Raw genomic sequence first — 71,657 nt, forward strand, 5'->3', positions numbered from 1 at the left:
CACACTCTGACCTCACAGCCAGGCCTATGATGTCATACAGCCATGCCTTGATGTCACAGACTGCTCTGTGATGTCACACAGTCCCCTCTATGATGCTGTAGCTGCTCAGTGACCTCACACAACAAACTCTGTGATGTCATAGCCCAATCTGTGACCTCACACAGCCCACTCTGTGCTGTCACACAGCCCCTTGCTGCCATCACAGCTGCTCTGTGCCTCCATGACACAGCCCCAGAGGTGCCGCTGTGACACAGCCCCCTCTGGGCCATCCCACAGCCCCTGCCAGTGTTGAGCCCCTGTGAGCTCTGTCTGTGCCCTGCTGGTGTCCCTGAGGAGCCCTGGCAGTGCCCCAGCCCTGCTGGGCTGTGCACAGGAGCTGCTCCTGGCCAGAGCTGTCTCTCTGCAGCGCTGCCCTTGCCAGGAGCTGCCTCTGGGCCAGGAGCCCGGCCCAGCTCAGCAGCACAGACACAGCGCAGGGACTTTAATCACCCTCTGGGGCTTTGCTGTTCTTTGCTTCAGACCCATCCCCCAGAATGTGCTCAAAAAACTTCTCAGGGACTCAAAAAGAGGGGGAAACACTGAAGTTTTTCATACTTTAAATAGATCCTTCTGAGGGACAGGACCAAGAAAATGTCCCCAGGTTCCAGGTAGAGCAGAACACAGGTGGCAGTGATGACACGTGGGAACAAGCGAGGGAAAGGTGTCTCTGGTGCTGAGCAAAACTGTGTCTCTGTCCCTGCAGGCTGTCAGCATCCCCCAGCTGCCCCACCTGGCTGGGCCCTTCCTTTGCTGACAGCTCTGCCTCCTGCCTGGCTCTGCCTGCACGTGCTGCACCACAGCCCTGCCCTGGCAGGGAAATTCCTTTCTCCTGGTGCCAGTCTGGGCCTCCCCAGCTGCCCTTGGTGCTAATATGTCTTCTTCAGGCCCATTCCCACTATGAAGAAAAAGCTCCAGCCTCTCTGAAACCACCCTTCCCTCCCTCCCAGGCTATTCCCGTTTAGTCCTCAGTCTCTACCCCACTGACCCCAGAGCTATCAGCCTCTCCCTGGTGCTTATCTGATGAGGCCTCCAAACCCCATCTTGGGAGATTTTTGGGTCCTCTCCAAGACCTGTGAAAATGGAAAAATAGTCATTAAAGACTTTTTCTCCTAAATCTTGCAGTGACAGAACAAGGGTCAATATCTTTAAAACGAATGAGGGTGGATTTACATTTGGTAGAAGGAGGAAATCTTTTATAGTTATGAGAAAGGCACAAAGCTGCAAGTGTATTTCCAGAGAAAGGGGTGCCCCATCACAGGAATTGTCCAAGATCAGGATGTTTGTGCAGCCTGACCCAGTGAAACCCTCTCATCCTCAGGGACAGAATTCCTGTAGTGTGGGTTTTCTGATGTGCTGGGTGCCCTCACAAGGCTTCTGGTCAGAATGTCTGCTGAGGGCAGCCAGGCAGCTGCAGGGGCAGTGACCTCACAGCCATCACCATGGCACACCTTTCCCCTGGGCCTGGCTCTGCCCTTTCCTTTGCCCCTGCCTTGGCTCTGCTGGCATGAAGAATTTTGTCGTTAATATCTTGTCCCCAAGGTGCTGGGGCCAATGGCTTCCCAGTCAGGCTCCTGGAGCAGAAGTGGCTTTTCAGAGCCCAGCCAGGAATGAGCCCTGAGGCAGCAGCTCTGCAGTGGTGGCCACCAGGCCGGGCTGCCAAGGGAGGCTTCTGGCCATGGCCTGCAAGCAGCTGCTGCTGCCAAGGTGCCTTTGGTGCCTCCGGCTCTCCCTGGCACAGCTCCCAGCACAGCACTCTGCCCTTGTGCCCGAGCCCTTCCCTGTGCTAGGGCTGGCCTGGGGCTTTTCCTGCAGCGGGACCTGCACTGCTCATGGCACAGGAAAGGCAGTTCCTGCTGGAGCAGGAGGCTCTGCCTGCAATGGGCTCCAACAACTCCAGCAAGGCCCTGCTGACTTCAAAACTGCTGCTTAGAGCACTATATTCTAATAATGGTTATAGCTCCTGAACTGTGGAGTAAATAACTGTGCTAGTGATCTTTCCATCTGATCATGATCAGAATAAGCCAGAGGCATATTTATATGAATGTATCTGGTATTCTGTCATTAATCCTGTGGGACAAAATGTGTTGAAGTTGAATTCCACCTGTTCAATCTTTTACACCTTTGACAAAGTCTGGGGCTGGGATTGGATCCAGCCACTCCCAGTCTCCTGTCTTAGAAGGAATTTTAGAAGTCTACGGGCCCTGCAGGGGTTTGAGGAACCATGATGGCTACTGGGTGTCATTTCTTCACCTCATGACTCATCAGAAGTTTCTCCAATAAAGAAATAAAGCTTTTGCCTGAAGCTCCCACTGTGCCCATGACAGGAACCCCTGTGAGTGTCTGGGACATCCCGGCTCTTTGGCAGCCTGGGGACTCCTGGGATGTCACCGTGGAGCCCCCGTGAGTGCCTGTGACAGATTGGTACCTTTGCAGCCCAAGGTCCCCTGGGTTGTCACCATGGAATGGCTGTGACTGCCTCGGACCACAGGGCGCTTTACCATCCCAGAAACCCCTGGGAGGTGTCCATGGAGGCCCTGTCTCTGCGTGTGACATTCCAGCTCTGGAACACCCTGGAGACTCCTGGAAAGTTCCCATGGAAAACCTCTGAGGGCCTGTGACAAATCTGATTCTTAGCAGGCAACCATCACCAGCCCCCTGTTGCTATGGTCAGTATCCATGGCAACCATTACCAGCCCCCTGTTGCAATGATCAGTTTCCGTGGCAACCATCACACACCCCCTGTTTTATGGTCAGTTTCCATGGCAACCATCACCAGACATCTGTTGCTATGGTCAGTTTCCATGGCAACCATCACCAGCCCCCTGTTGCTATGGTCAGACCCTTGGCAGCTCCATGGAGACCCCATGCCGGGGTGGTTGCCATGGACACCAGCTCAAGCCTGCAGCCAGAGCCCATTGCCATGGCAACCATTGGCAGCCCCCCCATTCCCAGGCTCATGGGATCCCAGAACCACAGAATTGGCTGAGCTGGGAGGGACCCATCAGGATCCTCCAGTCCAACTGCTGGCCCTGCACAGGACACCCCAACAATGCCAGCCTGGGCCTGGCAGCGCTGTCCAAACGCTGCTGCAGCTCAGAGAGCCCTGGAGCTGGGACCCTTCCCTGGGGAGCCTGGGCAGGGCCCCAGCAGCCTCTGGGCAAAAACCTTTTCCTGACATCCAACCTGAGCCTGCCCCAACTCAGCTGCAGCCGTTCCCTCCACTCCTGTCCCTGGGCACCAGAGGGAAGAGGTTCCCACAGCCCCAGCCAGGGACCCGCTCCCAAGGCTGTTGCCATGGCCACCAGGGCTGGGACCAGCTGGGATGCTTGGTTTACATGGTCTGGGGTTCAGGAATGGGATACCCCAATTTCCTGCTCTTGCTAAAACCACGCTGCCCTCGCTGCCCTCCCGCCTCCCATGGAAAGCACAAAAGGCAAAGATCCTGGGCTGGGATAAGAACAATTTATTGGGAACAGCAACGAGATAAGGAACAAATGGAACAGAAAAACTATTGATGACAGAAGGGATAAATAAAACTGTTTACAGGGAAAACTAAAACACAACTCACTGGCTCTTCCCAGCAACATATTTCCCCCACCTGGAAAGGACACCCTTCTTCTCAGGGAGAGAGAGAGTCCCTTTCCTGCCCCTGGCAATAACCTGAGGTGAGAATGAATGTAATGACAGGACCATGGAAAGACCCTCATGTACCTCAGTTCTACACCATGTCATTGACAGGGGAAGGTATTGGGGCAGTTGTCTTCCCAGCATGGATCATAGGGAACATGGATCACCCGCGCTCTTCCCAACGTTAGACCTCCATGGGGAATGAAGCTGGAGCAGTTCACAAAGCTCCTCCTGCAGCTGGGGCACTTGCAGGGCTTCCCTTAGTGGCACCTCCGTTGGTGTTTTGTCATGTTAGAGCTATGGGTGAAGCTCTTCCCACACTGGGGACACTCGTAGGGCCTCTCCCCGGTGTGGATGCGTTGGTGGGTGATGAGGTGGGAGTTTTGCTTGAAGCCCTTCCCGCACTCAGGGCAGCGGAAGGGCCTCTCATCCGTGTGAATCCGCTCATGCAGGAGGAGATTGGAGCTGCTCTGAAACCTCTTCCCACAGGTTGGGCACTCATAGGGCCTCTCCCCAGTGTGGGTGCGCTGGTGCCTGATGAGGTTGGAGTTGTTCTTGAAGCCCTTCCAACACTCAGGGCAGCGGAAGGGCCTCTCCTCTGTGTGAATCTGCTGGTGCTGGAGGAGACTGGAGCTGGTCTGAAACCTCTTCTGACACTGGGGACACTCGTAGGGCCTCTCCCCAGTGTGGATGCGTTGGTGCCTGATGAGTTCTGACCTGTAGCTGATGCCCTTCCCACACTCCCCACACTCGCAGGGCCATTTCCCGGTGTGGATGCGTTGGTGGTGGATCAGGGTGCTGCTCTGCCTGTAGCTCTTCCCACACTCCAAGCACTTGTAGCGCTTCTCTCCATCATTAAGCTGCTCATGGACCACCAGCTCTGAGCCCTGGCTGAAGCTCTGTCCACCTTCCTGGCTCAGGGAGGGTCTTTCCTCCTCAGAGCACCCCAGACTGGGTTTGCAGCCCCTCTTCCTATGGAATCTCTGGGGAGTTTCCTCCCCGTTGGATTCCTGTGCCCTGGAGTCACTCATCACGGCCTCTTCCTGCACGTTCTGCTGTGGGGATTTGTCCTCCCTGGTCCCAATCCTCAGCTTCTTCTCTGGGGGAGGAAAGACAAGGAGAGGATGGGATTTGCCTCCGTGCCAGAGGGCAGGGGAAGGAGATTCCCCCAGTGCATCTCCAGTAGGATGGTGTTGGCAGCAGGGTTGTCCTGCAGCCAGGGGCCATGCTGGGCTGGGAGATGGGGCAGGAGAGAGGGGGAAAGGGGCACTGATTTCCTTCTCACCTGCCTGGGTGTCCTGGGGATCCTTCTTGTTCCTCACAGCCTCCTTTTCCATCTGGCAAAGGTTTGGGGATGGGAAATTCTGTTTTGGGAGGAAAACAAGGAATGAGTGCATTGAGTTTTGAGCTGGGTTTAAGGCAAACCTGGGGAGGGTCTAAACCAGAATTACAATTTAAAAGAAAACTAAGATCAAGGCAATGATACAGAAACACTGCCTTAAACTGACAGAGTCAGGATATAACCTGACACCCTGTATGTAAGGGTGGTGGCTGAAGTCCCATTAAATGGTGGCTGCAGTCCTGTTGGAGAGGTGAACGTGATTCTGTCAAAGCAGTGATGCTGTAGAAGGGTCTGGCCTTCCTCTGGAGGTCCACTGGTGGTTCTGGAGCTCTTGTCCTCTGGGAATCCAGTAGGCAAGCTGCTCCTGGTTGTAGCAAGGCTCAGCTTATATCCAGGTAGGAATGCTTGGATCCTCCCCCTGGGCGGAGCATCCCACAAAGGGATAATGGAATTTTATCGGTCCTGCAGTGACACTCAATGGCCCATTAGCCCAAGATATCTCCCCTGGAGGGCGTTGTCAGGGCTTAGTCATGGAAGAGATAAAGAACACTGCCCCACCTGTTTCTAACAGTTTATGGAGATGGTGATTGAAAACATGCATTTGGTTACATCTTACATTGCAACCTGAAACAGTGGGGTAATCCCTGCTCAGGGGGGTGAACACCACCCCCCTTACCCAAACTGGCTCAGGTGTAAAACCCCCACACACAGGGGACAATATCACACTTGCCCTGCTCCAGGGGAGGTCTCTGTCCCTTGTCACTCATCTTTTCTCTTTCTTTCCATCTCTCTACCTCACATTTACTGTTCAATAAAAACCATTTTGGATTTGGTGTCGTTAGCACCTTAATTGGGGCAGAGGAATCTCTCTAACAATTTGCATAACCAGACTGTGACATTATTTTTGCACAGTGTGTTTAGGCGCTGTTCTCTGAACCCAAGTGCCTTTGACAACAGCATGGCTCCCTCCACTGACGAGGTTGTGGTTCTCTCTGGAAAAACTCTTGGAAACTTGGACACAGGCTCTCCTTCCTCCTGCGGAGCTTATGGAGCTTATAAAAGTTTTTTTTCTTTATGGGAGAAATGATGAGGAAAATGGCTTTTATGGCTGGCCAGTGTAAAGAAAATAATTTGCTGCCTTTCCTTATAAAGTTGTTAAAATCACTGGAGGAAACGGAGCAAATCTTACCAGTGAGACTGACAAGGTTCAGTCACCCCATGGTGAGGAATGCAAGGCAGCTAAAAGTCCCAGAAGAAGCCCAGCTCAAGTAGATAAATTTCCGAATAAGTCCTGAATTCCCAGGCTTGGGGGCTTTACCAAATGTGACAATCATTTTTCTCTTTATCCCTATCACCTTTGTTACTGCTACACACAGCTTTCCATTCCTTTTAATAATCTGTATTGGGCCAAATTTCCACTTTCCTTTTATTGAAACCTGCCAGCAGCTTAGCTGGAGCTGTGCAGGAAGCAATGAATATTGGAATTGCCACTTCACTGCTTGGATTGTCAGTTTATTCATGTTTGGGATTTGTTTGCACTTTCATCACAAGTTACTTGTGGGAAGACTATATATTCTTCACAGTGATTTTGCAGAGTCAAATTTGATCTCTGCCAAGTTTATTTTGTCCAGTGCCCAGAGGATGCTCAAGGGGTCTCTGTGCCTCTCGCACTGGGGGATGCTTGGGAGGGGTTTGGCGGGGGGGGGGGGAGGGTTTCCTCTCCCTGTCAGCCCAGACTGTTCCCCAGGGGGTTTCCCTGTCCCTGTCACCCCAGGCCATTCCCCAGGGGGTCTCCATAATTTTCACCCAGGAAATGCCTGGGGGGTCTCCCTCCCTCTCACCCCTGTGCCAGGGGGTGCTCGGGGCAGTCTCTGTCCCTCTCAGCCCAGGGGATGCTCAGGGGTCTCTGTCCCTATCAGCCCAGGGCATACTCGGGGATACTCCATCCCTCTGGCCTCAGGCAATGCCTGTGCAGGGCTGGGGACCAGGGGCTCTGTGTCCCTCTCACCGCTGAGGGTGCTCGGGGCTGGGGGGGCTCTCCGACCTTCTCACCCCTGGGGAGGCCGGGGGGGTCTCTGTCCCTCTCAGCCCTGCTGTGACCCCACCCAAACATCATCGGGGTCAGAGGGACAGAGACACCCCCAAAGCCCCAGAAGGGCTGAACCTGGGATTTGGTTTGGGGCTGAGGATTTTGGAAGGGGCTGGAATTGGGGCTGGGCTTGGAGTTGGGGCTGAGATTGGATTAGAGCTAAAATGGGGGTTAAAGCTACACATGTGATTAACTTTAGGGCTGGGGTAGGGATTGGGTCTGGGGATAGATGAGTTTGGGACTGGGATGAGAATAAATACAAAACTGTGAGTGTGTCTAAACATGGAGTGAGACTGAGACCACTATCAGGGTCAGGTTTGGGATTGAGCTCACCCAGAGCGGGACAGGGGGGATGTCACAGTGGGAAGGTTTGGGGAAAATCCTGGTTTGGGGAAAAACAAGGTGTGAATGCCTTGGGCTGCGGACTCCTCCAACCCATGTCCATTTCTAGAAGTCACCTGATGTCCAAAAATCAAGAGTGAATAAAAAAAAGCCACCAGGAGTTTCCCATTTCCAGTCTCATCCCTCTTGGGTTATGCTTGCTCCCCCATCTCAGGGCTGCTGGGGATTCCATCGGTCCTGGGGATCCCCCCTCTCCAGGGTCCTGCTTTTGGATTCTGGGAGGTTCTGGGGTCCCAAGGTCCCCCTCTCCAGCCTCCCCTCAGTCCAGCCACTTGGGGTTCCCCTTTCTTTCCACCACCCTGTTCTAGTTTAAGGCAAAATCGGTTGAAACCCTCCAAAAGGAGTTTCCTCTAGAATGCCGATTCAGCAGCCCCACCCTCAGCCAGTCCGGGAAAATATTTCCGGGGAGAAAAGTGGAAAAAAACTTTATTCTACAGGCAAAGCATTCACCAGCACAAAAATTGAACAATATTAAGCAATGAAAACTCCTGCTGCTCCAAAATAGATGACAAACTCTGAAAGTCCCTCCTTGGGTTGTAGCTCTGTGCACTCAGTGTCTTATCAGTGCCTTATCAGTCTCTTATCAGTCCATCCAGCGCTGGAAATGCCTCAGCCCAGGCCCTTCCCAGTGGGCTTCACAGAGGAGCTGCCGGTGGTGTTCTGGGTGTTCAATCCAGAGCAGATTTAAACAGCTCCAAAGAAAAAGAAAAACCACAGTCCAGGGAACTTCTCTGCCTCAGCGAGCTAAAAACTAACTAAAAGCAAAGGAGAGCTCTGTCCTGCTCTCTGTCCATCCAGCAGCTGGAATGTAGAGGAGTGAGTACAGTTTCTGAAAACAAACTGCGGCTTCTTCCTCCTCCCCTTCGCTCTCAGAACCAGCCTTAAAGGTGCAGAACTCATTTCTGGGCTAAACAGACCGATGGGGTACGAGCATCATGAAGTCACCCCAGGACACCCCTGTCACGGTCAGGGGGTCCCGTCCCCGCCTCATCTCCGGGCTGCCGGGGGTGCCCCAGCTCCGGTATCGCCCCTTCCCCTCTCTCCGCCCCGGGGGTCCCCCGTTCCACAGCCCCGGCTCTCACGGGGATCCCCAAAACCAATGTCCCGCCCCATCGGTACCGGGCCATCCCCTAGTGGACCCCCCGGGACCCTCCCGAGGGGCGATCGCGGCTCCTCTCCCCCCGAAAAAGCTCCTCTTGGGGAGCCCGGAGATATCCGGGGCTCGAGTCCGGGATCTGCCGGCTCCGAACACTCTCCAAAAAATCCTCCCGGAGACCCCTGGCTGGAGCCGGGTCGAGCTCGGCCTCCGCCCTCACCTGCGGCTCGGGGCTGGGGGCGATGCTCCCGGGGCAGGGGGCGCTGCTGGCTCAGCGTGCGGGCGCTGCGAGCGCCGCGATTCTCCCGCTCCCGCTCCTGCTCCTCCTCTCCCTCCTCTTCCTCCCGCATTTCCTCCGCTGCCAGCCCGGACCCCCCTTTCCCACCGCTCTGCCCCGCGGCCCCGCAGCACCGGCTGCTGGGTGGGGGAGCCCCCGATCGGCCCCAGGGCTGGGCAGGGGGCTCGGGGAGCCCCCCGGGGCGGATCCGTCCCCCGGCCCGAGCCCCAAATTCCGCTCCGGGGCCGCCGGGCTCTGCGGGCCCGCCTGGCAACCGGTGAGTCATCGAAGAGAAAAGCTCTGGTTGGCTGGAAATTGTTTACCGCGTCCTCTGATTGGCTGGAATTGTAAAAGGCGCTACGCCCGGCGGGTTTCCCTGGGAGCTGCGGCGTCCAGGCGGGAACCTTTTCCCATTTCTTTATGTTCTCTGAGACCTCTTCCGGATTTCTTTCTCTCCCTTTCTCGTCCCCATTTCTTGTTCCGTTCAGTCCACGTTCAATAATCGCCGGTTGCGTTCCCACGCTCTCATTCGCTCCTTCACTGGGGCAGAGGCGTCTGTCCCTCGCGGGGTCGTAATCCATGGACAGGGTCCCTTCCCACCCCAGTCCCTGGAAAATTTCCATCAAAGCCACCTTTGCTGTGTGCTCTGGGAGCCCACAGAGCTGCTGGATCTTCTCCCCTTGGGAGAGAAGCTCCTTGGGAGGCACGGCAGGAGCAGCACCCTGGCAGCCTCGGGAATGCCCCTCTGGGATCCACGGCACACACTGCCAGGGTCTGGAATTCCAGCTATGAAAAGATGTTCCTGCCCTTGAGGGCAAAGCTGTCAAGAAGGAGCCAAAAGCCAAGTGGAGCAAGATCTTACAGTGGCATTTCACTGCGAGCCTTCATAACTTCCCCCATGGTTGTTGTAGCTCCTGAATTGGGAATTAAATCCAGGCACGGTCTTTGGTGTGAGCTGCCCTGAGTCAAGGGAGACACTGAGAGAGAAACAGAGCAGACAAAGAGAGGCAGGAGAGAAAGGAGGGCACAAACACAATCAGCTGAGAAGGTGGCACTCTGAAAACAGACCAAAACTGACTGAAAAGGAATATAACAGAAAGGAATAATTTTGCACCTTTTATTTACTATCAAAATACAATTTCTTCCCCTTCTCACGAACCTCTTGCCAGTGTCATTCAGCAGGGCTGTCAGAAAGTCCTTCATTCTGGGTGGATGTTCCAGGCTGCAGCCACAAGGAAAGAGGGAATGGGGATTTTCCTGCTCCTGGGGAGTTTGACATCCTCAGCTGAGGAGAGGAGGAGGCACCAGAAGAAAAGGGCAGCTGGACTTCACCCTTCCACAGGAAAAACGGGGCGGGGGAATCTCTCATCCTGTCTGCTGCTGCTCTCACAGGGATGTGAGGGCTGATCCCAGAGCCCCAAGGGTCACAGTCAGGGCTGCCCTCAGGAAATGCTCGCCTGGTATTGAAAGGCAGCGTGGGAGCACCTGGATCTTGGGGCACCCAGCTGCTCCTCATGTTTGGAGGTGCCTGAGGAGGGCTGGGATGATCCCAGGGACATCCTGCAGTGACATCCCCCCTGTCCTGCCCTGGGTGAGCTCAGTCCCAAACCTGACCCTGATCCTGGCCTCAGTCTCACTCCATGTTTAGACACACTCACAGTTCTGTATTTAATCTCATCCCAGTGCCAGACTTGTCTAGCCCCAGACCCAATCCCAACCCCAGCCCAAAGCCAATCCCATGTCCAGCCTTAACCCCAATCCCAGCACTAATCCAAACCTCAGCCCCAACTCCAACCCCATCCCCAATTCCAGCCCCTTCCTAAATCCTCAGCCCCAAACCAAATCCCAGGTTCAGCCCTTCTGGGGGTTTGGGGGTGTCTCTGTCCCTCTGACCCCAATGATGTTTGGGTGAGGTCACAGCAGGGCTGAGAGGGACAGAGACCCCCCCTGACCTCCGCAGGTGTGAGAAGGTCGGAGAGCCCCCCCAGCCCCGAGCACCCTCAGCGGTGAGAGGGACACAGAGCCCCTGGTCCCCAGCCCTGCAAAGGCATTGCCTGAGGCCAGAGGGATGGAAACTCACCGAGCATCCCCCAGGGTGAGGGGACAGAGACCCCCGAGCATCCCCTGGCACAGGGGTGAGAGGGAGGGAAACCCCCCAGGCATTCCCTGGGGTGAAAATGATGGAGACCCCCTGGGGAATGGCCTGGGGTGACAGGGACAGGGACAGCCCCTGGGCAATGGCCTGGGGTGACAGGGACAGGGACAACCCCCCCAAATCCCTGCCAAGCATCCCCCAGGGCGAGAGGCACAGAGACCCCTCGAGCATCCCCTGGGCACTGGACAAAATAATTTGGCAGAAATCAAACTTGACTCTGCATAAATCACTTTGATGAATATTTGATTTTCCCACAAGTCAGATGTGAAGACAAAAAAATTGCAAACATTAATAAACTGACAGTAGAAGCAATTTTGTGGCAATTCCAAGTTCCACTGGTTCCTGCACAGCTCCAGCTCAGCTGCTAGCACATTCTGATAAAAGTGTAAATTCAGCCCAATACAGATACCATTAAAAGGAAAGTAAACTCTTTGTAGCTGTCACAAAGGTGACAGGGATGAAGAGAAAAATGATTCTCACATTTCACAAAGCACTCAAGCCTGGGAATTCAGGAGTTATTTGGGAATTTAGCTACTTGAGCTGAGCTTCTTGTAGGACTTTTAGCAGCCTTGTGTTCCTCACCATGGGGTGAATGAACCTTGTCAGTCTCGCTGGTATCATTTGCTCCCTTTCCTCCTGTGATTTTAAAAAAATTTCAAGGAAGGATGTCACAGACATTTTTCATAAAATCCTCTCTTTTAGGATTTGTCCTTTCTGGGAAGCTGGGGCCCCAGAAGAAAAATGCAAACAATAATAATTTGCTGATGTGGAATGTAACAGGAGCATCTGTGATTGGTCTTCTGTGAGTGTTTAGATTTGCTGACCACTCACGGGAGAGTTGGTCCTTGCGTTCTGCTGGACACAGAACTTTGTTATTCATTCTTTTCTTTCTATTCTTAGCTTAGCAAGCCTCTGCAACTTTTCTCTTTATTCCTTTTAGTATAGTTATAATGTATTATATATCATATATCCATAAATCCAGCCTTCTGATCATGAACCAAGATTCTCGTCCACTTCTCTTACCCTGAAGACCTTCATCAGGTCGCTGTAATAGAAGGACAACAAAATATTTTCTTTACACTCCGGGCCCACAAAGGCGATTTACCTCATCAGTTCTCCCATAAGTCACTCAGAGGAAGCTGCAGCTCAGTTTCAAAGAGTTCCTCCAGAGAGAACCACAACCTCCTCAGAGGAGGGAACCATGCTGTTGCCAAAGGCACTTGGGGTCAGAGAACAGTGCCTAAACTCACTGTGCCAAAAGAATTTCACAATCTGGTGAGTCTGGTTAAGAAAAGTGTTAGAGAGATTCCTCTGCCCCAATTAAGGTGATAATGAGACCAAACCCAAAATGAATTTTATTGAACAGTAAATGGGATAGAAAAGGGGGGACAGGAAGGGAATGAGAGGAAAAAGAGCCCTCCCCTGGGGCAGGGTAAGTGTGACATTGTCCCCTGTGTGTGTTTGCCCTTCCCAGAGTGGGGGTTTTACACCTGAGCCAGTTTGGGTAAGGGGGGTGGTGTTCACCCCCTGAGCAGGGGTTACCCCACTGTTTCAGGTTGCCATGCAAGATGTAACCAAATGCATGTTTTCAATACCCACCTTCATCAACTGCTATAAACAGATGGGGCAGTGTTCTTTATCTCTTCCATGACTCACCCCTGATAACGCCCTCCAGGGGAGATATCTCCTGTGAATGGGCCATTGAGTGTCACTGCAGGACTGATAAAATTCCATCCTCCCATTGTGGGATGCTCCGCCCAGGGGGAGGATCCAAGCATTCCTACCTGGATATAAGCTGACACTTTGCTACACCAGGAGCAGCTTGCCTACTGGATTCCCAGAGGACAAGAGCTCCAGAACCACCACTGGACCTCCAGAGGAAGACCAGACCCTTCTACAGCATCACTGCTTTGACAGAATCACCTTCATCACTCCAACAGGACTGCAGCCACCATTTAATGGCACTGCTGCCACCACCCTGAACAACCGGGTGTCAGGTTATATCCTGACTCTGTCAGTTTAAGGCAGTGTTTCTGTATCATTGCCTTGATCTTAGTTTTCTTTTAAATTGTAATTCTGGTTTAGACCCTCCCTAGGTTTGCCTTCAAACCAGTACAAAAGACAATGTGCGCACCCTTTGTTTTCTTCCCAGAACAGGATTTCCCATTCCTAAACCTTGGTTGGATGGAGAAGGAGGCTGTGAGGAAGAGGAAGGAGCCCCGGGACACCCAGATAGGTGAGGAGGAAGTCAGTTCCTATTTCCCCCTCTCTCCTGCTCTATCTCCCAGCCCAGCACAGCCCCCAGCTGCAGGACAACCCTGCTGCCAACGCCATCCTGCCGGGGATGCACTGGGGGGATCTCCTTCCCCTTCCCTCTGGCACGGAGCCAAATCCCATCCTGTCCTTGTCCTTCCTTCCCCAGGGAAGGAACTGAGGATGGAGACTAGGGAGGAAAAATCTGCATGGCAGAACCTCGTGAAAGAGGCTGTTTTGAGTGATTCTAACACACAGGAATCCAACAGGGAAGAAAAACCTCAGACATCCCCCATGAGGAGGGGCTCCAAACCCAGCCCAGGGTGCTCTGAAGAAGAAAGAGCCACCCTGAGCAGGAAGGTGGACAGAGCTTCAGCCAGAGCTCAGAGCTGGTGGTCCATGAGCAGCTTCATGATGGGGAGAAGCCCCACAAGTGCTTGCAGTGTGGGAAGAGCTTCAGGCAGAGCAACCACCTGATCAGCCACCAGATGATCCACACTGGGGAATGGGCCTATGAGTGTGGGGAATGTGGGAAGGGCTTCAGCTACAGATCCAACCTTGTGACCCACCTACGAATCCACACTGGGGAGAGGCCCTACCAGTGCACCACATGTGGGAAGAGGTTTCAGACCAGCTCACATCTCCTCCGCCACCAGTGGATTCACACAGATGAGAGGCCCTTCCACTGCCCTGAGTGTGGGAAGGGCTTCAAGCACAACTTCACCCTCATCATCCACCGGCGCATCCACACAGGGGAGAGACCCTATGAGTGTCCCCAGTGTGGGAAGAGCTTCATCACCAGCTCTAACTTGGCCAGACACCAATGGAGCCACCAGTAAGGGAAGCCCTGCAAATGCCATAAATGCAGGAACAGCTTTATGTACCACTCCAGCTTCATCCCCCATGGGAGAACCCACATTGGGAAGATCCCTGGTGATCCATGTTCCCCATGATCCATGCTGGGAAGACACCTGTCCCGTTTCCTGCCTCTACCAGTATCATGATGTGGCATTGAAAAACATGAGGGTCTTGCCATGGCTGTGTCATTACATTCACTCCCACCTCAGAACATTTCCAGGTGCAGAAAAGGGACTCTCTCTCCCCCTGAGAAGAAGGGTGTCCTTTCCAGACCGGGGAAATTGTGGCCAGGAAGACCCAGCGAGTCGTGTTTTAGTTTTCCCTGTAAACAGTTTCATTTATCCCTTCTGTTATCAATATTGCTTCTGTTCTCTTTGTTCCTTACCTCGTTTCTGTTCCCAAAAAATTGTTCTTATCCCAGCCTGGGACCTTTGCCTTTTGTGATTTCCAGGGGAGGCGGGAGGGCAGCAAGGGCAGCGAGGTTTTAGCAGGAGCAGGAAATTGGGGAATCCCATTCCTGAACCCCGGCCCATGGAAACCGAGCATCCCAGCTGGTCCCAGCTCTGGTGGCCATGGCAACAGCCCTGGGAGCCATGGCTACAGCCCTGGGAGCGGGTCCCTGGCTGGGGCTGTGGGAACCTCTTCCCTCTGGTGCCCAGGGACAGGAGTGGAGGGAACGGCTGCAGCTGAGTTGGGGCAGGCTCAGGTTGGATGTCAGGAAAAGGTTTTTGCCCAGAGGCTGCTGGGGCCCTGCCCAGGCTCCCCAGGGAAGGGTCCCAGCTCCAGGGCTCTCTGAGCTGCAGCAGCGTTTGGACAGTGTTGCCAAGCCCAGGCTGGCATTGTTGGGGTGTCCTGTGCAGGGCCAGCAGTTGGACTGGAGGATCCTGATGGGTCCCTCCCAGCTCAGCCAATTCTGTGGTTCTGGGATCCCGTGAGCCTGGGGATGGGGGCTGCCAATGGTTGCCATGGCAACGGGCTGTGGCTGCAGGCCTGAGCTGGTGTCCATGGCAACCACCCCTGGCATGAGGTCTCCATGGAGCTGCCATAGAAACTGACCATAGCAACAGGGGGTTGGGGATTGTTACCATTGAAGCTGACCATAGCAACAGGGAGGTGGGGATGGTTGCCCTGGAAACTGACTATAGCAACAGGGCCCTGGTGATGGTGTCCATGCAATGGTGATGGTTGCCCATGGCAGTGCTGCCATTCTCTGCTGGGGCACTCGGGGCTCTGGCTGAGCAGCAAAGGTCACCCTGAGCCAGGACCTTTCCTTGCCTGCAGCAAAGCCTCGGCACGCAAAGCCCTTTCTGGGGCTGAGCCCTGTGCCAGGAGGGATTGTGCCAGCGGAGCTGACCCAATATTCCTTCTCCCAGACAGCTTTAGGACACGCAACACGGAGAAGCCAGAGCCCACTCTCAGCTCTGCATAGCCCCCCAGCAGAATCCTGAGTTTGAAGCAGCCTGGGAACAGGGTTTAGTGTCAGGGGAGGGGAACTCAGAGCCCTTTTCTGCCCTGTGGGCTGGGGCTCTGCATTTCCAACGGCCCTGCAGATGCCAAAGGGGCCTTTTTGGCTCAGCTGAGAACAGTTCTGCTGAGAGCCTGTCCTAAACCTGCTTCTCCTGCAAATGTGCCCAATGAACCCCCATTTTTTGCAGCCTGTGGTCTTGTGTGGGTACAGGTGTGACAAGTGAAGGATGGAACAGCTCTGCTGGGGGGAGTTCTCTTGTTCTTGTTTTTTTTGGTTTTTTTTTGTTTGTTTGGATTGGTTTTTTGTTCTTTGTTTTGATTTGTTTGTTTGCTTTTTGGATTTTGGGATTTTTTCTCGGTTGCTTTTTTGTTCTTGGTATTTTTTTCTTGTTTAGGTGATGGTTTTGGGGTTTTTTTGGTATGGTTTAGTTTGGTTTTTTATTAGTTTTCTTTGTTTTTTGGTTTCTTTTTTAATGAACTCCCCCTGTCAGCTTTGAGCAGAGTTCTGTGACTGTGTCTGACACTTGTCTGTGGCACTGTGCAGTGGCCATGGGGACCTTCCCCGAGGTGTGTGCAGAGGAATCCACATCAGCCCAGGCCGGGGTGGGCAGTGGCCACTCAGTTCCATGGACTGGACGCGGCTCTGGATGCTTCCCTTGGAGCGACTGCAGGGAGGGAACACTGGGGCTGTCACCACTGGGGTGTCACACACAGGAACGCTGGGGCTGTCACCGCTGGGGTGTTACACACAGGGCAACACTGGGGCTGTCACTGCTGGGGTGTCACACACAGGGCAATGCTGGGGCTGTCACCACTGGGGTGTTACACACAGGGCAACACTGGGGCTGTCACTGCTGGGGTGTCACACACAGGGCAACGCTGGGGCTGCCTCGCTCCTGCCCTGTCCCACCCAGCTCTGCCAGCACCTCGAGGAGGCACAAAGGCTGAGTCAAAGGGTGAGAATTGCACAAGGGGCTGGGCGAGCAGGGGCCCATTGGGATCAGCCAGTCCAGCCCCTGGCCCTGCACAGATCCCCCAACAATCGCAGCCTGAGCACCCTGGGAGCGGTGTCCAAAGGCCTCTGGAGCTCTGGCAGCCTCGGGGCTGTGCCCATTCCCTGGGGAGCCTGGACAGTTCCCGAGCCCCCTCTGGGGGAAGAAGCTTTTGCTGATCCCCAGCCCAGCCCTGCCCTGGCCCAGCTCCAGTCGTTCCCTTGGGTCCTGTCCGTGCTCACCTGGGCAGAGATCAGAGAAGCTGCCCAGAGAAGCTGTGGCTGCCCCTAGATTCCTGGCAGTGTCCAAGGCCAGGCTGGACAGAGCTTGGAGCAGCTTGGGATAATGGAAGGTGTCCCTGCCCATGGAAGGGGGTGGAATGAGATGAACTTTAAGGTCTCTTTCAAGCCAAGCCATTCTGTGATTCTGTGATTTTGGGAGAGATGCTGAGGTTCTGGCTCAGCTTTATCTCACCAATTGTCTGGACCCAGCAGCAGCCATGGGTGGGATCATCTCCTCCTTCCTCTCCCTGTGGCTGGAGCCCACCCAAGGGCAGCAACTGAACAATGTCCCTCATGGGCAGTGAGTGCCAGAAAGGGACATTGCTCCCTGGGGAAATACAATGTCCTTGGACTTCAGCAGAGCATTGAAATGGGCCCCCTCAAGCACCTCAGCACCACTGCAATCTCCTCTTTTTGCACTCAACCCAGGTCTCCCAGAGCAGCTGCAGAGGAGTCGCTGTCAGGACGAGGGATGTTTATCAAAGGTTGATGTAGATCAGAACAAGCTCTGGCACCATTCCACATTTTTGTTTGTCACTGGGAAATAAATGCAGATGTCCCCATGCCACAAACTCAGTCCCCCCATGGTTCCTGTGTTCGATTTTGCCTCCTGATATGGAGACACAGGAGCTCTCCCAGCTGGACAGGGTGTCAGGAATCTCTTGCTGAGTTTGACACCCTTGGAGAGGGTGAACAAGGAGTTTCCTTGCTGCAGAACACTGTGTGGGTTTTGGAAACAGGCCAGACCTGGAGAAGGCTCCTTCTACAAGCCCTCAGCACCTGGCAATCCCACGTCTTTATTTGTGTGACTGTCTTGTCAGGGCAGAGAGAGGGGAGAGAGGAGCCTCCTTGGGGCAGGGAGAGGAGGCAGAGACACCAAAAGCAGGAGTCCCAAATGAATCTGGGCACATCTGGATCCAATGGCTGCAGTAGGTGTGCCATTCCTAAATCCAGTTTGGGAGAGCCACGGCCGTGTTGCTGTGTAAGCTCTGAGGTATCTGATAGTGGGAGAGGCTCAGGTTTGTCCTGTTTGCATCCCCGGTTCTTGCAGAGGCGCTGTCAAACAGCGCCAGGGGATGCTCTTGGCACTGACCCTGGCACGGCTCAGGGCTCAGCTTTCCTCCATCAATCCCACTTCAGAGCTTCAGTCTGGTGGGGAGGTGTCAGTGGGTGAGGAGCAGCACAATCCAGAGAATTGGAGGATGGTTTTGTGTTGGTAATTCTGGGAATGGGTTTCTCTGGCAGGATGCTGGATACCAGGGATTTCTGCCCTCCCTTCTCAGGAGAGTTTGGGTTTCTCCTGTCAGTGCTGTTCCACAGCTCCCACCATCCCTACTCCTTTCATTGACACTTCCCCAGCTTCCCAGTGGCCTTTCTGAGGATAAAGAAAGGAACGTCCGTGGTGGCACCCATTGGCTGCCTGGGACTCCAGCTGTTCCTGGAGCTGCAGCATGTCCAGCACAGCTGCTCTCAGTGGGGCTGGGCCTTGGTTCAGGCCCCACAGTCCCTGTCAGTGCCCACTCCCCACTGGGCTCACGCTCTGGCCGTGTGGGGCTGCTGAAGGCTCAGCGGCTCTAGCTGAGCACTCCCAGCTCTGCAGCTCCTGACTCATCCCAGGGATGGGGTCCCGCAGCCCCAGTCAAAGCTGTGTTGCCCACGGGGCCCTGGTTTGGGGTGGCCATGGGTACCTGCTGTTCCTCCTCCCTCAGCAGCCCCACAGCAGAAGGGTGCCCAGGCAAGGGATTCAGCTGTGCCATTCCCTCTGTCTCCGCAGCAGCTCTCCCAAAAGTCCTTTGGGCTCCCTGAAATCCTGTCTCCTGAGGTGATCCATGCCAGGGAGTCCCAGGGCCTCTGGGCCAGTCCCAGTGGGTGTTTTTGCCATTCCCAGTCGTGGTCACTTCAGCTGCTGATGTGCTCAGGCCTGAGTAGCAGCCCTCAGCCAGAGCTAGCTTACAGGACAAACCCTGGGCATTATGTGACTGACACCATCAGTTTTCGTTGGCTAAAAATAGACGACCCAGATGCTTCTGCCAGCAGTTTAACACCAAACCAGCTGCTTTGGAGACTTTCACATAATCTTGTGTAGTTACCTGCAAGAAAGGTATCATTTAAATAAATTTTCCCAACTGACATGAATAGAGGCTTGTAGGATGTTTTAGGGGAAACCCTCCAAGCTGAGGATTGGGCTCCGGCCAAGCCCTGGCCTGTTCTGCTCAGGAAAAGTGCCACGAGACCCAGGAGTTTATGTGTGTCCTAGGGTGACATTATGATGCTTGTATCCTCAGTCGTTGTTTGGTTTATGCTGGATATTATGTTCTGTTCATTCAAAACTGGCTCTGAAGAGCAAAGCTTTTGCAGGGCACGGAGGTTCAGGGACAACACACCATGACCAACATGATCCAGTGAAGCCAAATCTATTGTCCCTAAAAAGATTCTGTTTATAATAAATCTTTACTGTCTACGTGCCTCTAGCTAAGACATGGTTGGTTAATCCTGGCTCTTCACACGTCTTATATCAGAATGCTGATTGGATCACCTGATTTTTCACGCATTTTGCTGGGGTTGTCTGGCCCACCCATGACTTTCCCAAGCTTGCTGACAAACTTGCTGAGTCCTGATGATTCTTCTTCTTGTATCTCTTTCAAGGATATACCGACCTCATTTCTGAATATGTCCATAATTCATTCCTTGTGTACGTGACCATTGTCCATTAGTACAAGCAGGCTGGATTGGACATCGGATGAATATGTCTATTGTCTAACAAAACCTCCTCAATCTGCAAAAATCTCTCAACAGTCCCTGGTTTTGTTTTTGCACAAGCCAGACTGTTTTAAAAGCATGGTCAATTACTTTCTGCACACAGCATAGCAAGCAAGGCACAATAAGCAGAATTGAAAAAAGAATACAAAGCCAATAATACGTAGAATTATTTTTTAATTACATGGCCAAGAATTCCTAATACCAAAGCGTACTAAGTCCTTGAGCCAGTCTGTTATTCACCAGGATTTTAGCCACTCATCAAAAGAATTCTAAACAACTGTCAGCTTTTTCATATTTTCCTTAAGGAATGACAGTTTCTTGTGAATAGATTCAGAGCGGTCAGAGAGATTCAAGCAACACATCCCTTCAAAATCTTCACACCCATCTCCTTGTGCTAGCAACAATAAATCTATGGCAGCCCTATCCTGTAACACAGCATGGCGTATGCTGCCTTCATCAGTGGTGAGCTCATTCAGTATTGCAGATGTAATGTTAATTTGTTTTCCTGTCCAACAAGCCAATCGTTTGAATTATGTAAGGGCCTTTGATGAAGCTAAAACTGGTGTAAAAAGTGATGCCAATTTAACTGAAGGCCAATTCCACAATTCTACATTATCCTTGCAGTCTGAGCCTAAAAATGCACCTACATTTTGGATGTTGGAATTTGTGCCTGGTGTCAAGCATCTGTTGAATGCCAGGGGCAAACAGTGTCAATTTCCCAAAATAGCACAGTCCTCCTAATGCTTTTTGATGAATTGCAGGCCAAGCTTTATCTCCACAAAAGAGAAACGAAAGTAGAAAAAAGTTATTGCAGAAGTTATTGTAGAAGGGACTTTTCTCTCCAATGATGTAGAAGCTTTTCCTGTAGTAGCTAATGCTGCAAGTAGAGTTTGAAAACCTTTCGATTGGAAGATTTTCAAAAAGTTGAGAGTGGCAATTTCACAATTTAGTTGAAAATCCCAACTTGCACAGTCACTTCTGCAGTATATTTTTCCATCTAACACATTCATTCCAGCTGATGTGCATACCCTAATAAGATGAATAATGCCACCCCATCAGCAGGTGATGTTTCATAAAAGCTGGGAGGAAAAGTGTGCTCAAGAAGCAGCAAGACCTAGAGTGCAGGGTGATCCTCTGTTTGGTTTAACAGCACAACAGTAACTTGGCAAGGGGCCCTGGGCTACTGCCACTGCCCAGGCTAAGAGCATTGATCAAGTCTTACAGATGAGCCAACAACTAGCATATAATGCTCTTCTTGCACTTCCAGATGGGTTACACACTAAGTCTTTTACAGAAATTCGTCAAAGAAAGAATGGAGACTGATAAATTTGTAGACAAATTGCATGAAGCTATCTATAATAATTCTGATTTAAATTCAGACACAAAGATACAATTGTATGGACTTTGGAATCATTTCTCCATTCCAAATGGCTTTCCCTTCAGTCACTTGAGGCTTCCATCTCTTCCAAAAATTGCCTGCTGAAACTCTTCTGCTCCCTTGAAAATCAGTTCACTACTCCAACATAACCCTTGAAGCACGGACAGATGGCTCTTCAACTAATTACAGTAGAAAAGAAGGGTATTTATTGCACCCCTGGTCACATGTGAACTAGTTTCCAAAGATGTGTGCAAGGAGTTGCAGACTCCTGCTCTCTATTTCTACAGAAAAGGTTTTACATTAGGTTTCTAAGGACCCATAATACATAATTATTACCTGCCTGCTTCTCATTTTTATCAGCTGAATATCTATTACAGCTGTGCAATTGTACTCCCTTAACTGGGTCGGTGGGATTTTGAAATGAGGGAGTGGTTGTATGGGAGGAAGAAAGCCGTCTTCCTCATGGTGAGCTCTTCTCCTATGGCCTGTTGGCAAGACCTTTTGACCTGCTGCTCATGGTCCAAGCCTCTCCTAACTGTTCAATTATTCTTAAGGCAAGGTATTTCTATGGTTTCTGCTTCTTCACAATTGCTTCCTCTATCCCTGTCACTCCTAGCTTTACGTTCCTAATATATTTGGTACTCTTTAACTAAGGTACATGATTTCTGTATTACTAACTTAGCTTCTTACCTCATTTGAAGATCTTAACTAAAACATGCAATCTTCTACTATCCCAATTCTATTCCCAGCTGGCCCCTCCACTCATCTGCACTTTTCAATTATCCTCATTACATTTTCAGCTAACCCCTTGACTCACCTCAGGCACATCCCCGATTGCCTCTCTCCCAGCAGCTCAGAGCTGCATTGCACAGCGTTTGCTGTGCACCAGAGAGGACAAAGCAGGCTGGCCTGGTGGGCCTGAATATTTCTGCCAAACACTCTGCATCTCACACCTTTGCTCAGGCTCAGTGCAGAACTGCAGGATTGCAGGTGCTTCCTCTCAGAGCTGCGTGAGGCGCTGGCTCCTGCAGATGGGCCCTGCCAAGCTGTCCCTGCCTCACGCTGGCCTCGCTTCCCCTGGCACAAGTGCCGGGCCTGAAGGAGCTGCCCTGTGCTCCAGCCTGCCGAGCAGCCCGGCTCCCTGCCCCGGTGCCCAGAGTGCTGCACACACTGCTGGCCTTTGCCAGGAGTTGCAGGGGAGCCGGCAGAAGAGGAGGAATCCTCAGCCAGCCCAGCGGCCCGCAGCTGCCCTTGGCCTTTCTCTGCTCCTGGGCACACTCCAGACGGCCAATGCCTCCAGGCCAGGCTGTGCCCAGCACGGATGCGCTTCCCCTCAGCAGCAGCCAGCTGCCACCTGGGCTCTGAGAGCGGAGGATTCGCCCGCTCCCAGCAAGAGGCACCCAGGGCCCGGCTGCTGCCTCTTGCAGCTCCAAGGGCCTCCTTCCAGCCTGCCTCTGCCGGGGCTCAGGCTGCTCCGGCCTCTGCTGGGGCTCTGCTGGGGCTCCAGCCCGGGCAAGGCCGGGCCCGCTCTCACCTCACAGGCGCTGACAGCTCTGCACCACAGGAGACCTTCCCGAGCACCCTCTTTGATCTTTCTGCTTTCTCACTTGAGCAAGGCTTTCCTCCAGCCAAAGAGATTATTGCATTTAGGGATACAAATCCAAGCGGCAGGAACCCCAATGCTCTCCAGTCACAGCTGAAGGCCTGCATCTGCACAAGATGTTTGGGCTGCCTCATTCTTCCTTTGTTTTTGCCTTCAAATGCCATTGCCCTTTCTGCCTCAACTAGAAGTGTCACAGATGTACCAAAATGGGCCAATGTGCTGGCCAAAGACAGTGTGCTCTGGAGATGATGAACGAAGGGTCTTCCCGACTTTCAAAGCACACTGCGAAAAACAATAATCCCTTCTTTTTAAATTTTAACAGTTTAATAGCAATAAAATTGTTATTAAGACAGTAATAAAAGTTAGAGAAATAAGAATTTGGACAATCAGAGTTAGAACAGTAAAGGACAATATAAACAAAGACATACAGACAGTCCTGGTGCTTCCTGGGCAATTATGCCCCAAAAGCACACAGGCTAACAAAGGATTAGCCCTTAAAGGCAATAGTCTTTTGCATATTCATATATCTCATACATGATGCATAAACTCTTTTCAAACAAAGGGTGTTCTCGGGTTATTGTCAAGTTCTACTTGTTAATCCTGTTGGCTCCTCAGAGTCGGGAAGGAGGTGGAAGAAAGTTGGTCTTTTCCAATAAAGACACAAGAATTCTTCTCTTGTGGCTTTAGATGTCCTGTTGCTGTTATCTCTGGGCAAAGAATTTCTTGATTATCCCATCCCTTTCTTGAGCTAGTTAAAAAAGCATCCTACATGGCATAGTTTCTATTTTACATAACGTAATAACTTAAAACTACATTTACCACTGAAATAATTACCAATATAGCCGGACGGGACGTACGTGAGCTTGTCTGGCCTTTGCTGCTTGACCAAATAGTGGCAACTGTGGAATTTTACCCCAGAGACACTTTTGGCTAGCTGGGTGCTGCAGTTGGGCGCTTGTAGGCAAGTCCAGGCATGCAGGAGCTCAGGTTTACCTTTGGTGGAGAAGCTTTACGGTGAGGTGAAGGAAAGGAGTCGGTTCTGATGGAGGGTTTCGATCCAGAGCTTTATTCCTGGCCCACAGGCCTCTGGATCCAGCAAGGGCTCCAGGAGAACTCCCAACCACATGGTTTGCTCGCCCTTTTACCCACGGCAGAGGGGCAGGGAAGGAACACGGGGGACCACCAACCAGGTACGGGCAGGGAAGTGTCAAGGGACAGAGGACACCTGGATGGCCCAATGTCCTTCCAGGAGGGGAGGGCATCTTTTGAATTCTGCCAATCACTTGACGCCCTTCTGGAATGCCAGGATTGACAGACAGCGCTCAGCAGGGGTCAGGGTGTGGAAAGGAGGGATGATTGACACACCTGGAAGGGAATTATCAGGGAGGAACCTGGGGTATCTGAGGCAAACCATGACATCACACCGCAACATACCACACTACTTAAAACAATACAGTACTACTAACTAAGACAACATAACACATATAGTATATTAATTTATATATATATGTATATTCATTTTAATACCTGTGAAGTGCCTATCCTGTAATATGTACTTTTCACAACACCAAAGAAGCCATTTGCACCTTTAAGAGACAGCTGACAAGGCAGAAGGAAATGCTCAGCTTCTTCACAGGGTGAGAAAGAAAGGATTCTTACAGATGAGTTAGTTTCAGAAACTTTATTTATTTACAATCCTACTCTATAATCCTGTGGGGGGTATTTACAGAAAAATGGACAGGTACTAAATCAACCAGCCTAACCTTCTGGAGCTAACTAAACTAATTAAACTTCTAGGACTAGGTCAGGTTTTTAATAAAGCTGCATTCAATTTTGTGGAGAAAAAGGTGATGTTGTGAGCAGAAAGAAGAAGCAGAAGAGTTGCTGACAGACAAAGGGGTAGCAACCCAAATAAAATGACCCTTAGAGCATCTACCAATTAGATTAAGAAAAAGATGTGTGCTTGCCTCAGGACAAAATAGAGCTACCAGTCAAGAGATGTGTGGACAAAGTGCAGCAACCAAACAAACAATGCATGACTATAGAAACCTGTAGGATAGGAAGTAATTATAAACTGTGTTTAGAAGCACAATAAATGGCTTCTCCTTGATTCACATGGGATTGTGCAGAGTCTTTTGTCTTTTCTCCACATAATCCTACTCTAAATCCCACTCTACAATCCTACTCTACAATCCTACTCTAGGATGGCTATGGAGAAAATGGTCCTGATATAATTATAGCACTGTTTGCTTCTCCATCTTCCTCTTCACTGAGATGATGAGAGGTGCCAGGGTGGATGCAGCCTTGGCTGATGTTACAAATGGATGCTGTTCACAAAAAAACCCAAAAAACAAAAAAAAAAGAAAACAAACAAAACCCAAAAAACCAAAAACAGTACAAAACCAAACAAAACAAATAAACAAAAAAAACCCCCAAAAAACAAAAAGACAAAGAACAGTGAACCATTACTTTCCAACCTCAGTGCTTCACAGGCTCAATTGGGATTGCTCTGGGTCCTAAAAAGACCCAGAAAGAGAAGCAATGGGACCATCTGCTACCCAGCAGTCATGTGCAGGACCCAGCCATCACAGGCAAACCTGGCCCACAATCCCACTCATCCATTTATACAGGTTTCTTTATCTTGTTGGGATTTTTGCCCTGCCAGTGCTCTAGAAATGGTGCTTTCTGTCCCTGGGTTTTCTTCCTTTCAGGAAACTCCAGTGACTCACACAGGCCCCTGCCTTTGAAAGACAGGCACTGTGCTGATTCCCACAGACACAGAAAGCAGTGTCTACCTTTCCATGCCCTGCCCCTTGTGTGCTGGATGGCACCTTCCTTCCCAGCAGGGCCAGCCCAGTGGCACTGGGCCCTGCAGTTCCCTCTCTGCCACACAGCCTGGCAGTAACCCTGGCACAGTTCCCGTCTGCTTGAGCGTGCCAGGCAGCAGATGGGGCTGGGACAAGTCCCTCCCAGCTGTCCCTGTTTGCATGGCAGAAACCTCTGAGGGTGGGCTGGGGGGCACAAACCAGGGCCCCTCAGAGGCTCACAGTGAGCCCCCCACAGCCCCTCCTGCCCACAGCCAAATCTCTGACCCCTAGGCTGGGACTGGCTTCCTTGGGCTCCTCCACCACCATTTCATGTCTCTGTACCCTGCATTGCTCTACTTCAATTCTTTTGCCATTAGATAAAACTGAACACTCCACCAAATCACAAAAGAGGGCAAAGAAACAGTCAGAGGACAGAGCACCTCTCCTCTCAGGAAATGCAGAGGGAGCTGGAGTTATTCAGTTTTGTGAAGAACAGGCCCCAGGGAGACTTTATTGCCACTTTCCAAGACTTCAGAGTGGCTCTGAAGAAAGTGGGGGACATATTTTTTAACAGGGCCAGTTACAATAGGATGTGGGTGAATATTTTTTAACACAAATAGGATCTAATCAGAACTTGTTTACTCGGAGCATGGTGTGACCCTGGCACAGCTTGCCCCAAGAGCTTGTAGGTGCCCCATCCCTGCAACCATTCCGGCTCCAGTGGGAAAGGGCTCTGAGCAACCTGATCTCTTTAAAGATGTCCCTTCTCATTGCAGGACACTTGCACCAGAGGACCTTTACAGGGCCCTGCCAGCCCAGCCCATTCTAGCATTCCTCAGTCTTTTCATTTGAAGAGCACCAAGAGTGGAGGTGAGGAGGAAGGGGGCTCATCTGCTGCCTTGGACTTGAGTGGAGGAGGAGCCCATCACTCAGAGCCTGTTTCACCTGCAGCCCCTTCACATTTTACCTGCAGGAGCTCCCTTGCAGACCAGCGCCGCTCCTCGTCTCTCTGCAGGCAGCAGCTCAGGAAGTCACGCAGGCAAGATGAAAATAGGTTGGGCTGCTGCAGCTTTTGTCTTCCTCCTGTGGCTATCAGGAGTGGAGGCTGGGGAAAAAGGAGACACCAGGCTCCACCTGCTTCTTTCCCATCTGTCACTGCTCTCCCAGATCCCATTGATTAAGCTCCACTCTGCAGTGGCAGTTTCTGCCCTGGCAGAGACCCAGAGATGACTTTCCTTTATCAACCAAAAACCCAAACCCCGATGCAGCCACAGCCTCTCCAACATCCCACAGATCTTGCCTTGGCAGCTGATTTCATTGCCTGACCTAGTTAGTGGGAACTACATGAGCACAAGCACATTTCCTTCCCTGACGATTCATATCAGCTTGAAAGGCTTTTTGGAAGAAGGACTTTGCTATACTGACTCTGCTGTATCCAAGGGTTAGTACATGGAAAGTATTTCTGCAGTGGTTCTTGTCCCTTAAGCACTGCTGCCATAAAACAAAACTAATCAGCTTTTTGCTTTGTTCTTGAAAACAATGGGAATTGGAGGGAAAGAAAGGAAATCCACCAGGTATTCTTCAGGTAAGGAAACAAATATTTGGAATCTCATCTTCAACACAGACACATTAAGATGCCTGCACAAATGTACTGGGATGAAACTGCCTGCTTGGACACACAGGAGCCACCTGCAGCTCTGTCTCTCAGCAGTCTGAAAATTTCTGCTTTCCTTACATGGAAAAGAAAAATTTTCATGGTGAAATCAGAAGGAGAGGTTCCATCCCTACAGTCACCCTCTACTCGTTTGGCTACTCAAGTCAATGCATGAATGGTAGGCCCGTCCCAGAAAGTGCCAGGAAACAAATGGGAGGTTTTGGCAGGCTCTCCACATCACCAGGCTCTGGCTTGGTGATGTGCAGAATGTGGCTTGGGCCAGGAGAGAATCACAGTCATTGAGTGTTCCAGCAGCACTGCACAAGATGCAGAAGAGACTCTGTGGCCTTTACACCCTCATGCCCAGGTTTCAGGCATGTTTCCCAGTGAGAAGAAACTGCACAGGGGTTAAGTTCCTCTCTAAAAACCAGTGCCTTAGCAACTTCCTTGTGTTTGGCCTTCTTTTCTTCATCTCTGCAAATGCAACACCAGTTCTGAGAGGCTTGCCTTGTGGTTTGAGGGGCATCTTCACAGACAGACAAGTGGGAACAATTTGAAACCCGAAGCAAATGTTGCCTGGGAAGAGCTGGGGAGTGTTTGCCTGTGGTGAGGCTTGAGCTGTCTGGCAATCCCTTTCCATGATGTGCAGAAACATCCAGGTGCTCCCCAAAACTCAGTCCCTCTGGGCATGCAGGCCTCTGGAAACACCTGATGATTCCAGCCTTTCTCCTGCTCAAGAACATCTAACCTAATCTGAGCTCCAGTTTCTTCAGCAAGGCCAAGGATGCTCACTTCCATGCAGCTGACAGTGTCCACGGAGCTCAGCAGGTCTTTCTGATACTCCTCAGGCCAAGGAATTACAGTGTAGATTGGCAAGATAAGGATCGGCTGATCATTATCCAGTGTGGTTCATGTGGAACCAAGCTCTCACACGCTGACAAGTCAGAGGGAGAGAGCTCATTCTGTTTTTGCAAGATGGTATTTAGAAACATAAGACACTGACTTGGAACTATTCAAACCTCAACTTGCAGAATCCATCTCAAATAGACAAAAAGAACAATGGCAAGAGGCCTTGGAGTCTCCATAAAAATGCCCACCACTGTCATGATAACTCTGTACTCATGGCATTGAAATAGATGGTGACCAAAGAGACTTTGTTATTAGCCTCTTTAACCCAAAGGAGAATTTCAAAGCCAGAAATGGCAATGCACTCCCCTTGTGTACAAATAATTTATGCGGCTCTCTGTCCTTTCCCCACATCACCAGAGGTGACAAAGAGGGTTTTATCCTGACTCTCAGCTGAGCTCAGCCACTGGTCATGGTGGGGAGCTGGAGCCCTCCCTGTCATTAGATCTGTGCAGGTCAGGGATGGCCCTGCTCCTGTGGTAAAGAAACACAGCACCGGTGTCAACTGCCCACGCTGGATCCCAGCCCAGGCACCTGCCTGCAAGCTCATCAACTTGTTAAAGTACCAAGAAACAGCCAAGGGTTTGGCAAACAATTCTAACTGCAGTCAGAGAAAAACACATCCGAAACTTATCCAGGCCACCCACCCAGGTGACTGAACAATGTACAGATGACTTGAAAGCCTGAAAGTTTTGAAGACCCACAGGATTTGGAAAAGATGCTACAGAATGGAAGACAAGAGCTGTGTTTAAAATATGAAAAAGCAAGCAGAACTGCTTGCGCATTGCTTTGATAGTAGGGTTTTTTCTCTTTTTCTTTTTTGTTTACTTTTCTTTTTCCTTTTTTGCTTACGTTTTCTATAAAATTGAAACTGGGAAGGTCTAACCTCTATTTTTCAGGATGTTTATCACATGTCTGCCCTCTCCACTGAAAAATTATTGTCCTTCAGAAACAGAATTCCAACATTGTTCAAAAAACAAGTGAGAATTGTCAGGCACGGCTGGAGGCCAAAATGGCAGGTTTCTGAACTGGTTAGGTTTCTGAACTGCCACTTCCCTTTCTGATACAACCAAAGCTACAGCAGATGCTGATGTGTTGCAGGGGCATTTTTAGAAGGAGACCTTGGTGGAAGTGGTGCCAGCAGATGGCAATGGGATTTCGTCCAATGGCACACAGAACATGGGACAGGTGAGAAAGACAATGGGATCAGTGAGTATTTGCACCTTACCAAGACAGGAGTTGCATTCCAGGAAGGAACTTCTCGTTCCACCATTTCGATGCCCACGATTCCCAAAGACCATATGTCCACTTTGGGGCCACATGGTTGACCTGTCACCACTTCAGGCGCCAGCCACCCAGCAGCGCCGGCCACGGAGCTCCGTCTGCCCTGCTCAGGGCTGAGCTGAGCAAAGAGGCCAAGGTCAGCTGTGGAGAAAACAACAAACCATGAAAGCCAGCTCTAATTAGGAAACCAAGCAAAAGAATTCCCCACTCTCAGGCTCAGAATGTGCTGTTGAATCTCCTGGAGAACTGTCCACGCTCGATTTCCTTGGGGCTTCAGCCAAGGGAGTATGGAATTGGCCACTTCCAAAAAATCCCAGGTTTCTTAACGCTGCTCACAGCAGTGGACTTTATTCCCCTGAAGCTTTAGATTGTAGCTCCCTCTGTCTGGAAGGGACACACACAGAGCAAGGCCACTCTTGACTGCTTGTGGTTCCTTATACCTCTGTGCACGTTCCAACTGTGCCTTCAGCTCGCAGCAGGGGTCCCTGCACTGCCACCAGCACCATTTTTGGGGAGCTGGCAGTCACTCCAAGCAGCCCCACACCCACATCCCTGGAATGCTGCACCTGACCAAGAATATACTGACCCAGTTTGACAGAGCCGTCGGTTCTGAGAAGGATGTTTCTGCTCTTCACATCTTGGTGGATAACATGGTTTGAATGAAGAAAATCCAGTCCTTGCAGGCACTGAGCGAGAAAACAGAAACAGAAGGGCAAAAATGAGTGATGTGATTTCATCACACAAGAAAGGAAGCAAAGAATCTGAAAGATTCCCTCTCCAGGGGAATGGGGAGTAATGACAGAACAGTAATGGCCACTGAGAGGAAGAGCTTGCTGCTCTAACACCTGCAGAGCAGGACCTTTCTGAGGAAAGGCATGTCAGCTTTTGAAAGAGCAACAGCACCTGCTGTTGTAGGCTGTCCCCTGCCATCCAGCCAGGATGACTCCTGCTGCAGTGGACATGCATTGGCCATGCAGAGGACAAAGGAGGGGTTTGGAAAGGAGCAATCCCTCCCTTTATTGTGAAGTGGATCACTTTTGGGTGGGAGGCTGCATGACAAAGATTTTCTTGCTGGCCTCAGCACAGGCTTGGAAGTATCACACCAGTCACTTTCCAGAAGCAAAGAGCATTTTGGCTGCACTACTATCCTTTTCAGCTGAGGACTGTGAGAAATGAGTCTTTTTCCTTTGCTGATCATTTCAAATCCTGCCACCAGCACCTTTGCTTTTACAGGCAAGGAATGCAGTGAAGACAGACTCCAGGCAAACATTTAGAGAGGCAAGGTGGAGAACAGCAAATACAAATACAAATACAAGAGACAGAGCGAGAATACAACAGCAGGAGATAAGAGTACTGGCACTGAGTACAGGGAGTGCAGGGGCACTGGCAGGCCTTTCACTTGAGATGCTTTTACTTGCCCATAGCATACCAGCAACACAGAAACAAAGTTCAGCACAGGAAATCACTCCTGTTCTGAGCCTCTGTTTCCCAGACAATGCTGCCTAAGCCCTTGGAAACACAGCTGGGATTGCTGACCTCCCGACTGATGGCTGCCATCTCATCTTCTGACAAGTAGGTCTGGCTGATGACATTGCTCAGAGTGCCTCCATCCATGTACTCCATAACCAGGGACAGTTCCTCACCCACAAGGTAGCTGAAAGGAGGAAACAAGGGTATGGAGATGAATCTACATGGCTAGGTTGCTGTTTGGAAAAGACAGGTTGGTTCTTCTTTTCAGGTCCCTTTGAGACAAAGACAAAATAAAGGAATAGACATTCCCTCTTGGCTGTGCATTGTTTGCCATCTGTGCAGTCTCAAGGAGAAAGAAAGGCACAGCTGCAAAAAAGGAGATGTCTTAGATGGGCAGCAAGCAAAATGTGCAGTTTAGTAACAGCCCAGATAAAAAACCTGTCATGCATGGTGTTTCTGGAAAAAAGCACCTAGTCTTCCTGGCATGCATAGCAATGGAAAACAGTGGCAACAATCCAAGGGAAATCCTTGTTAGTTTACCTGGACGTAGGAAGACACTAGAAAAAAATCAAGCTCCAAAACAAAGTGGTGGCTGTGAATACAGAGATCATTGATTTTGTAAGACACGAGGCTCATCCGGGTTTTTGAACAATTTTCAAATACCATGTGCCAGCGAAGACTCACGCAGACAAAATGCAATCTCTTCCCATCCACTGAGATGAAAAGAGCAATAATAATTAGACAATAATTTCAGCTCTATTTTCTGCCAGTGACCAAAGTGGGATTTTACCTTGCATGTTTGCAATATGTGAACAAACATTCATGGGACAAAAGCACAACTCACCTGTCTAAACAGTTGACCAGGTTGGGATTCCTGTTCACCTTCATGACCATGAGTTCACTGACTTTTAGTTCATTCTTCCTCAGTCTTTGAAGCTGTATTTTCTTGATGGCCACCTAAAACGACATTGAAAATCAGTAACTTGAGAGGTTGGTGGCACGAGACCACAAGGCACGTGGAGCGAGTGATTTTGCAATGACACAGCTGAGCTGTGCCAAACTGCCTTGTGATTAGGCACTGCAGTAATTAGGAACTGACATTCCAACAGCCCATTTCTCTGCTCCCTTGGGAGCCAGTTACAGGACACTTGGGGCCACTGACATTTTGCCTTGACCACTTGGTAACAGCAGTGTCTCAGTTATCACCCACAAACCTCTGACCGCACTCTCTGCTGCTTTGTTTGGGACTCAGAAGAAGTAATCCATGCCTTAATGCTCTGTGGATACATCTTGTGATATGGGCAGGGCTTAGGGCTTTCAGGGACGCCTTGCAGGTCTCTCCCTATGTGCAGTTCCCAAGTGCAGCATGGCAGGTGGCCAAGGAACTACCAGTAACTTTCAGATGGATTTGCTGGCAGCCAGAAATGAGAACTCAGGACTCTGAAGCTGTAGCCTCAAAGAGCAGTGAGGTGCTCAAAGGCACCGCCTTTGTTTTAGCAATGGAGAGCGAGTGAGCGCGTCCTTCTCTGAAAGGAACCGCTGCCCTCCGTGCCTTCCTTCCGGCAGCTGAGGGGGACAAAGTCCCAAATGTGTTCTGTGGGCTGGCACCAGTCTGTGCTTCTTGTGCCTTTTCAGCACAGCTCTGCCCAAAGCTCCAGCCACAGCTCACACCAGAGGGCAAAGCCCTCGAGTGCAGCAGAGTCTGCAGAGGCTGTTGACATTTACCTCTCCTCCTGTGGCAGTGTCGAGTGCTTTACAAACATCTCCAAAAGTCCTAGAAACAAAACAGAAGCAGAGAAAGGAGAAGCCATTTAGATCTTGCAGTGAAAGTCAGCCCACACAGGAGATCTATGCTGTAAATGCTGCAGACCTGCAGGACACTGGAAGCATGGAGATGTCTTTGACAATGCCTTCTGAGCACACTTAGAAATTCTGATCCGCACTGACAATCTAAGCCCAGTGCCTGAACACATTTGCAGCTTGTCTGACTTTACATTTGATACCTATTGCGCCAGCAAAACACCTGATGCATAGTTTTGTACAATTAACATTGCTTGGACTCACCCACTGCCAATATTTTCCAGTTCAATGTATTTTACAATAGGATTTTCCATCTTCACCATTGTCCCTGAGGGAAACAAAATGCAAGATGTTCACTTTAAAGCAGAGATCCCACCTTCTAGGAGATACAAAAGGCAGCCCCACTGTCTGGAGCTCTGAGCCTTCCCTTTGTGGACAGCTGGCTAACAACAACAGGAACAGCAACTGGAACAACAAGAAAAGAACAGCAGGCCCACAGCACAAGTGGCTGGCACAGAGACTGATTTCCAGCATCCTTTGAAGTGAGAGACCTCTAGACAGCAGGCACACAGGGAAGCACAGGGAGATACATTCAGAGGAGACTGAGATCAGAAGAGAATACCTACCTAGGCAAGTAAGTTTGTCATCTAGAAACATTAACGAGAGCTGGAACTAACAGTGCCTTTGTTTTCTTGGGAATAAACACTGTGCGATTTATAAAAGGTTTCCTACTTGCTAAGATTAAATGCACCTGGACATCTAGAATCAATTCCTCTGAACAGAAGCTAAGTTCAGAACAGGAGGAATATTGCCAAGTGTTCCCATCTTTTCCACCTTGCAGCAGTTTGCCAGAAGAATGCCTCTGTGTTTGTAAACCAGAGCAGCTCATGCTAGAACCAATCCCCACGGGGCTTTCAGCATCAGAACCCTCACCCTTTATGAGCAGACTGAGCTCAAAGACGCCCTTGCCCGTGCCCCGTGTGAAGAACCGCGCCGCTTCTCTTCACCCTGACCGTGCGGATCAGTCGCTCCCATTGCACTCGCCCTCTTGGCACCACACACGTCCCCATCTTCCCAACTCAGCATGGCAGGCATGGGCACAGAGGACAGCAGTGCTCCTCAGGCACCCCTGTGACACAGAGAGCTGCCCAGAGGAGATGCTGACCCTCCTGTGAGTCCAGGCCGTGCGAGGCAGAAGCCGGCCCAGAGAAGGGGCTGCTGCCTCAGGCAGCTCCGCGCTGCAGCAGCCGGGCAGCAGCGGGACCCTCCCAGCTAAGGGAGGCTCCAGCCTCTGCATTCCCACCAGCCCTCAGGGGCAGGACACTGACCACAACAAGGCTGGCAAAGCCCAAGCATGAGCACTGACAGGCACTGATGGGAAGAAGCCAGAGTGAGCCTGAGCCCCGGACAAGCTGTTGCCCCCATTCAGGACACACCAGGATGGGCTTTGAGATCAGCCACACCGAGGCACAGATCAGTGCCCTTTTTGTCCCAACAGGTGATGGTAGACACCGAATCCACTGGGCTCTGGTCTCAGCCCCACCAGGTCTTATCTGAGAGCACAGCACTGGCAGCTGTTACGGGCAAGAAGCAGATTCATTGGGTTGTGCTGCAGAATCACAAAGGGCTTGATGTGTTCTCCTAGAGACTGATCTCAGCAGGGCTTCTGCCAGTGGCTAGGACTCAAGCAGTCACAGCCTTCTGCTGATCCAGGAACAATCCCTGCTTCTGCCTTCAGCGGAGAGGGAAGCCCAGGCAAACTCCAGCCAGTCTAAGCTGCCCTCAGAAGCAGCAGGAACACCCAGAGCTCTCTCTTGCTGTCTCGGAGCAATGCCAGCACTTCTGTGACACTAAACTGAGCATAACCCTTTGGTACAGCTATGCTGACACGTGCACACAACACACTGTCCCTCAGATAAGAAAGATACCAGATGCACTCTGCTGCTCCAGGGAGTCACCCGCCATCTCCTGTTGCTGAGCAGCAGCTGGGTCAGCACGGGAGGTGAACCAAGGGCTCAGGCTCCACTTCTTCAGCTGGGGAGCAAGGGCTCCTTGGAATGGCACTGCTGCTTCTGCAGCAGCTTCAGTGTCAGAGTCAGTGTAGATCTGAGACAAGAAATGAGTTGATGTCAGGAAGGTGTGGCAGAGATTGCCCTGAAATGCAAGAGAGATTGCCATTTGAAATGCAAGCCCTCATGAAGCTGCTGTCAGCCACATGCAGAGCTCTTCAACTGGATTGCTTTGGATGTCCACTTGTGAAACCAAATGGTCAAAAGCAAAGGCTGGTTTTACTCGAGTTCATAGCCAGTTTCTTGTTCTAAAGGACGACTGCAGCAACGATCGCTCCACTTCTCTCAAAGACTCCTTTCCCCCTCCTAGGTCTGCAGATACATTTGCAGCTCCTCATTCTAATGTTCTACCTCCTGCCATGAAATTCTCTTTTTCTGCACCTTCCTTGGGACGTGCTTATCCTGCAGCATCTCTGGATGGCTCAGTGCCTGGGCCTCATGCCAGCCTCGGGGCTCTTGGTTGCCCGTCATTTGCTGGAACTCTCTGCAGGCTGCCAGGTAGGATGGCGACACTTCCACCTCAAGTCAAACAGAACAAAGCAGTCAGAGACTACAGCTTGTCCCTGTCAGCCAGGAGTCATCGACTGGGAAGAAAGGAAAGAAAAGGACAGGAGCATTCACAAGGGATACAGACAGCTTGTAGCTCATATTCCAAATCTATGTGAGTGACCATGTTCACCGGCAAAAACACCTCAAGAAACAAGGTCACCTGGAAGAAGCCAGCAGGAGTTCATTCAGATGACTGCTGGCTAAATGGCCAGAGGAGTAATGCCACTGTCTAGAGCATCAGCTGAGATCCAGCAGAGCAGGAAATGTCCTTGAGAGCAGCTCTGACAGAGGCCTCATCAGGATGGCACTCAGAGGCATCACCCACCCCCTGCTGCTCTGCACTGGAAAGGCAAGGAGGGCAGAAACCACCCCTTGGGTGACTGCAGTGCCCATTGCTATTTCACTCACTTGCTTTTCTAGATCCTTTTGCTCCTGAAGGAGGCGATTAATTTTCTCTTTGATAATTTTAATTTTTTCGTCTAGCCTCTTCTTCCTTGCCTTGATCCTAGCCTCAATTTCCTGCAGCTCTGTCTGCATCTGTTCATCAATTTTCTGTAAAGAACAATGGAAAGGACTCACTCTCATTTGTAGAGTGGCTGCCATTCCTTCATTCACCTGTTTTTGTTGATTGCCCCTCTGCATAGGGAGATTCTTCTCCTCTTGGATGTCTTCATTCCTCCTCTTCGCTGCCATGATGGCACTCTGAGCTTCAGGCAGCTCTGCTTGTGGCTCTGCCTTGTTCTGTACACACAAAAGCAGAGCAAGTGACTGAGAGCTGCCATCAAGCTCAGCTTTTCCCTCTTTTAGCCTCAAAATCACATTTATTCAGCCCCTTTTTCTGCTTCCCTACCCAGCTCTGCTTCCACTGTAACCATCCTGTCCTGGTGCTGATCTCTGCAGATTGCAAGGCTCTGTCCTTCCAGTGCCTGTGGGACTCCTGGCCTCCTCAGTCCCAGGAGCTCTGGTTTATGCCCCTCTTCCTGCCCTTCCCTCTGTCCCCTGGCCAGTCAGGCTCACCTGGCCATTCTCCTGTGGCTCTTCCACCTGCTGCCTGAGCTGCTCTTCCTGCCCTCGGGCAGGGAACAGCTCTCCCTGAGTCTGGCATGGCATCTCAGATAAGGCAGTGTGCTCCTGCTCTTTCTCTAGAAGCACCTGCACAGAAAGCAAGACAAGATGGGTTTCAACTTCCCATACGCCCTTTGTGGGCCAAGACTCAAAGGCTGCTGGGCTCACACGTTCCCAAAGCACTGTGCTGCTGCTCTCCTGGGTCGTTCTCTGCCTGAGGGGAGGCACAGATTCCAAAGTGACCCTGGCCCTACAATCAGGGGCCATCTGGGACTGAAGCTACAACAGCCTCTCAGGCAGCTGACAGGGAAGGGGTGGCATTTCTCAAGGGTCTGGTGAGAGCCTCCCTCTGCTTCTGCCATGTCCTGTTTGTCTTTCAGTAGTGACTGACACCCCGCCCTGTCCCACAGCTCCATCCTGGCTCTGCAGGGGCTTCCTGGGTGAGCTCACTCCTTGTGAGAGACACTTCTGGAGTTCACCTTCTCTTCAGGCCTGCACCAGCTTTGTGACTGCCTGACATCCACATTCTTGTTAGAAAACTGGGTCATTCAGGAGATGAGGATGCGTGCAAAGATCTCTGATGGAAGTCAGAGAATCTCTATGGCCGCCTCAAGTATATGGAGGAGGACCAAGGTGTTTTTTCTCCCTTTTTTGTCAACTGAGAATTCTGACCAGCAGTAACAGAGTTTCTCATAAGGCCCCATTAACGAATGCACTTATACAGCCCTGGGGATGCCAGTGAAGGAAACCATGTGTCATGTAATGCATGTATGAGCAAAGTCACCAGACCCCAGCTACAGCATGGGATAGTTCCACTCCCTTAGGACATGCAAAAATTTAAAGGATAAAAAGAAGGCTTCAGGGCACAAGAAGCTGGAGGAGGAAAACATGAGGGGAAAAAACAACCATCTCTGGAGCGGGAAACATCTCTGCCTGCTCAGGATCAGTCAATGGAACTTGTCTCTACCCCTCTCCTGAAGGGATGCCTTTAGGTGAGCTTTGCATCTTCCTCTGCTTTGGAGCAGAGCCAGGAAGATTCAAATAGACAGGGAGACAGATCTCACTTTTATAATCTCTCTTTACTGTACTGTGGTATTTATATTCTTTGAATGGAGAGAGATATAATTCTGTCTCCTAGGTTTTTTTTAAGGGAAGGTAGTGAGAAAATCATAGAAGGAGAGAAAACAATTATTATCTCTACTTGCTGTTCTTGTTTTTTAGTACATGAAGAATGTGTTATAGTGATTGTTTACTGAAAGTGATTTGTTAATTGGATTTTAGTGATAGTTGTTTAGCTTGATTAGCTAATTAGATAAAAACTGTGTCGTGACTTTCTGGAGACAGTCACGAGTTTTTCTTTAGCAGCTTTTTAGTAAAGTATCTCTTTAGTATAGTTTTAATATAGTGCTAGTGTAATATAACATAGCTTAAGAAAGCATTTGTTTAAGCTTCTAAATCATAGAGTGAAAGCACATTTTTCGCCACGTGGGGGTCACCCTGAATCAATTCTGTCCATTCTGTCGCTACACACATCAACACTCGGTAGCAGTGCCCCGATCAGCAGCCATCCTGAACTTGCTCTCCTGTTGCTTCAGTAAGCCACACTCTTGGGGAATATGGAGCATGTGGGTCCTTATGGAATGCAACCAGACCCAGAGCATTGCACTGGGAACTGCACTCTCTGTGCATCTGTGCTCGGGCAAGTTCTTCTCTTGCCCTTGGCCACAGTGATGGTGCTGAAGTGGCTGGAATCAGAAATGCAGCTCAGCCCCTCCCAGCTCCTCTAAACTCCGAGGGCCATCTGGAATGCAAGGGCATTGATTTCCTGCTCAATTCCCAAACACAACACACACTGATTCCCTGGGCTGCCAAAAGACACAGGAGCCGTTAACTTGAAAATGATGGGCAAGCCCTACTGGCTGGTCTGGCACCAGAACAGCTCGTTCTGCACCAACATCCCTGCCCCAAACTATGTGTTCTTGTGCAAAAATACTGCATTATCCAGAACTGCCTCCTTGAAAACTAAAATTCTAGCAGAATTTCTGCCGGTGCTGTAAAAGGGCAGGAAAGATTGAGAAAAAGCTCCCTTGCTCCCTGGAGAAGGAGAAATTGAACAAGGGTTCTCCTATCAAACAAACAAATAAACAAAATGTGAAAGTGTTACCTATTCCAGTGTCTAAAGCACTTGGATGCAGTGAAGGGATGTTTGGCAGGGAAACAGCCCTTGTGCTGAGCATTGGCTCTATGGATCTAAGGCAGGGATCTATGGAAGTCTGCCTGAAGGTCCCTCAGGAGCCCCCATTGTCCAGGCTAAAGCTCCCTCAGCCCCTCCTCCCTGGCCTTGTGCTGCCCCCCCTTGCCCAGCTCCCCTGTCCTTCTGTGCACACGCTGCAGCCCCTCCATGACTTTCTGCTTCCCAGGGCCCACAGCTGCACACAGCACTCCAGCTGTGGCCGCAGCGCTGCCCAGCACAGGCCACGCTCCCTGCCCTGCTCCTGCTGCCCCACTGATGCTGGCACAGCCACCGTGCCCTTGGCCTTCTTGGCTCCCTGGCCCCACGCTGCCTCATCTTCAGCTGCTCACGGCCGCCAGCCCTGCGTCCTTTGGGCCCACGCAGCTCCCCAGCCACAAAGGTGCCCATTTCACTTCAGATACAGCAGGCACCATTGCAAGATGGCCTTCCTGTTCTACCACCTCATGTTCCAAGTAGATATCATAAAATTTGATAGGAATAGGATTCTAAGTCACTCTGTTTAAATTGAAATGATCTAATTCAACTGTACAGGAAATGGCTCCTAATTAAATTTTCCCTATCTGCTGTCTGCAAGCATCGTTCTCTTTTCAAAACTAGGTTTTTAATTCTTTAAACTCTGAGAAGGAAATTTAAAAATATCTATAGCTGCCATTATTTTTTTTGTTACAGGCAGGAATATGGATTTTCTTTCAGCCTTCCTAGCTGGCCCTGTACAGTCTATTGCTACTGGCCAAGCTCACATCTTCCTCTACAATTCTTAAACACCAGGAACATGAAATGTTCCTTTCTCACTCACCTCAGGATCAGCACCTCTGAATACACGGATCATGTGATCTGGAGTGGGCAAGGGAAAATTAACAAGTGCTGTGAGAAAACTGCCTGGGCTGCTGAATCCCACAGAAAAGTAGAAGTCAACTCAAACAGAGAGTATTTTTCTTTATCAACATCCCTCCACGTGACATAGTTCTTTCACACAGCCAGCAAGAGATCAGGACAATAATCTTGGTTGTGCCTACACTTTGGCCTGTCTAGTCAGTAAATGAATACAAACATGATCAAGGGAATGCAAATTGTTCTTCAATACTCAATGCTTCTGTTCTGTCCAACAGATAAAGCAGCTTTTGTTCTCTTGTCTTTCAGGTACTTTTTTCAAAAAAGAAGTTGCATGCACTTATTCCCATTAAGTTGCTGAAAACAGTCACCCAGAAAAGCTTGCCCCAAATCCCCCTGAGCTGTGGCAGTTCTATTGTGAAACAGCACAGCAGCAGCTCCAGGCTCAGGGGCAGACACTCACTGCTTTGGCGGTTGCACTTCACTGCAAAGGGAATCACTCTTTTAGCACTCAGTCAAGGGTCAAAACGGACAGTCAAATCCTTTCATTACAAAATTTAGAATAAAAGAAGCTTTCCCTGAGTTCTGGGGAGAACTACAAAGTCCTTAGAAGGCCTTCTGAGAGGGCCTCCCAGGCTGCATTTTGGAAGTTGTCCTGCCTGTCCCAGCAAACTGAGGAAATGACAGACTCTGCTGCCACAGACTCTCCTGTGGAGGGAACAGAGCCCTGCAGGTTCCCCTGCAAATGCTGCCCCTGTGGCTACAGACACCCTCTTTTTAGCTGAACCTCTTGACAGGAGCTTTACCAAACCAGAGGCATCCTAATGCTCTTTCAAAATCAACTCAGTCACTAAGAAAGAGCAAGAAGACATGGAAAAGCCAAGTTAGGTTACACCCTAACCTAAATAGAGTTGAAACCTCTACTTACTTGCCAGGCTGGTAATGAAATAGGCGGAATAAACAGTGCCATACACGGTGCAAACTGCAGCAGCGAGTTGCTCAATCATTGTAGCACTGTTGTTGAAGTTTACTCCAACCAAGACTCCTGTCAGTGTGCAGCTACACGCTGACAAAGGCCACAATCAGGAGGACGCTCCTGATCTGAGCAACCCCTAGGACAGCTCTGGCATTGAAGCCTTCCGTGCACCAAGGCAACCTTCTGATGTCACCACGACGATGTGGCAACCATGCCCTGATATCACAAAGCAAAGTATGACAAAGCAAACATGACAAAGCATGTTAGTCTGTGAATTTTTGCACAGCAATAACCAGCCTTTCCTACAGCAAACACAAAATGGCCTCGGAAGTTCTCCTCTGACACAAAGCAGCACAAACTCCCCCCATGGGCCAAACCCTGTTGTTCAGGGATCCAAGAGGAACTCCAAGAGTGCCCCAAGCACCTACAGCCTGTACCCCAGCTGAGCACTCAGATGGGACACAAGCAAAGGAAACCAGACCAAGAAAATAGCCCAAATCATTGTACAGAACCAGGAGAGAAAGCACTATTGGCATAGAAGTTGAAGTAATTCCTAAGAAATCACCCCATATATCTGCATGTTTATAGGATGTTCCCAGGGCTGCTGTGTATGTACATCTCTTCCTCTGTTCTGCCTTTCTTCCCCTTTGGCAGCAGTCGAACTGGCAGCATCTGCCCGCCAGCAGCAGCTGCTCCAAGCTGGGAACGCCACTGGCGGTGCTGATTTCCAGAGGCTTCTGTGTGCCAGGGGAAGCCAAGGCAGGAGCAGGTTGAACGGTGCTGGCGCTGCTGCTGCTCTGTGCCAGAGAGCCCCGGCTGGGCAGGGCACGGTGCCCACTGCGCTGCGGGCTCCTTCTCCTGCCACAGCTGGGCACACCTGGCAACAAGGCGTGACAACTTGTGGGCAAGCCAGGGGGTTTCTGGGGCTGCACTGATCTGCACACACCCAGCACACCTGCAGCACAGAATTTTAACCCTCAAACAGGTAAACCAAAGGGAAACAGGTGGAAAAGATTTCATTTCAACCTTTCTTTATGCTTCAATAGAAATGACCAAAATGAAAGTTACCAAGCAGGGCCCAATCCACACTGCCAGCTCAGTGTGAGAAAAGAGGCATTACTTTATTTCAGTGCTGGGTGCGTGGGAATCACTTTCCTGAAACATGCACACCCACGTGTTAGTATCCATGGATCTAAGACATTATTTTTATTCATTACTTTTATTCATTACTTTTGTTCATTACTTTGCTCAAACTCACAGGCAAAGTATGATTTAAACATGTCAAATACTTGCAGGCAAAATGATTTAAACATGTCAAATACTTTGTGAGAATGTTTAACATTCTCACAAAGTATTTGACATGTTTAAATCACTTCCCCAAAATTACTGACATCTAGAGTAGGGGTCTCTTGAGGGTCTCTGGTGGTCATGTGGTGAACATCCCGTTCCTCAAATTCTCCTCCCATGGTTAGGAGCCTTCTTCTCCTTGAATGCATTGCAGCTACCTCCTCAGTAGGCCCACTGTCTTTATTCTCAAGGCTAAGCCATCCACTTGCACACATTAACCACTGGTGTGAGGGAAGGTACGACTAAGCACTGCCTGCTAAAGCTTAACAAATTCACAATTTATTGCAGATCACCACTTCCCCAACATCTCTTGTTCCTTCTCTGGGAATCAAACACAAGCATTTTGTGGTCACTGAGCCCAAGGCCGCCTCCAGCCCTGCTGTCACCCAGCAGCCCTTCTCTCCTCACAAACAGCAGGCCCAGCAGTGCCTTCCCTCACTGGCTCAGTCACCAGCTGTGTCAGGAGTTCTCTGTCACACACTCCAGGACCATCCTGGACTGTTTGCTCTCCGCTGCACTCTGTTGCCAGCAGACATCCCCACCCTGTTCCATGCCCCTTGCAGAACCCTGCACCTGCTGTCCATGGGCACCTGGAAGGGGAGGCACTCACGGCAGAGATGCACCAGCTGCCCTGGGCAGGAACCAAAACCCTCTGGTGGCACAGCTGCTGGCCTGTGTCTGGCACAGCTCTGCACGCCCCACTCCTCACGGGCTCTGGGCTGGAAATGCAATTGCACTTTCTGCCTCATGGAGAAATACCAGGGCTGCACAAACAACGGCCAGCAGGCCACATCCCAAAGGCACTGCAGCATGGAGTTGAGAAGGAAGAAGACCCTTCCCCAATTCCTAACCATACCAAAACCACCATCATTGGGACTTTTAATCTTCTGAATGGAGAGTTGATTCACAGGGTAGCAAGGGAATCTTCCAATGGAGTTGAAGTTTGGTAGAGTTTTTATTCTGAGTCCTACTCAGACTGTTGATTTGAAAATTTATTTCAAAATATTTTTTAAAAGGCTGTGCAGTCATATGGTTTTGTTCTAATACCAAAATGGCTAGATGAAATGTGCTGGCATTTTAATTACATCCAACTCATTAGTCTGTAAAAGCTTTCCTGCAGAATAGCCACTAAACAAGAAATGAAAATCTGTGGACTGTGGACTTTGCAAATTTATACTAAACTTATCAGACAATGAGGCATTTTTAGGTAGATCATAGAGCAAATTAATTCCTATGGATAACTTGATTTGGATAAACCTGTTGATTTCAAATTAAAACTGCCAGCACATACTAAGTGGAAATCTGAATAGTCACTTCTATGAGTTCTGAATTATTAGATAGTCATTGTCTGCCATATTAACAAAAATTACCATTCTGGCTATGTTTTTTACTTACAGCCAGCTCTTCAACACTCTTTGTAACATCAGAAAGAGAGTTTGTAGCAATGTGAACCATGGGTTGGTGGGGCATTGCAGAAGGCTCCTATGTCAGCACTAAACGTTCACATTTACCATGGCATCACTTCTTGCCTAAAATTCCAAGCTACAGCTCAGTTCCTGCAGTATAGATTCACACTTGTAGTCTGTATTTGCAGCTGGTTCTTATTTCCCTGACCAGGAAAATATCATGCTTGGATCTCAAATCAAAATAAAACGAGGAGACAGTCAGGTTCTGGATAGGTATAGCAAGAACTAAGAGATTTTTTTGCAAATATGTTGAAAAGTTGTTTGTACATGCTGCAAAACCAGCTGATTAAAGACTTGCACTCTAACTTGCAAGCTGAGCTTTGCCTGTTCTTTCTGGACTGATTTCTTGAGGCCAGACACTGAAGCTAATCAGTAAGAAAATCGAAACCACAGGAGTAGTTTGGAGAGTATTGTAAATTATTCTGTCATGATGCTTTTTGCCTAAAAGTTCTGGCCATCATCCGATTGGAGTAATTAGAGGAGATCGAAGCCATCACACTGTGCCTGTGCACACAATTCCTTCCCAGGGGTAATCCATGAAGCAACGCTGACAAATCCACACCAGCAGCGGCTGCCACACAGTCATGAAGCAGAGAATATGTATTTCTGTTACACTTGGACAGCTGAAGATGCCTCTGCTGAGCTAATTTTAGTGACTGCCCACCACAGATGAGACCTTGTGGTCAGTCTCCAGCAAGTCAGGGCAGGTAATATTCTGCCTAAATGAAGTAAGTCTAGCAATACATAGACCATGGGGTCTGAGGAAAGCCAGTGGCTGTGGGAAATTTAATTTGTTTCCGCATCTTTCTTTTTACTAATTTATTGCAGTCAATTAGTTAAAGAATGGAAACTTTTGCCATACCATTGGCTGAAAGGTTGGTCAATCTTCCATTCATGACTCCTCTGAAAGCATCACCCCAGTGTTTTTATCAGTAGCTCTTCCATCATCATGGCACACACAGCATTTCCTGCAGCTCTTGCTGGAGTCAGGGAAAGGCACCAGGAGAAGGGGGAGAAAGCTGTGTGCAGAGATTGTGTCAGCTAAAGAGACATTTGTTTCCTCTGATTTGGCTGAATGGCTGCAGGAACCTTGCTGGCACTGCTGGCGGGGTGGCCTTTTGCAGGGCTGGGCAGAGTTTGGGGCCCAGGATCCCTCCTCTTGGTGGGACACCAGGGTGAGCAGCCCCTGTCCCAGGCAGGAGCAGAGGTTCTGTGGCTCTGCCCTGGGCACAGGGACCTGCCACTGCCATGAGCTCCTGCCGCGGCTCCTCTGGGGCAGCTCCTGCTCTGCAGTGATGATGGGCGCAGATGGGGGTGGCTGCAATGGAGGTTGGCTTCCAGTGGGCTCTGCTGGTCTGCCACACTGGAGCCAGCAGAGCTTCTGGAAGGAGTCACCTCTTGTGAGCTGCTGGAGCTGGAGCTGGCACTGGCCACAGCGCCGCTGTGTTCATCCCTGACAGGAGCAGAGCACAGCAGCCTCTGGGCCTCCTTGCTGCACGATGGCAGTGAGGAGGCCATGGACCAGAGGTTCACTATGTGTGACTCAGCTTCCTGATAAACTGTGCTGAGAAAACCCTGCATCCCTCCTGACAGATCTAAGACACTCCAAGAAATCTGTTGGCACATTGGGAACTCAGAATTGTTTCCATTTTGAACAATTGTCTTATGAGTGCTTTTGATTGTTTTTGTCATTTTGTGTTGATTCAGTTGATCCTTCAGAGAAGCTTTCCTAATAATATAATACATGGGGAATTGTGGAGACCCTGGTGGGGGGGGCATTCCCTGGTCAAGGGAGACACAAGAAGTTTCCCTCTAAAAGCTGTTAGACCCCATTGGCTCCTTCCCCTGTTCATGTGTCTGTTCCTGCGTTCCTGAGCCACACCTTCCCTATTCCCTGATTGCCCCCCTTATCTTTGTACTGCCCCGAGATCAGGGTCAGCCCCCAGGCCCCTGTGGAGACAAAGTGAGACCCTCTGTGTGTGGCTGCTGGGACCTGAACATCTCCCTGCAGAGCTGAATAAAACATCTGTGGAGATTATGCAAAGGTCCTTTTAGCTTCTTTACCCTGGACTATGCTAGCAGCAATTCAGACTGCTCCAGAGGAGAAGCTGCAGTACTGGCACCAAGATTTGGGCAACTTGACCATAGGCACAGAGGGCGTGCAGGATGCTGCTCTATGAATTCCTTAACCAGCCATCTCTGGTGCTGGCATATTCCCTCCAGCTTCTGGTGCAGCCAGGGCCACCTTTGGTCCAGCAGATGACATTGTTATTTGAAAAATTCGGCCCACACCTTGGGCAGGAGGCCATGCACAGGCTCTGGTCCTGCAGCCCCTGCTCAGCTGGGGACAGTGTTCCCTGTGGGGAAGGTGGAGCAGCCATCACAGGGTCTGGGGGGCTGCTTTCAGCAAGGGGGCCAGGCTCTCTCCCTGCTGGACTCCAGCAATTGTTTGGGGGAGCCGATGGCACATTGTATGTAGTCCTGTTCACCCTACTCAGAAAACGTGACAGCTTCTATCATTCTTCTGCAGAGTGGGCATGCTGGATTTCTCTTTGCCCACTGCAGGATGCAGCCCAGGCAGAACTGGTGGTGACAGGGCAGAGAAAAATTCACATCCTTCTTAGTGCCCTGGCAGATGGGGCAGCTCCATTCTGTCCCCATGGCCATGTCTGTCTGTCGCAGCAGCAGGGAAGAGCTGAGGACCATGAGCTGCTCTCATTTGCAATCTTGCTTGGCCAGAGCCCAAGCTCGAGCCAGAGTGGTCCAGGCTCTGTCAGTGCCCAAACATAGGCAGAAAGGGATGTTGTGTCACAACCCATTCCTTGGTGAAGGAGGTCCATAGCAGCCTCAAGAGGCACCTCAGACACTCAACAGTCAAGGCAGTAACATATGGACAGGACACAGATGGCAGTTCATGGCTGGGAGAGCATTCGTAGACAGATCCAAGGACAAATTTCCCAGGAACTCTCCACAGCTCTGGGATCTGCCCATCAGCTCTGTCAGAAGCTTCAGCAGAACAACCAAAGTCCTAAAAAGCAGCTTCCAGACACTTTTCCTACCATCCTGCCTGAGCAGCCAGGTTGCTTGCTGCAAAACACTCCTTTTCTCCTCTTCCCCAATGCCCTGTGGACACTTGCAGCCAAAATAAAAAGCTCCTGGCCCTCTGTGTGATGTGATAGTACAGTTTTTATATTTCCATGCTGGGATGAAAGAAAGCTGTGCTGTGGGTCAGGAGAGGCCAGGACCCACTTGGCCTTCCTGCAGGCTGAGGGGGTCCCAGCAGACATCCTGCTGCTTTTTTGGGGAATGTGTGAGGGGGAGTGGAGGAGGTGACAGAGAGGCCGAGATCATAGAGTGGAAACTCAGCTCCAGAGTGGCAGTGCAGACTCTCCCTGCTGAATGCCTGCTGGGGCTGGCAAAGAAGGAAAATGCCCCAATAACAGCCCGGTGGCACTGTGTCTCGGGGACAGGTACAGGGAGGTGACAACAAACAGCAGCATGGCCCGGTCTCACAGCTCCTAGGAAGCAGTGACAGAGGGGCCTCATGTGCCATAGATTTCAGAAAGGCTGTCTTCTCAAATGGCCACTCTGAAACCCCTCTCTTTGCCTCTTGGGTTTGTGAATGCTTTTGACAGCCACAGCATCCTGGGGCAACGCGTTCCACGATTTCATTAGGCACTCCTTGAAAAGCACCTCCCATTGTTCAACTGAGCTGCCAGCCTGGTCATTTCAGAGGGTGCTGCCTTGGTGGAGAGAAAAATCAATCGTCTGCCTTTTAGGGAGCTGAAGGAGAAGGGACTCTTCACCATCCAACACCTGGCTGGGTCCCATTCAGAGCTCCTGCTTTGTAGACTTGGTGAGGTTTGCTTGGCAGTTACCAGAGAGGTGAGAACATTGTTCTGAATTGTCCCCCATACTTCATACATAGTGTGTACAGTAGGTATGTGCTTGCTCATCTCCATGTGTGCTCAGGGTCAGCCTTCATTTCTGGTTTTAGACCTGAGATTTCCAATGTCTGTCAGCTATCTGTAGGATCTGTGGGTACATGCAGCTGTATTTACTGGCAGGTCGGGTATCTGACTCTCATCTTTGAGTGTGGTGCCTTTATAATGCAATGTGCAAATGCAGAAACTGAGACACTAATGACGTTATTTGCCAGAGTCCCAATCTCTGCCCAAGCTGTAATTGAACACTGCAAATTATTCTGTAGACCTGAGCCTGTGTTTTCTGTTTCCTGGCTGAGTGCTTCAACTGCTGGTGTTGCTTTTTTGAACAGGAGCATCTGACTCATTTATCTTTATGATTTGTGCCTTTAGGATTTGAAAGCCGCTCTTGCTTTAATTTTCTAGTAAAAGGGCCTAAAATCAAAGCTGTGGACATTTTAGAAGGGTTAAGTCGAACACTTAATGAAATTTTTATTTCTGGCCTGCAGTGAGCAGGTCTGAGGCCAGAAATTGGTGCCAGAGTAAGTGCCTTTCTGTGCTTGTGCTCTCCTGCTCTTCCTGTACTTGTATGTTCCTCTGGACCCAGTGGGATGTGTTGTCATTTCCTGGGACTTCTGTTGAAGGCAACTGGTTTTCTTTCCAAGGTGATTCTTATGTTTCCCCTCATGGTTTCCCCAGGTGACCAACCTCCGTTCCAAGGTGTCCTGCTCTGCCATTGTCACTCTGGGAGAGGTCTTTGTGACCTTGAAGAAGGACATGGACTCTGAGGTGGATGAGGTTGCTTGCTCTGGTCCTTCAGATGGTGTCCAGCTCCCCAGAATTTGTTCAGAAAGCAGCCAGTCAGAGCCTGGGGATCCTGGTGGAGAATGTGACTCCTACACGAGCAATGACTGCTCTCATGGACATGGGAGTCAAGTAGGTTCTTCTTCTTTTAGTGATATTCTTCACCTTCGTGTGCGTGGGAGGGAGAAGGGATGAGACGGAGAATGGGAATAGTGGGAGGGAAGGGTCCTGTATCCTGCATCTTCTGTGAACTCAGTGACTTGATTCTCCAACCAACCTCACTTCTTTCCTCTTGTCACCTATTTCAGCCCATTAGTTCTCAGAATCACAGAAGTGTAGAATATCGGGAGTTGGATGGGCCCATCAGGACCATCAAGTCCAGCTCCTGGCCTTGCCCAGAACAGCCCAAGGGTCACACCAAGTGCCTGAGATTGTTGTCCAAATGCTCCTTCAACCCTGTCGGGCTTGGTGCTGTGACCACTGCCCTGGGGAGCCTGTTCCAGTGCCCAACCACCCTCTGGGTGAAAAACCCTTTTTCCTGATGTCCAAACTAAAGCTCCTCTGACTCAGCTTCCTGCTGCTTCCTGGGGTTCTCCCAGCCTGTCAGATTTTCCTAGATGTGGTGATCAGTGGGGAAGGGAAAGTGCCTGCAAAGGCCAAGGATAGAGCCCTGTGCTTTTGTGGGCAGAGGGTCAATTGCAATTGCAGCTGTGAGCAGTGTTTGGTATTTCACAGCGCTAACCACAGAGGCCCTGGGAAAACCATGTCTCCTCATGATGCCATTACCTTAAGAAATGAAGAGGGTCCTTGCTGGGGCGTGGAGCACATGGGGGACAATCTGCTGGGTGTGGCACAGCCTGCACAGCAGGTGCAGCTCCTGCCAAAGGAGTCTTGTATGACTGTCCTGGCCTTAGAGCTCTACTTTCTATTCAAAGTGATGTTTCATGTTAGCCTTGAGATGATGAATCACTTTACAGGCACCTTCACAGGCTGACTGCCATGGGACAGTTGAAGCAAATGCTGCCTTAAATGTTGGTGCTGGGCCTGCTAGTTCCCAAGAGACACTCTCTAAAGCAGGACAGCCCGGCTAAACTGCCTGCCACCCTTTCCTCAGCTTTGGAATAGGGTAAAAGATTCAGATGGATCTGTTGCCAAGCCCCACAGAAGAAACAGGCTGCATTGCTGGATATTCTGCAACTTCACCGGCCACAATGCGTTTTCCCTGCATTTGTTGTTTTCCAAAGTTCTGCAGATTTGGGGGTAAATGGGTGGAAAGAGCCTCAATCCTGCTGCAGCTCTGTGTACTGGGTGCCCTCTGATGGGTCAGCATCAATTGTCCCTAATTTCTAAATTATTCATTTGTCATCTATTTCTTTAATCTTTCTCAGAGTAAATACTGTGAAAGAAACTGAGTATCAGAGCAGGGAGACTGAATTCTCCCTCTTCCGTGCTGGCAGGCCTTGTGTACAATGCTAACTTTGTGTTTAGCTGAGGACAGAACCTTGTGCAGGTGCCTGAAGGTGCAGGGACAGCCCAGGCTCCTTCCCCCAGCAAGGGCAGGGAGCAGCTCTGGCCAAAGCCGGCGCTGCTGTTGCTCCTTGTCCCTGTGCCCAGGGTTTGCTCTCTCCTCCCCAGCAGCCGCCCCGCCCCGGTGCGCGAGTGTGCGGCCCAGCTCCTCCTGTCCCTGATGGAGAGAATTGGAGTCACCCAGCTTGCAGGCACACCCAGGGCTGAGAGGCTGCCACACGTGGCAGGGAAGCTTGCTCAGGACTGCCACAAGGACACAAGGTAATGATCTTCATTTCACCTCCCAAAACAGGAAAACCGCTTTGTGTCTGGCTGTAAAGATGAAACCACACAAGAGTGGAAACCAAAGGGAATATGAAATTACCTCACGGTGTGAATAAGGGTCATAGAATCATGGAATATGCTGAGTTGGAAGGGACCCATCAGGGTCATCGAGTCCAGCTCCTGGCCATGTGCAGGAAACCCTTAGAGTCACCCCATGTGCTTGAGAGCATTGTCCAAACTCTTCTTGAGCTCTGTCAGCCTTGGCGCTGTGACCACTGCTCTGGGCTACCTGGGCAAATGGCTGTGCTGGTGTCCTGGTTTAGGGCAAATTTGTTAAAGAATCTGCAAAGGAGGGCCCCTCCAGGAAGCAAACCCACACGGGCCCTCCTCCCCAACTGGTTCGGGAAGAATTCCTCGGAGAGAGGTGGAAAGAACCTGTTTATTTGACAGACACAGCACCCCCCAGCACACAAAATGAACAATACCAGATGACACCGCTCTGAGAAAGATGACAAAATCAGAAAGTCTCTTTCGGGGGGGGTTGCTCTGTTCTCAGTCCCTCCGGCACTGGGCAGCTGCTGCAGCCGAACGGTGCAAACCCTCAGTGTTCCCAGGTCCCAGTCTGGAGCAGGTTTGAGATGGTCACAGGAACAGGAGAGGGGAAACAGTCCAGGAAGGAATTTGGACTCTTTAGCTAGAACTAGCTTATAAGCAGAGGCCAAAGCAGAGCAGAAGCGAGAGCAGAAAAGAGAGCAAGCAAAGCAGCAAGCTGAAAGCAAGAAGCTAAAACAGCCCTATGTACTGTCCGTCTCTGTGTCCCTGATAAGAGAAACCCAAACAAAACTTCCACTCTTCAAAGCTGGTCTTAAAGGCACAGAACAGATGAATGGGGATACAAGCATCATAACGTCACCCCAGGACATTCCACCCCTTATCCCCATATCATCAACATACTACCACACATCATGCATTATTCATACAAAATTTCCATCTGTTCCCCCAAAATTTACAAACAATACCCATCATGACTTCATCACATCCCCACACTGGACCACTGTATCCAGGCCCTATACTACAGAGCTGCAGGATTCCCCCTTTTCACTTTAGTCACTTAAAGCTCCATCTTTCACTTGCTCAGACCTTCGACACTTACGCATTTCCTTCTCCATCTTCCACTTGCCCAGACCTTCAACACTTACACATTTCCTTCAATCTCATGTCTGTATAGTTTAATGTACAGACAATGGCAGTAACATCCAATGAACAGTGATACTGCACATCATTCTTACCCCATGATCAGATCTCCCTGAGGTGCACATCGTGTTGTTCCATCTCTTTGCATTATCCACCACGTGCAACCTGGTCCCTGAGCAAAGACAACCCCACGAATGGGTTTGTCTGTACTCGAGGCAGAATTGATCCACACAGTCTTCCCTAACAAACCTCTGATATGTACCACTGGGACTTTGTCTCCTTCTATTACATTCAGGGACTCAGACTGGGCAGGACCTGCTCGGTTGGTGGAACCTCGGGTGTTGACTAACCAGGTGGCCTTTGCTAAATGCTGCTCCCAATTTTTGAAAGATCCCCCACCCAAAGCTTTCAACTGGGTTTTTAGTAGTCCATTGTACCTCTCCACTTTTCCTGCAGCTGGTGCATGGTAGGGGATATGGTACACCCACTCAATGCCATGTTCCCTGGCCCAGGTGTTGATAAGGCTGTTCTTGAAATGAGTCCCGTTGTCTGACTCGATCCTCTCAGAGGTGCCATGTCTCCACAGAACTTGCTTTTCAAGGCCCAGGATGGTGTTCCGGGCTGTAGCATGAGACACAGGGTGGGTTTCCAACCATCCAGTGGTGGCTTCCACCATGGTCAGCACATAGCGCTTGCCCTGGCGTGTCTGGGGCAGTGTGATGTAGTCAATCTGCCAGGCCTCCCCATACTTGTACTTGGACCACCACCCACCGTACCACAGGGGCTTCACTCGCTTGGCCTGCTTGATGGCAGCACACGTCTCACAGTCATGGATAACCTGAGAAATACTGTCCATGGTTAGATCCACCCCTTGGTCTCATGCGCACTTATAGGTGGCATCTCTGCCCTGGTGGCCTGAGGCATCATGGGCCCATTGAGTTGGGAATAACTCTCCCTTATGTTCCCAGTCTAGGTCTATTTTGGACACCCCTATCTTTGCAGCTTGGTCTACCAGCTCATTGTTTTGGTGCTCCTCATTGGCCCTACTCTTGGGTGCATGGGCATCTACATGGCGGACTTTCACAGGTAGCCTCCCTACCCTGGTAGCAATGTCTTTCCACTCATCAGCAGCCCAAATTGGTTTCCCTCTACGTTGCCAGTTAGCCTTTTTCCACCTCTCCAGCCATCCCCACAGAGCATTGGCTACCATCCATGAATCAGTGTAGAGGTAGAGCTTTGGCCACTTCTCTCTCTCAGCAATGTCCAGGGCCAGTTGAACAGCTTTGAGTTCTGCAAGTTGGCTTGATCCACCTTCTCCTTCGGTAGCTTGTGCAACCCATCGTGTGGGGCTCCATACGGCTGCTCTCCACTTCCGGTTCATCCCTAAGATGCGACAGGAACCGTCAGTGAAAAGAGCGTAGCGTGTTTCCTCTGGGGGCAGTTGGTTATAGGGAGGAGCCTCTTCAGCGCGTGTCACTGGTTCTTGTTCCTCTCCATGTGTGACACCAAAATTCTCACCTTTGGGCCAATTTGTAATTATCTCCAAAATGCCAGGGCAATTCAGTTTACCTATACAGGCGCGTTGAGTGATAACAGCAATCCACTTGCTCCATGTAGCACTGGTGGCATGGTGAGTGGAAGGAACCTTGCCTTTGAACATCCACCCCAGCACTGGTAGTCGGGGTGCCAGGAGGAGTTGTGCTTCAGTGCCTATTACCTCCGAGGCAGCCTGGACTCCTTCATAGGCAGCCAAGATTTCCTTCTCTGTTGGAGTGTAGTTGGCTTCAGACCCTCTGTAGCTTCGACTCCAAAATCCCAGTGGTCGACCCTGAGTCTCCTCAGGCACCTTCTGCCAAAGACTCCAGGACAAGCCATGGTTCCCGGCTGCAGAGTAGAGCATGTTCTTTACCTCTGGTCCTGTCCTGACTGGGCCAAGGGCTACTGCATGAGCAATCTCCTGTTTGATCTGGACAAAGGCTTGTTGCTGCTCAGGGCCCCACTGGAACTTGTTCTTCTTGCGGGTGACCAGGTAAAGAGGGCTCATGATCTGACTGTACTCAGGAATATGCATCCTCCAAAAACCTATTGCATCCAAGAAAGCTTGTGTCTCTTTCTTATTGGTGGGTGGAGACATTGTTATGATCTTGTTGATGACATCTGTGGGAATCTGATGCCGTCCATCTTGCCACTTCACTCCCAGGAACTGAATCTCACGAGCTGGTCCCTTTACTTTGCTCTTTTTAACGGCGAAACCAGCTCCCAGGAGGATCTGGATGATTTCCTTCCCTTTCTCGAACACTTCCGCAACTGTGTTCCCCCACACAATGATGTCATCAATGTACTGCAGATGTTCTGGCTCCTCTCCCCTTTCCAGTGCAGCCTGGATCAGTCCATGGCAGATGGTGGGGCTGTGCTTCCACCCCTGGGGCAGTCGGTTCCAGGTGTACTGCACGCCCCTCCATGTGAAAGCAAACTGAGGCCTGCATTCTGCTGCCAGAGGAATGGAGAAAAATGCATTGGCAATGTCTATAGTGGCATACCACTTTGCTGCCTTGGACTCAAGCTCGTACTGGAGCTCTAATATGTCTGGCACGGCAGCACTCAGTGGTGGAGTCACTTCATTCAAGGCACGGTAGTCCACAGTCAATCTCCATTCTCCTTCAGATTTTCGCACAGGCCAAATGTGGCTGTTGAAGGGTGAGTGGGTCTTGCTGACCACCCCTTGGCTCTCCAGCTCTCGGATCATCTTATGGAGGGGGATCACAGATCTCGAGTGGTTCTATACTGTCGTTGATGAACTGTTGAGGTGGCAATTGGTACTCGTCGCTCTTCTCCTGTCAGGCATCCTACTGCAGATGGATTCTCAGACAACCCAGGCAAGGTGTTCAATTGCTGAATGCCCTCTGTCTCTACAGCAGCTATTCCAATTGCCCATCGGAGTCCTTTTGGGTCTTTGAAGTACCCACTTGGAAGGTAGTCTATGCCCAAAATACATGGGCCTCTGGGCCAGTCACAATAGGATGCTTCTGCCACTCATTTCCCGTTAGGCTCACATCAGCTTCCACCAAAGTGAAATCCTGGGATCCCCCTGTCACACCAGCAATAGAAACAGACTCTGTCCCCACATGTCTTGATGGGATTAATGTGCATTGCACACCAGTATCGCCCAAAGCTTTGTACTCTTGTGGCTCCGAAGTGCCAGGCCAACGAATCCACACAGACCAGAAAACACGATTTTCCCTGGCCTCTACCTGGCTAGAGGCAGGGCCCCTCTAAGCCTGGTTATCCTTCTTTCCCTGGGCATATGTTTTGGATGTTCCTTCGAGGGGATCAGACATGTCATCATCATCATACCTGGTCGGTCGGCTACGGGCAACTGGAGCTGCTTTCCTCCTGGTGGCTTCCTTCAGTTCACGCACCTGTCATGCCAGAACAGCAGTAGGTTTCCTATGCCACCTTCTCATGTCCTCCCCACAATCACGCAGGTAAAACCACAGCTCAGCTCGTGGGGTGTACCTTCTCTCACCATCTGGGAATCGTCTGCCTTGGAGACCAGAACCTCGGATCTGTACTGCAGAAATTTGGAGAAGGTCTTCTTTAATCTTCTCTCTAAGCTTCTTATGGTTCTCCTCTATCTTATCCTCTAAATTCTGCAGATGTGTTTCTACCACTGCGATTCTGGCATGTGGGGCCATGGACACCATCTGCATATGCTCGGAGCTTCCTTGCCATGTCAAGCACCGTCTCACCCCTCTCATCCCTCTTCATGATGGCTAAGGCAGAAGCATATTCATGTGGCCCAAGTCGTACAAGTTTCTGCCACATCACAGACGTGCATGGTACTAAGTCTGGGTTCCTAGTTGTTACATCATCTGAGAAGATAATCTCTGCCACTGCCATTTCTCTCAGGTGTTGGATCCCTTGTTCTATTGTCTTCCACTGAGTTTGCTGCATATAGAGATCGTCTGCACACAGGTATCTTTCTGCTACGCTTCTTAGGACCCGTTCCCAGAGGCTGTGAGGGTTAGCCCCCCTCATCATTCCTTGGTCTATGACAGTATCCTGTGACAGGGATCCCAAATGCCTGGCTTCAGTGCCATCCAGAATTGTAGCCTCGCCTGCAGCATCCCAGAGACGGACAAGCCAACTAATTATGGATTCATCAGACCTTCGAGTGTAGTCCTTCCATAGGCCACGAAGGTCCTTCAGGGAAAAGGACTCAATATTTGCATCTGATCTTGCACCTGCTGCTTTGACTCCTGATTTTATGTCAGAAGGCATTGAGGTTCCTTCTCCTTCATCATCATCATCATCATCATCATCATCATCATCCACTGGTTGATTGGTCTTGTCCGTGCATTTCCCACTTCTAGTGCTGGTAGCAACAGCCATGGGTTTAGCTGCTGGTTTCGAGCCTGGAGTGTTAGCTGCAGCCTGAGTCACTGGGACAGTTGCTGATTTATCTCCCTGCCCCCCTGCCTCTGTCTGCTGCCCGACAGTATCTAGCAGTGTGCGATAAGCATATGCCAGGGCCCAGCTCACTGCAATGACCTTCCTCTCCTTAGGCTCATCCTGGTACTTCTCTTTCAGATATTTCTCCACCTCAGCTGGGTTCTGAATTTGTTCATGGGGAAAATCCCAGACTATAGGGTCAGAGAATTCCTTCAGGATTTGGCCCATATCCTCCCATTTCCCACACCACTTAGGGTTTTCCACACTGGGGTTTACTCCTGAGTCAGGGGTCTCATCAGCCCGTCTAGAAATCTCAGCCCTCATTCTAGAGAAGCAGCAGGCTGTATAGAGGTAGGTTACCAGATTGAATACGAGGAAGATGGTTTCTGTAACATTGAGGGGAAACTGAACATCCTTCATTAGCGATGCAACTGATTCATAGGAGAAGAAGGAAAGCAGAGGCTGAAAAACCTCATTCCCTTCTGCTCCTCCTGCAACAAACTGGATGCATAACCATATCCATGAACCATTCATACCTGGAGCAGACCCTGGCATGTTTATAAACTTCTTGCACATCATTGCCACCAAGCCCAGCAGGATAGCTACTCTGGTCACTGCCCCTCTGATGTAAAAACTACGTATTAGGGGCAATATAAAAGCTATTTCTGGATAAGAAAATAAACCTAGGGACCAGAGGGGTATTAAAATCTCAGAAAGCCCTAGGGACCAGAAATGCATGCAAACCTTCACCCCAATAAACATTATGAATTCAAAAAGCATGGCTATTAGCTGATTTAAACGAACGCAGAGTAATAGCAACCAAAATGCAGTCAAAACAGGGTTTTTCCACTCTCTCTCAAGCCCCACATTTGGGCACCAATATTTTATCCTGGTTTAGGGCAAATTTGTTAAAGAATCTGCAAAGGAGGGCCCCTCCAGAAAGCAAAACCCACACGGCCCCTCCCCCAAACCGGTTCGGGAAAAAATTCCCTGGAGAGAGGTGGAAAGAACCTGTTTATTTCAGGCACAACACCCCCCAGCACACAAAATGAACAATACCCAATGACACTACTCTGAGAAAGATGACAAAATCAGAAAGTCTCTTTCGGGGGGGGTTGCTCTGTTCTCAGTCCCTCCGGCGCTGGGGCAGCTGCTGCAGCCAAACCTTCGGTGTTCCCGGGTCCCAGTCCGGAGCAGGTTCGAGATGGTCACAGGAACAGGAGAGGGGAAACAGTCCAGGAAGGAATGTGGACTGTTTAGCTAGAACTAGCTTATAAGCAGAGGCCAAAGCAGAGCAGAAGCGAGAGCAGAAAAGAGAGCAAGCAAAGCAGCAAGCTGAAAGCAAGAAGCTAAAACAGCCCTATGTACTGCCCGTCTGTGTGTCCCTGATAAGAGAAACCCAAACAAAACTTCCACTCTTCAGAGCAAGTCTTAAAGGCACAGAACAGATGAATGGGGATACAAGCATCATAACGTCACCCCAGGACATTGAGGAAACAAATGTCTCTTCAGCTGACACAGTCTCTGCACACAGCTTTCTCCCCCTTCTCCTGGTGCCTTTCCCTGACTCCAGCAAGAGCTGCAGGAAATGCTGTGTGAGCCATGATGATGGAAGAGCTACTGATAAAAACACTGGGGTGATGCTTTCAGAGGAGTCATGAATGGAAGATTGACCAACCTTCCAGCCAATGGTATGCCAAAAGTTTCCATTCTTTAACTAATTGACTGCAATAAATTAGTAAAAAGAAAGATACAGAAACAAATTAAATTTCCCACAGCTGCTGGCTTTCCTCAGGCCCCATGGCCTATGTATTGCTAGACTTACTTCATTTAGGCAGAATATTAACTGCCCTGACTTGTTGGAGACTGACCACAAGGTCTCATCTGTGGTGGGCAGTCACTAAAATTAGCTCAGCAGAGGCATCTTCAGCTGTCCAAGTGTAGCAGAAATACAAATTCTCTGCTTCATGACTGTGTGGCAACAGCTGCTGGTGTGGATGTGTCAGCGTTGCTTCATGGATTACTCCTGGGAAGGAATTGTGTGCACAGGCACAGTGTGATGGCTTCCATCTCCTCTAATTACTCCAATCGGATGATGGCCAGAACTTGTAGGCAAAAAGCATCATGACAGAATGATTTACAATATTCTCCAAACTACTCCGGTGATTTTGATTCTCTTACTCATTGGGTTCAGTGTCTGGCCTCAAGAAATCATTCCAGAAAGAAAAGGAAAACCTCAGCTTACAAGTTAGAGTGCAAGTCTTTAATCTGCCATTTTTGCAGCATGTACAAACAACTTTTCAACATATTTACAAAAAACTCTCTTAGTTCTTGCTATACCTATCCAGAACCTGACTGTCTCCTTGTTTTATTTTGATTTGAGATCCAAGCATGATTTTTTTCTGGACAGGAAAGTAAGAACCAGATGCAAATACAGACTACAAATGTGAATCTATACTGCAGGAACTGAGCTGTAGCTTGGAATTTTAGGCAAGAAGTGATGCCATGGTAAATGTGAACGTTTAGTGCTGGCATGGGAGCCTTCTGCAATGCCCCACCAACCCATGGTTCACATTGCTACAAACTCTCTTTCTAGTGTTACAAAGAATGTTGAAGAGCTGGCTGTAAGTAAAAAAAATTGCCAGAATATTACTTTTTGTTAATATAGCAAACAATGACTATCTAATAATTCAGAGTTCATAGAAGGGAGTATTCAGATTTTCACTTAGTATGTGCTGGCAGTTTTAATTTGAAATCAACAGGTTTATCCAAATCAAGTAATCCATAGGAATTTATTTACTCTATGATCTAACTAAAAACTCCTCATTGTCTGATAAGTTTAGCAGAAATTTGCAAAGTCCACAGTTTACAGATTTTCATTTCTTGTTCAGTGGCTATTCTGCAGGAAAGCTTTTACAGACTAATCAGTTTGGATGTAATTAAAATGCCAGTACATTTCATCTAGCCATTTTGGTATTAGAACAAAACCATATGACTGCACAGCCTTTTAAAAAATATTTTGAAATAAATTTTCAAATCAACAGTCTGAGTAGGACTCAGAATAAAAACTCTACCAAGCTTCAACTCCATTGGAAGATTCCCTTGTCACACTGTGAATCAACTCTACATTCAGAAGATTAAAAGTCCCAATGATGGTGGTTTTGGTATGGTTAGGAATTGGGGAAGGGTGTTCTCCCTTCTCAGCTCCATGCTGCAGTGCCTTTGGGATGTGGCCTGCTGGCCGTTGTTTGTGCAGCCCTGGTATTTCTCCATGAGGCAGAAAGTGCAATTGCATTTCCAGCCTAAAGCCCGTGAGGAGTGGGGCGTGCAGAGCTGTGCCAGACACAGGCCAGCAGCTGTGCCGCCAGAGGGTTTTGGTTCCTGCCCAGGGCAGCTGGTGCATCTCTGCCGTGAGTGCCTCCCCTTGCCAGGTGCCCATGGACAGCAGGTGCAGGGTTCTGCAAGGGGCATGGAACAGGGTGGGGATGTCTGCTGGCAACAGAGTGCAGCGGAGAGCAAACAGTCCAGGATGGTCGTGGAGTGTGTGACAGAGAACTCCTGACACAGCTGGTGACTGAGCCAGTGAGGGAAGGCACTGCTGGGCCTGCTGTTTGTGAGGAGAGAAGGGCTGCTGGGTGACAGCAGGGCTGGAGGCGGCCTTGGGCTCAGTGACCACAAAATGCTTGTGTTTGGTTCCCAGAGAAGGAACGAGAGATATTGGGGAAGTGTTGATCTGCAACAAATTGTGAATTTGTTAAGCTTTTACAGGCAGTGCTTAGTCGTACCTTCCCTCACACCAGTGGTTAATGTGTGCAAGTGGATGTCTTAGCCTTGAGAATAAAGACAGTGGGCCTACTGAGGAGGTAGCTGCAATGCATTCAAGGAGAAGAAGGCTCTTAACCATGGGAGGAGAATTTGAGGAATGGGTTGTTCACCACATGACCACCAGAGACCCTCAAGAGACCCCTACTCTAGATGTCAGTAATTTTGGTGAAGTGATTTTAACATGTTTAATACTTTGGGAGAATGTTTAGCATGTGAGTTTGAGCAAAGTAATGAATAAAAGTAATGAAAGTAATGTCTTAATTCCATGGATACTAACACGTGGGTGTGCATGTTTCAGGGAAGTGATTCCTCACACAACCAGCACTGAAATAAAGTAATGCCTCTTTTCTCACACTGAGCTGGCATTGTGGATCGGGCCCTGCTTGGTAACTTTCATTTTGGTCATTTCTATTGAAGCATAAAGAAAGGTTGAAATGAAATCTTTTCCACCTGTTTCCCTTTGGTTTACCTGTTTGAGGGTTAAAATTCTGTGCTGCAGGTGTGCTGGGTGTGTGCAGAGCAGTGCAGCCCCAGAAACCCCATGGCTTCCCCACAAGTTGTCACGCCTTGTTGCCAGGTGTGCCCAGCTGTGGCAGGAGAAGGAGCCCGCAGCGCAGTGGGCACCGTGCCCTGCCCAGCCGGGGCTCTCTGGCACAGAGCAGCAGCAGAGCCAGCACCGTTCATCCCGCTCCTGCCTTGGCTTCCCCTGGCACACAGAAGCCTCTGGAAATCAGCACCGCCAGTGGCGTTCCCAGCTTGGAGCAGCTGCTGCTGGCGGGCAGATGCTGCCAGTTCGACTGCTGCCAAAGGGAAAGAAAGGCAGAGATGTACACACACCGGAGCCCTGGGTATGTCCAATAAAGGTGCAAATATGTGGGGAGATTTGTTAGGAAGGATTTCAGCTGTGATGCCAACAGTGGCTTCTCTCCTGGTTCTGTGTGTTCTGGACGAGTAATGCAATGGTTGGCTCTGACAATTAAGAAGCAGATGTTATGTGGATGTTCAAATGTGTAATGATGGTATTGTGATATATCCTCCCATAGTCCTCTTTCCCGTCCCCCTTGTAATAGCCTTGGTAGTCAGGGCATTTGTGGAGGGCTGGCTTGTGACCAGCAGGCAGGGTGTAACAACCCCTGACCTCCAGTCAGGATGCAAGAAAGTAATCTCCACCAATGGGCAGCAGAGAAAGAGTTGACTGACAAAACTTTTGGAGGAGCTAAGGGTATAAAAGGCAGAGCATCCTTTTTGTAGATAAGCACATGGCTGCTAGTCACAGAGACTCCCAATGCTGCAAGTTTTCCTTAGTCAGTCCTTTGTTAAGGTTTACTAAACCTTTAAAAGTGAGAGTCATTTCTCACATGTGCAATGCTGTGGACCATTTTCTTGGCCTGTTTTCCTTTGCTTGAGGCCCATCTGAGTGCTCAGCTGGGGTACAGGCTGTAGGTCCTTGGGGCACTCTTGGAGTTCCTCTTGGATCCCTGAACAACAGGGTTTGGCCCATGAGGGGATTTTTTGCTGCTTTGTGACAGATGAGAATTTCCCAGGCTCTTTTGTGTTTGCTGTAGGGAAGGTTGGTTATTGCTTTGCATAAATTCACAGACCAAGGTGGAGCGTTTGCTTTGTGATGTCAGGGCATGGTTGCCACATCGTCATAGTGGCATCAGAAGGTTGTCTTGGTGCACGGAAGGCCTGAGTGTCAGAGCAGCCCTAGGCCTTGCTCGCATCAGGAGAACCTTCCTGGTTTGAGCATTGGTTAGTGGGCAGCTCCACTCTGACAGGGCACTTGTTTTTCTAGTGTTGGAGAAAACTTGCACAGCACTGGGACAATGATCCACCATCTGGCCACAGCAGCTTTTGCTGCCTATGGTGTTTGTTTTTCCGCATATTACGGTGCACACTTTGTTCGTAAGTAGAGTTTTCCATTCTACTTCAGTAAGGGTGTATCCTAACCTGGCTTTTGGATGTCTTCCTGCTCTTTCTTGGTGGCTGAGTTTCTGATTTTGAAACAGAAAGAGAATAAGAGTGCCAGTGGTTTGGTAAAGCTCCTGTCAAGAGGTTCAGCTAAAAAGGGGGTGTCTGTAGCCACAGGAGCAGCATTTACAGGGGAACCTGCAGGGCATCCGTTCCCTCCGCAGGAGAGTCTGTGGCAGCAGAGTCTGTCATTTACTCAGGTTGCTGGGACAAGCAAGACAGCTTTGAAAATGTAGACTGGCAGAGCTTCAGGGAAGGCCTTCTAAAAACTCGGCAGTTGTTCCCAGGATTCAGAGAAAGTTTATTTCTTTTTAAATTTTGTCATTAAAGGATTTGACTGTCTAACTTAATAACCTTTTACTGAGTGCAAAAATAGTTATTCCCTTTGAAAGGAAGTGCAAACTCTAAAGCAGTGAGTGTCTGCTCCTGAACCCTAGAGGTGCTGCTGTGCTCCTCCACAACAGAACTGCCACAGCTCAGGGGAATTTTGGGAAGCTTTTCTGGGCAGCTGTTTCCTGCAAGTTAATGAGAATTAGTGCATGTATCTGATTGGAAAAAAAAAAGAGTACCTGAAGGAGAGGATTTCAGAAGCTTTTTTATGTCTTTTGTAGAACAGGAGCATTGAGTGTTAAAGAACAATTTGCATTTTCTTGATCATCTTTGTATTCATTTACTGGCTAAACAGGCTGAAGTGTAGGAACAGCCAAGAATATTGTCCTGATCCCTTGCTGGCTGTGTGAATGGAATGTGTCTCCTGGAGGGATGTTGTGAAACGGGAAATCGTACCTGTTTGGGTTGACTTGTTCTGTTGGATTCAGAGGGCCAGGCAGTTTTCTGACAGCATCTGGTTCATTTTCCCTTCCCACTACAGGTCACCTGAAGCATGTATTCAGCAGTGCTAAAGATCCTGAGGTGAGTGAGAAAGGAACATTTCGTGTTCCTGGTGTTCAGGAAATGTAGAGCAAGCTGGGACCTTGGCCAGTAGCAGTAGAGTGTAGAGGGCCAGCTAGGAAGGCTGAAAGAAATCCATTTCCATGCCTGAAACAAAAGTAACAAAGGCAGCTATAGATATTTTTAAATTTCCTTCTCAGAGTTTGAAGAACTAAAACCTAGTTTTGAAAAGAGAACAATGCTTGCAGACAGCAGATAGGAAAAATTTAATTAAGACCGTTTTGCTGTACAGTTGAATTAGATAATTTTAATTTAAACAGAGTGACTTAGAATCCTATTCCTATCAAATTTTATGATATCTACTTGGAACATGAGGTGGTAGAAAAGGAAGGCCATCTTGCAATGGTGCCTGCAGTATCTGAAGTGCAATGGGCACCTTTGTGGCTGGGGAGCTGCGTGAGCCAAAAGGACGCAGGGCTGGCGGCCGTGAGCAGCTGAAGATGAGGCAGCGTGGGGCCAGGCGGCCAAGAAGGCCAAGGGCACGGTGGCTGTGCCAGCATCAGTGGGGCAGCAGGAGCAGGGCAGTGAGCGTGGCCTGTGCTGGGCAGCGCTGCGGCCACAGCTGGAGTGCTGTGTGCAGCTGTGGGCCCTGGGAAGCAGAAAGTCATGGAGGGGCTGCAGCGTGTGCACAGAAGGACAGGGGAGCTGGGCAAGGGAGGGCAGCACAAGGCCAGGGAGGAGGTGCTGAGGGAGCTTTAGCCTGGACAATGGGGGCTCATGAGGGACCTTCAGGCAGACTGCCATAGATCCCTGCCTTAGATCCATAGAGCCAATGCTCAGCACAAGGGCTGCTTCCCTGCCAAACATCCCTTCTCTGCATCCAAGTGCTTTAGACACTGGAGTGGGTAACACTTTCATATTTTGTTTGTTTATTTGTTTGTTTGTTTGCTAGAAGGAGAAGCCTTCTAGCCTGTAATTTCTCCTTCTCCAGGGAGCTTTTTCTCAATCTTTCCTGCCCTTTTCCAGCACTGGCAGAAACACATCACTTTCAGGGTAACGGCTCCCGTGTCTTTTGGTTGCCCAGGGAATCAGTGTGTATTGTCTTTGGGAATTGAGCAGGAAATCGATGCCCTTGCATTCCAGCTGGTGCTCAGAGATCACAGGAGCTGGGAGGGGCTGGGCTGTATTTCTGATTCCAGCCACTTCAGCACCATCAGTGTGGTCGAGTCCAAGAGAAGAACTTGCCCGAGCACAGATGCACAAAGAGTGCAGTTCCCAGTGCAATGCTCTGGGTCTGGTTGCATTCCATAAGGACCCACACGCTCCAGATTCCCCAAGTGTGTGGGTTACTGAAGCAACAGGACAGCAAGTTCAGGATGGCTGCTGATCGGGGCACTGCTACCGAGTGTTGATGTGTGTAGCGACAGAAATGACAGTGTTGATTCAGGGTGAACCCCACGTGGTGAATAATGTGCTTTGACTCTATGATTTAGAATGTTAAACAAATGCTTTTTTAAGCTATGTTATATTACACTAGTACTGTATTAAAACTATACTAAAGAGATACTATACTATAAAGCTACTAAAGAAAAACTCGTGACTGTCTCCAGACAGTCACAACACAGCTTTTATCTAATTAGCTAATCAAGCTAAACAACTATCACTAAAATCCAATTAACAAATCACTTTCAGTAAACAATCACTAGAACGCATTCTACATGTACTAAACAACAAGAACAGCAAGTAGAGATAATAATTGCTTTCTCTTGTTTTTTAGGTTTCTCACTACCTTCTCTTAAAAAAAAAAAACCTAGGAGAGAGAACTATATCTCTTTGTGCACAAAGAATGTAAATACCACAGTACAGTAAAGAGAGATTATAAAAGTGAGATCTATCTATCTATCTATTTGAATCTTCCTGGCTCTGCTCCAAAGCAGTGGAAGATGCAAAGCTCACCTAAAGGCATCCCTTCAGGAGAGGGGTAGAGACAAGTTCCATTGACTGATCCTGAGCGGGCAGAGATGTTTCCCCCTCCAGAGATGGTTGTTTTTTCCCCTCCTGTTTTCCTACTCCAGCCTCTTGTGCCCTGAAGCCTTCTCTTTATCCTTTAAATTCTTGCATGTCCTAAGGGAGTGGAACTATCCCATGCTGTAGCTGGGGTCTGGTGACTTTGCTCATACATGCATTACATGACACATGGTTTCCTTCACTGGCATCCCCAGGGCTGTGTAAGTGCATTCGTTAATGGGGCCTTATGAGAAACTCTGTTACTGCTGGTCAGAATTCTCAGTTGACAAAAGAGGGAGAAGAAACACCTTGGTCCTCCTCCATATACTGAGATGGCCATAGAGGTTCTCTGACTTCCATCAGCGATCTTTGCACGCATCCTCATCTCCTGAATGACCCAGTTTTCTAACAAGAATGTGGATGTCGGGAAGTCACAAAGCTGGTGCAGGCCTGAAGAGAAGGTGAACTCCAGAAGTGTCTCTCACAAGGAGTGAGCTCACCCAGGAAGCCCCTGCAGAGCCAGGATGGAGCTGTGGGACAGGGCGGGGTGTCAGTCACTACTGAAAGACAAACAGGACATGGCAGAAGCAGAGGGAGGCTCTCACCAGACCCTTGAGAAATGCCACCCCTTCCCTGTCAGCTGCCTGAGAGGCTATTGGAGCTTCAGTCCCAGATGGCCCCTGATTGTAGGGCCAGGGTCACTTTGGAATCTGTGCCTCCCCTCAGGCAGAGAACGACCCGGGAGAGCAGCAGCACAGTGCTTTGGGAACGTGTGAGCCCAGCAGCCTTTGAGTCTTGGCCCACAAAGGGCGTATGGGAAGTTGAAACCCATCTTGTCTTGCTTTCTGTGCAGGTGCTTCTAGAGAAAGAGCAGGAGCACACTGCCTTATCTGAGATGCCATGCCAGACTCAGGGAGAGCTGTTCCCTGCCCGAGGGCAGGAAGAGCAGCTCAGGCAGCAGGTGGAAGAGCCACAGGAGAATGGCCAGGTGAGCCTGACTGGCCAGGGGACAGAGGGAAGGGCAGGAAGAGGGGCGTAAACCAGAGCTCCTGGGACTGAGGAGGCCAGGAGTCCCACAGGCACTGGAAGCACAGAGCCTTGGAACCAGCAGAGATCAGCCCTGGGACAGGAGGTTTGCAATGGAGGCTGATGTGGAGAGGGAAGCAGAAAGAAGGGGCTGAATAAATGTGATTTTGAGGCTAAAAGAGGAAAAAAGTTGAGCCTTACGGCAGCTCCCAGTCACTTGCTCTGCTTTTGTGTGTACAGGACATCAAGGCAGAGCCACAAGCAGAGCTGCCCGAAGCTCAGAGTGACATCATGGCAGTGAAGAGAAAGAACAAGGAAGACATGGGAAGAATTCAACAGGAGAATCTCCATCAGCAGAGGGACGATCAACAAAACCAGGTGAATGAAAGAGTGGCAGCCACTCCACTCATGAAATGTCCTCTCTTTTGTTTGTTAGAGAACATGAAGGAACAGCTGGATGCAGAGCTTCAGATAGCTCACAGTATGACCAAGGCAAGGCATAAGCAGCTGGAGGAAGAAATGAAAATCATCAGAGAGAAACTTAATCGCTTCCATCAGTCTCTGCAAAACCTAGTGAGTGAAAGAGGGATGCAGCCACTGCAGTCACCAATCTGGTGGTTTCTGCCCTTCTTGCCTTTCCAGTGCAGAGCAGCAGGGAGTGGGGCCATGCCTCTGAGTGCCATCCTGCTGTAGTGTGTGTATCACAGTCACTCTGAAGGACATTTCCTGGTGTGCTGAATCTCAGCTGCTGCCCTGGACAGCGAAACTTGTCCTTTGGCCTTTTGGCCAGCAGTCATCCAAATTGATTCCTGCTGGCCTGTTCCTGCTCTCCTTTTTTCTTAAGGTGTTTTTACAGTGGAACTTGGTGACCCAGATGGAGGATTGAAACAAGCTATTGTATCCCCTGTCAATCTGTTCTTTGCCTTTCCTCACAGTCGATGACTCCTGGCTGACAGGGACAAGCTGTAGTGTCTGACTGCTTTGTTCTGTTTGACTTGAGGTGCAAGTGTTGACATCTCACCAGGCAGCCTGCGAAGACTTGCAGGGAATGTGTGGCAATGAAGGACCCCAAGCTAGGAGTGAGGCACAGGAACAGTGCCCACCAGAAATGCTCCAGGTCCAGCACATCCTGGGCTCTGAACCTGCTGCTGCAGCAGCATCACCTCGAGGAAACCCTTCTGTGAAACCTGGGAACTCAAGCTCAGGCAGATCCTGGGAACAGGAGATGGAGGAGGAGTACCTGGAGCTGCTGGGTGGGTCTGGGGTGTTTCTTATCTGAGGGACAGTGTGTTGTGTGCGGGTGTCATCAGAGGTGTACCAAATGCTCCTCCTGAGCTTGGTGTCACAGGGCCATTTAGGACTCCCCAGGGGCAGTGCTGTGCTCCGAGGCAGTGAGAGAGCTCTGGGTGTTCCTGCTGCCTCTGAGGGCACCTGGGACTGGCTTGGGTTTGCCTGAGCTTCCCTCTCTGCTAAAGGCTGAAGCAGGGATTGTTCTTGGATCAGCAGAAGGCTGTGACCTAGCAAATGATCTAGGCAAGTCCTGTGTGCTAGTGGCCAAACTGAACAGAATTTTTAGCTTCCTAAATTCTCCTTAGACTCCTGACTTCCAACCAGTCATCAGAGCAAAAAAACTTCACAGAAATGGACTGCCTTTGGAGTTTTGTCTTTTTGGTTGGGGAATCTTTTTTGGGGGGAGGGGGGGTGGGATTGCTTTTGTGTTGTTCATTTTTGGTGGGGGTTCTTTGTTGTGTTTTTCTCCATCCTGAGGGAGCCCTTCTACCCCACATCTTACTGATGTCATTTTTATGACTGTTACTGTTACCACTACTACATCTGCAGTTTATTTTCATGAGAATGCTATATTTTTGTCAATAAGAGAATGCTATCTTTTTGTCAATAAGAACTACTTTGAAAGAACATCAGGTTACAGGACAAATAGAGAGCACGAGGTATTTTCCATGTGCCCCAAAGAAAAAACAGAGACTTTGATAACAAACTTTATTTAATCTTCTAGTTCTATGCTTGTCAAGATGTGTCCAGGAGACACATCCAGGTGGCATGATCAGATAAAACTGTACTGCAGGCATTTCTCAGGAGAGAGCCTCCAGCTCAGCCACGGTATATTCCTCAGATTCATGGCACTTTTCCATACCCGATTCCCACTCTTTCCCATGACTGTTAGAATCCTACCCATTGGCCCAGGCCCTGCTTTAGGAAAACACATCAAGCCCTTTGTGATTCTGCAGCACAACCCAATGAATCTGCTTCTTGCCCGTAACAGCTGCCAGTGCTGTGCTCTCAGATAAGACCTGGTGGGGCTGAGACCAGAGCCCAGTGAATTCTGTGTCTGCCATCAACTGCTGGGACAAAAAGGGCACTGATCCACCCCTCGGTGTGGCTGATCTCAAAGCCCATCCTGGTGTGTCCTGAATGGGGGCAACAGCTTGTCCGGGGCCCAGGCTCACTCTGGCTTCTTCCCATCAGTGCCTGTCAGTGCTCATGCTTGGGCTTTGCCAGCCTTGTTGTGGTTGCTGCCCTGTCCCTGAGGGCTGGAGGCACTGCAGAGGCTGGAGCCTTCCTTAGCTGGGAGAGGGGCATCTTGGAGCTCAGCCTGCTCATAAACAGGTCAGGGTCCTGATGCTGAAAGCCCTGTCAGGATCGCTTACAGCTTGAGCTGCTCTGGTTTACAAATGGGAAGGCATTCCTTTGGCAAACTGCTGAAAGGTGGGGAAGATGTCCTCCTCTCCTGGGATTGCAGGTCCCTGTGCTTTGTTTCCTGTCAAGAGAACTCTTCAAAAGACTGTACAAATCAGTCTCTGTGCTGGCCACCTGTGCTGCAGAGCTGTCTGCCTGGTTGTGGTCGTTGTTACCCAGCCGACCACAAAGGGCTCAGAGCCCCAGGCGCTGGGGCTGCCTTTTGTATCTCCTGGAAGCTGGGATCTCTGCTTTAAAGTCAGCATCTTGCATTTTGTTTCCCTCAGGGAGAATGATGAACCCTACTGAAAATCCCCATATGAAATACACGCATCTGAATTATATTGGCAGCGGGTGAGTCCAACAGCAGTTACTCCTGTACAACCATGGGCCAGGTGTTTTTCTGGTGGAATGTCTATCCAGCGTGAAGTCAGGCCAGCTGCAAAGATATTCACACACTGGGGATAGATTGTCCCATCTCTCAATGCTGCTCAGAATTTGTGAGTGGGCTCAGAAGGCGTTGTTAGAGATGCCTTTCTACCGAGGTCTTGCCTGCATCAAGGAACAGGACCTGGAAGGTCTCCTTGTCTCTCAAGTGTGGGACAGCTCTGTGTCAATTTCTTTAGCATTTTTTGTATGTCTCAAAATCATACTGGCACACTAATGAAAAGAGAAGAAACTTGCTTGCCTGAAAGAGCAACCTATGCCCTATCAAAGCTGTGAGATAACAGTTCCCAGGAACGATTCTTTCCCCTGGTTTGAAGAAGGAAACACTCTGTGGTCAGGATAGGAATCACACCGTTTAGACAGTGAAACCCAAGAGGAAAGACTAAACTCCCTTTAGAAGTTGAACCCCAGTGCTTCAGGAACAGGCCCAGTGCCCATGCACTTGAGAGGAAAATGCATCATCTGCCTTCTGGCAGAGCCCTCCTGCATCCTGCAGGTTTTGACACTTCCAGCAGAGATTTCCTGTGTGGGCTGGCTTTCACTGCAAGATCTAAATGGCTTCTCCTTTCTCTGCTTCTGTTTTGTTTCTAGGGGGTATGGAGATGTTTACAGAGCACTCGACACTGCCACAGGAGGAGAGGTAAATGTCAACAGGCCCTGCAGGCTCTGCTGCACTCGAGGGCTTTCCCCTCTGGTGTGAGCTGTGGCTGGAGCTTTGGGCAGAGCCGTGCTGAAAAGGCACAAGAAGCACAGACTGGTGCCAGCCCACAGAACACATCTGGGACTTTGTCCTCCTCAGCTGCCGGAAGGAAGGCACGGAGGGCAGTGGTTCCTTTCAGAGAAGGACGCGCTCGCTCGCTCTCCATTGCTAAAACAAAGGCGGTGCCTTTGAGCACCTCACTGCTCTTTGGGGCTACAGCTTCAGAGTTCTGAATTCTCATTTCTGGCTGCCGGCAAATCCATCTGAAAGTTACTGGTAGTTCCTTGGCCACCTGCAGTGCTGCACTTGGAAACTGCACCTAGGGAGAGACCTGCAAGGCGTCCCTGAAAGCCCTAAGCCCTGCCCATATCCCAAGATGTATCCACAGAGTATTAAGGCATGGATTACTTCTTCTGAGTGCCAAACAAAGCAGCAGAGAGTGCGGTCAGAGGTTTGTGGGTGATAACTGAGACACCGCTGTTACCAAGTGGTCAAGGCAAAATGTCAGTGGCCCCACATGTCCTGTAACTGGCTCCCAAGGGAGCAGAGAAATGGGCTGTTGGAATGTCAGTTCCTAATGACTGCAGTGCCTAATCACAAGGCAGTTTGGCACAGCTCAGCCGTGTCATTGCAAAATCACTCGCTCCACGTGCCTTGTGGTCTCGTGCCACCAACCTCCCAAGTTACTGATTTTCAATGTCATTTTAGGTGGCAATAAAAAAAATAAATCTTCAAGGAGTGAGGAGGAAGGAGCTAACCTTTAATGAAATATTGATCATGAAGAGGTATAGGAGTCCCAATGTTGTGAATTATTTAGACAGGTGAGAGGTCATGGTCTTATCCCATGGATGTGTGTTTACATAAAGCAAACATTAGAGGTTAAAAACCCACTTTGGTTAGTGGCAGCAAGTAAAGCTGTTAATTTTTATTTATTCATATGTCTCTACTCATCTCCAATGGATGAGAAGAGAGTGCATCTTGTCTGCATGAGTCTTCCCTGGCACACCTAGTTTGATAATTACTCCAAAATTATTCAAAACCTGGATCAGCTGTATCTTCCTAACTCAAAAGCCTCGAAGTTCACTGCCTCCACATTTATTTGGGATTGATTTTTTAAAGTTTCTTAAGTGCAGATGAACCATCCTAAAGTGGATTACCCTTGGATTGTTGCCCCTCCCTGCCATTGCTATGCGATTCCAGGAAGACTAGGTGCTTATTTCCAGAAACACCATGCCAGGTTTTTTTATCTGGGCTGTTTCTAAGACGCACTTTTCATTTGCTACCCATCTAAGACATCTCCTTTTTCACAGATGTGTCTTTCTCTTTGAGACTGCACAGATTGCAAACAATGCACAGCCAAGAGGGAATATCTATTCCTTTGATTCTGTCCTTGTCACAAAGGCATCTGGAAATAAGAAACCTGGAAGCAAAAATCAATGTAGCCATGCATGTTCATCTCCATGCCCTTGTTTCCTTCTTTCAGCTACCTTCTGGGCGAGGAACTCTTGCTGGTTATAGAGTACATGGATGGAGGTGTCCTGAGCGATATCGTCAGCCAGACCTGCCTGTCTGAAGATGAGACAGGAGCCATCAGTCGGGAGGTCAGCAATCCCATCTGTGTTTCCAAGGGCTTGGGCAGGATTGTCTGGGAAACAGGGGCTCAGAACAGGAGAGGTTTCCTGTGCCAAGCTTTGTTTCTGTGTTGCTGGTATGCTATGGGCAAGTAAAAGCATCTCAAGTGAAAGGCCTGCCAGTGCCCCTGCACTCCCTGTACTCAGTGCCAGTACTCTTAGCTCCTGCTGTTGTATTCTCGCTCTGTCTCTTGTATTTGTATTTGCTGTTCTCCACCTTGCCTGTCTAAATGTTTGCCTGGAGTCTGTCTTCACTGCATTCCTTGCCTGTAAAAGCAAAGGTGCTGGTGGCAGGATTTGAAACAAACAGCAAAGAAAAAAGAGAGAGACTTGTTTCTCTCAGTCCTCAGCTAAAAAGGATAGGAGTGCAGCCAGAATGCTCTTTGCTTCTGAGCACATGCACTGCAGCAGGAGTCATCCTGGCTGGTTGGCAGGGGACAGCCTACAACAGCAGGTGCTGTTGCTCTTTCAAAAGCTGACGTGCCTTTCCTCAGAAAGGTCCTGCTCTGCAGGTGTTGGAGCAGCAAGCTCTTCCTCTCAGTGGCCATTACTGTTCTGCCATTACTCCCCATTCCCCTGGAGAGGGAATCTTTTAGATTCTTTGCTTCCTTTCTTGTGTGATGAAATCACATCACTCATTTTTGCCCTTCTGTTTCTGTTTTCTCGCTCAGTGCCTGCAAGGACTGGATTTTCTTCATTCAAACGATGTGATCCATCGAAACGTGAAGAGTGACAACATCCTTCTCAAAACCGACGGTTCTGTCAAACTGGGTCAGTATATTCTTGGTCAGGTGCAGCATTCCAGGGATGTGGGTGTGGGGCTGCTTGGAGTGACTGCCAGCTCCCCAAAAATGGTGCTGGTGGCAGTGCAGGGACCCCTGCTGCGAGCTGAAGGCACAGTTGCAACGTGCACAGAGGTAGAAGGAGCCACAAGCAGTCAAGAGTGGCCTTGTTCTGTGTGTGTCCCTTCCAGAGGGAAGGAGTTACAAGTCTAAAGTTTCAAAAGAACAAAAGCCACTGCTAGAGGCAGTGTAAAAAATGGGGGGATTTTTAAAGTCACCAATGCCAGGAGATTCAACAGCACAATTTCAAACTTCTACTGGGGAATTCTTTTGCTTGCTTTCCTAATTGCACAGAATTCAGATAAAACCAGTATTTTGTTTTCTCCTCAGCTGATTTTGGCCTCGCTACTCAGCTCACCCCT

This window comes from Melozone crissalis, unplaced genomic scaffold (assembly GCF_028551555.1).
Source record: "Melozone crissalis strain CALT ecotype California unplaced genomic scaffold, PUWL_Pcris_2 ptg000003l_1, whole genome shotgun sequence".
Classification (NCBI taxonomy): domain Eukaryota; kingdom Metazoa; phylum Chordata; class Aves; order Passeriformes; family Passerellidae; genus Melozone; species Melozone crissalis.